Source organism: Urocitellus parryii, chromosome Y (genome assembly GCF_045843805.1).
Source record: "Urocitellus parryii isolate mUroPar1 chromosome Y, mUroPar1.hap1, whole genome shotgun sequence".
NCBI lineage: Eukaryota > Metazoa > Chordata > Mammalia > Rodentia > Sciuridae > Urocitellus > Urocitellus parryii.
In genome coordinates, this window is record NC_135548.1 from 25515897 (window position 1) to 25587985 (window position 72089).

At 36.0% G+C, this 72089-nt stretch overlaps 1 pseudogene; it reads right to left on the reverse strand.

The window, feature by feature from the left end:
- Positions 1 to 24204: 24204 nt before the first annotated feature.
- Positions 24205 to 37238, reverse strand: LOC144250988 (ras-related protein Rab-6D-like; annotated as a pseudogene).
- Between the last annotated feature and the right edge of the window lie 34851 nt (positions 37239 to 72089).

Sequence of the window (72089 nt, forward strand, 5' to 3'; positions counted from 1 at the left end):
CAGAATCAAGTTTCATTTTCATTTGGTCTTGAATCTGAAGATGATTTTTCTTTTTATAGGTGAGGCAAACTTATTTGCATTTATTGATATAATAGATGTCTGGCCTTAGGTTTGTCGTAGCAATCTAGGTCATGTTCCTAATGACAGCTCTTTTTAAGTCTTTCCACATTACTGTTTTGTGTATGTGATTTTTTTTAATATTTAAGGAGACCTGTACTTTTATTTTTCTATTTACCTTTACTTATTTAGGTATTATAGTCCATAAGAAGACCAATGATAATATTAGAATATTTCCTCGAGTCTTGTTTCCTTTTGTCACTTTGTCTCTTTTTGTTATAAGTCAATAAAATTATATTACTTAGGGTTTTTTAAATTTTATTTTATTTCCAGCATTATCAACTTTAAATAATACCTTGTGACTTTTACATATTATAGATGAGATAATCCTCCTCTTTCTCTCCCAACTCTCCCAATGCGTTAGGTAATTTTATTCTTGACCATAGACAAAGACTAAGAATCAAATAATTAATTTCTAAACTGGGAGCACACTAAAGGTTGACTTTATGTCACCCTTAATCTCTTTATTTGGTGGGCATCTTTGTTCTACTATAATGTACTTAATTCTTATTGCAAATTCTTTTGCTATTGTTTCCCTAGTTATTCTTGCTAATGAAGTTTATCCTTCAGTAACCTTCTCAATAAGGTCCTAAGGACATCCTGTTTCTTCAGTTTTGTTGTGCTGAAATGTTTGTAAAATGTCCTTCAATGCCTTTCCCTCAAAATATATTTTCAACTCCTTATTTTTTTCTTTTTCCCAATTTCTATTTCTTCTATTCCAATATTCCCATAAATTTCCACAGTGTCTGTTTTTATATTATTCTCTTATCAGTTCATCTTTTTCAGTAATGACTTTACCTTTTTATTCTAGTTTCCTCCCCCTCTCCCTCCCCCTCACCTTTTTTTTAACCTTTATTTTATTTTGTATGTGGTTCCTGGATCCAACCCAGTGCCTTGCTAGGCAAGCTCTCTACCATTGAGCCACAATCCCAGCCCGACTCCCGCCCCTTTCTCCTCCTCTTCTTTATCCTTCTTCTCCTCTTCATCATAGTCCTGGTTGTCCTCCTCCTCCCCTCTCCCTCTCCTTCCCCTCCTCTCCCCCTCTTTGCCTCCTTCTCTTCCTCCTCCTCCTCCCCACAGTACTAGGGTTCAAACCCAAGACCTGACACCTGTCAGGCAAGCGCTCTTCACTACTCTTCACTCAGCCATCTTTTACTTCTTTCAACTGAGTCTGCTAGTTAGTATTTTGTATTTTCATTGTGTTTTGTATTTACAACACTCATATATAATTCTGTTTTGTAGTCCTTTTTTTATTTACAGAAATAATTGTTCTGGTAGCATTTAAAAGATGTCCATTTCAATGGACTGAATGTTTGTGTCCCCCTGCCCAAATTCAAATATTGAAACCCTAATCCCAATGTGATGGTATTTGGAGGTGGGACCTTTTAAGAGTAATTAGACCATGAAATGAATGAGATTAGATTAGTATTCCAACATAAAAGAATAGGCCAGAGAGCCAGCTAACTCTCTTTCCAGGGCAAGAAGAGGGCTGTCTAAACTAGTAAGAAGCCTGGGACAGGAATTGTTCCCTGTAGTCACTCTGACCTTGAATTTCCAACTTCTGGATTTGTGAGAAATACAAATTTGTTGTTTAAGCCACTCACTTCTTGTTACAGCATACCAAGCTGACTAAGGTATTCATGCTTTATACAAATATCAACTATTCCTTAGCAACATTTTTGGGAGTGTGGATGCTCATGTCTGTCTTTTCCTTGGAGTATCATTTTATCAAAGCTGTGCCAGTTTCTTTCTTTTTTTTTTTTTTTTTTTTTTTTTTTTGGCCAGTGGAGTTTAGTGAGTGAGATTTTCCTATCTGGCTATTTGCATTCCTTTCTCATGGAAAGGTTCAGAGCATTGCTACTAAAATCACTGAAATCACACTGCTGCACTTAACTTTAAACACATTTTAACTAACAAAGCACTTTGTATACCTGCTTTTACTTTTATTTTTGTCCTAACACTATCTTATGAACCAGAGAGAGTAATTATTTTATCCATTTTTCAGATGAAGAGATTTAGAATTAGATTATAACATTTTCCTGACTAGTTTATAATTAAAACCTGATTCAAGTCTAGGCTTCATTACTAAGTATATAGAAATAATTTCTTCTCTTTGTGCTTATTATAGTATCTTTCCTTTAGGTGATTTTGGCAGAGAAACAAATTTTATTGTTGTTTTTCTCAGGCAATGACTAAGGAAAAGAGTAAATTTATTTAGATTTCATCTCCTTTTAATTTGAATTTTAAGTTAGGTAGAATTTGGAGTGCTTTTAAGGAAATATTGTGTCTATTTCCTGTTCCACTCATAATCAGCTGACTTGCTAGTATTTAGTGTACTAGGTCTCACTTTCTTTACCTTTTAAAAATTTTATTTATTTATTATTTATTTGGTTTCATATATGTGTGTGAATATGTGTACGAATATATGAATATGTATATATATATATGTGTGTGTGAATAAATAAATAAATAAATAAATAAATATTTGTTTATTTATTTATTTGTACTGGGGATTGAACCCAGGGATGCTCAGGGATGCTGAGCTACACCCTCAACTTCCTTGAGCCAGTAATGGGTACAGTCTTATAATTTCTTGTGATGCCCTCAAGTTTTTTTTTCTTTTTCCTGTTTATTTTTTTTTCCCCTGCTGGGGAGAGGGGGATGGCATTGGGAATTACCCCTAGGGCCTTGTGCATGCTAGAGGTACTCTAATGCTGAGCTGTACCCCCTAGCCCTTTTTATTTTTTATTTTGAGACATGGCCTCATCCCAGGCTGTACTCAAACTTGTGATTCCTCCACTTCAGCATCCCAAGTAACTGGGGTTCCAGACAGCCTTCGCAGCCTGGCTTAGAGTTGGGGTTTTACTCTGAGTATGGTGGAGACCACAGGAGGGCTTTAAGCAGGAAGGAGGCATCTGTAGTTGTGGGGACCTGACTGCAGGGATCCTGATGTGGGTGAGACAGAATCTTGCTAATTTGGTGTGAGTGACTTTGATTTGGTTATTGTCCTGTCTCAAGTCTCCAGAGTTGCTGGGATCACAGCATCCAGCATAGTACCCAGCTAGTTTCTTTACCTTTAAGGGACCTAGGTTAAACTCAAATATTGAAAGACACTTAACTGGCATTATTCACTAAACTGATATAAAGCCATGACATCTGGAATCAAAAACTAGATTGAATCACAAGGTGAGACGATAGCATTCTGCAGGAAAGGTAGAGTTTTGACTGCATGGGAAAGACAACAGGGACTTCTCAGACCTCCTCCTGTGTCACTGTCAGCTTTCAAGCTCTTCCAGTTCAGTTTTTCCCAGTACCTCAAGGCAGGACAGCAAATACTATTTTCTGAGATTATCCTATGGGATAGGAGCTGAAAAAGTTCTTCTTTCTTTTTTCTACATGTTGTTCCCATCTCTGTGTCTCATCCCTCATTGCCTCTCTTTGAAGTAATATCTACTAAGGTTGCACTTGATTCAAACACAGATCTCGCCTATTACATATTGATAAGGTACTTAATACTAATTAGTGCTTATTGAAAGTTATTTTAAAATATTGACTTATTCAGAGGAAAAACAAATTCTATGTAAATTCAACCAACAAATTAGGGAAAGTTTCATCCAATAGTTTATTGTTATCTCCAATCTGGAAAGGTAGCAACAAACATACTTTGTGGTTTGCACAGTTTTTGTTATTATAATCATTTTCTCCTTCAGCCAGATTTTTGGCTTATAAAAATAACCAAATATTCGCTTGAAAACTGTTATGATGAAAATATTTAGCCTGCTGCAGTAAGATTCATGGTCATGATAACATTAAAAGCATTTGTTCACATTTGGAATGTAGAGGAATGCTTTAAATTTACAATTTTGCATAAATTATTTATATGTTAAGACCATGATGTAATTACTATAGCATTTTTTAGAAGCAATGCAGAAGTCTTTTTACATTTTGGTGGCATTAGATATAGTTTTTTTAGAAAGTTGTATTTTTTGTTGTTTGAGTAGCAGTTAGCTCTTTCCACTCCAAAAGATGGAACCAAAGCTTTGTGAACATTTATTAAAACAGCAAGTGAAGCTATGAAAGAAGTGTCACATTGCCAAGTATTCATCTCACAAATTAAATTCTACAACTTAGCAGGTGTTTTAAGACTCCTTCAGAAATTTAAAATCAGCTTATTTCATTTCTCTGTGGATTAACAGAGACACAGGTTCACTGCTGCATTCACTTACATGGATTCTATTTGCATATTTCTTAGGATTGGCAGTTGGGAAAGTATTTGCTAACTCTCCCTCAGCACAGTTTATAATAGCCACATTCAGATGGTTGATTCTTCAATGCCTTAACTATTAATTTCTACCATTTGTCTCTGGAGTCTGTTTGTAAGACTGAAGAATCCAAAAGTTTAAAGCTCACATTCTGTATATTTTTGACCATTTTAATACCTTATATTATTAAGCATACTGCCACTATACTACCCAACACAGAAAACTTCAATATTCACGTAGTTTGCTTATAGTTTAGAAAATGACAGTAGTAACATAGAGTCATTCAATGGTTCTGTGAAGGATTGATTCCTGATTGCCTCACAGATTCCAAAATCTATGAATTCTTAAACCCCTTCTATAAAATGGTGTATTGTTTGTATATAACCTAGACATCTCTTCCCATATATTTAAATCATCTCTACATTACTTAAAGTATCTTTTATATTGTACTTGCTATGTAAATAATTATTATATTGTATCATTTAGGGGGAAATGACAAGAAAATTATCTGTACATGTTCAGTATGGACAATATTTTAAAAATATTTTTGGTTCAAAGTTGGTTGAATTCACAAATGTGGAACCTGAAGATAGAGTAATTGGCACTGTCAGGTCTCTAAGATTGTAGTGGTGAGCTAAGGCAACTCTGATACGCAAAAGAGCTACCATCAGTGGTCATTTCATATGTGCAGAATGAGAACTGCTTTATTGCCTTTATTGATTCTGATGTTACTGACATAAGATTAATTTCACAAAAGCATCATTTTCCTTGCACAAAAATTTTCAATATTTCTGTGCTCTTTGAAAAATATTAGTTAAGACTCATCACTCACAGACTTCTTCAACTTAGCCCCCAAATTCTTCTTAAATTACTTCTCAAAAGATTTTCTCCTTTTCCAGATCAACTAGTCTATTTATTTATTGTCTCTTAAGCAAGATGGGACCTCTCTGTTCACATGTACCAATGCACCTTCCTTGCTTCTTTGGATTATCTAAGTCCTTATTTTCTCTTCAGATGTAACCTAAATCAAAGTACAATGAAGTCCTCCTTAGCTATCCTACTAGCTTTCATTTCTTCTCCCTTAAATCTTTTTAGCATCTCTTATTACATGTTAGCTTGTACTTTCTTTATTTTCCATGTATACATTCTCTCTAATTAAAGTGCAAAACTTTGAAGGCAGAGATGCTATTTCATACACAGAATTATTAGCACCCCAGTATGCAGGACACAGTAGTCCTGTGTGTTAATATTGGAAGTTAAGCAATTTTCCTAGGCTTCCTCTAGAAATAGAATACAAAATAATGGCTAGCTCAAAGCCCTGAGGATTTAGAATTATATCTAAGATTTCACTTGTCCAACACACTTTCTCTTCTCCATTCTCATGACTTTATTTGTGGACTCCATACCTACTCTTTGTGGAATTGTCAATTATAGTGCAATATTTGACAAGATGGGCCAGTACGCAACCTTCAGATAATAGAAAATTCCAACAAAAATCTAACCTCACTCAAACTGTATGCCCAGCATGATTTCACTCAGAGCTCTTCTCCATCTTACCACAACTCTGGAGCCCAGACTAAGACTGTACCTTTTTTTCAGAGAATTGTTAGTAAAAAGGCAAAGGAATAAGGTGTGGAAAAATCATTCATTGGCTCTTAACCCCCCCCCCCATTTTTTTCCCTTTCTCTCTTCTTTTGTGATTCTGTGAATCCAAGGCCTAATGTATGTTAGGCAAGCACTGGAGTTACATCTCCAGCCCTAGCTCTTAACTCTTTCCCATGGAAGAGGCACATATGTACTGGCAGAAAGCCCATCAGTGAAATACAATTGTGAGCCCAGAAGAAAACTTTTACATCACCAGTCAATTGATTTTTGAAAAGGGGGCTAAGATAGTTTAATAAGGTAAGAAATCTTTCCATCAATTGACATTGGGATAACTAGATACTTACATTAAAAAAAAAGAAAGAATGAATTTAAACCACTATTTCACATCATATGCAAATATTAACTCAAAATGGATCATAGGCCTAGTTTTTAAAAAGCTAAATGTAAAAATTAACATTGTAAAACGCTTAACAGAGGAATAAATCTTTATGACCTCAGGTTTTTTTACATGTGACATGAACAACAAAGTAAAAAGTAAATTGGATTTCATTAAAACAAATACTTTGAGTCAAAGGACACTATCAAAAAATAAGACACTTTAGTGGTAGAGCACTGGCCTAGGCTGCACAAGGCACTGGGTTCAATCCCCAGCACAAGAAAAAAAAAATGTAAGGCAACCAAAGAAATTATCTTATTATCTGACAAGAGAGTCAAATCCAGAATATATAAAGAATGCTTACAAGTCAATAATAAAAGATACAAATGGCCAATAAGGAGGTAAAAAGATGTTCAACATCAGTCATCATTAGGGAAATGCAAATCAACATCACAATGAGACACAAAAATATAGCTAAATTTAAAAGAGAAAACAAGTAGTGCTGGTGGAGAAGAGGGATCCCTTAAATATTGCTGGTGGAGACAAAAAAATGATATAAGTGCTTTGGAAAATGCTTCATTGGCAGTTTTCTCAAACGAGCCTAGAATCTTACCAGTTACTTAAGAAAAACTACTATCACATGACCCACCAATTATATCCCTGGGATATAAAGAAGAGAATTGAAAAATATGTGACCATACAAAAACCTCTTTATAAATGTTTATAGCAGTATTCATTAGAACAAACTCTTAAGTAGAAACAATCCAAATGTCCATGAATTGATGAGGAGATTAACCCAATGTAGTGCATCCATATGTTGGAAGGTTGTTTAATCATAGAAAGGCATGAAATACTAACAAATGATAAAACATAGGTGAAACTTGAAAGATGAAAGAAGCTAGTAACTGTCAGATCAGGCAAGGCAGGCAGTGACCAAAGGAGGCAGATTTAAAAAGGGCCGACAATTGATGCTTTATTTGAGATATCACTCCTAGGCAGAACTCCATCAGATGGACAGAATGGAAAGGAGAAGGGTCTGAGGAGAAACCCTGTGGAAGCTTGACTGGACTGGACTTTTATGGGGCTTACAGCAGGAGGGGAAGGGCTTGGAACAGGAAAAGGTGTTTTTAGAGTCCCTTGTCCCCTTAGAGTTGGTCAGGGGAGTTGGCTGAACTCCAAGATTGGCCAGGGGTCCTGCTGATTGACAGGCGTTACTCAGGAGATCTCGCTGATTGACAGGCGATTGATGTTCCTCCACCCCCCACCCCCCACCGGCTGCTTTGTTCTTAAGTCGCCACCACCGACCTAACAGTAACAAAAAAACTCCACATGTCATAAAAATTATCAAGAATAGGTAAACTCATACAGAAAATAGATTAGTAATGGCCAGGGAATGATAAGAAGGAGATATGGCTAGTGACTGCCATGAGTATGGGATTTCCTTGGGGAAATAAAAATGTTCTGGAACTAGCAATGATGGCTGCATAACTGTGTGATTGTTTACTGAATCTTTACTGAATCATATGATTTAAGAGGTGGATTTTATCACATGTAAATTATAGCTCAATACAGCCATTTTTTAAAAGGCTATTATTACACCTATTATTTCTGTTCACTTTCATTGGTCAAAGTCGCATGGCTACAAGTTACTCTAATGGGACAGGGAAGTACAATTTTTCCATGTGCCTGGAAGGACAGTGGAAATATTTGGTGAGCAACACTAATTACTACAACAGGGACTCTCAGTTTTAGCCACATAAAAGGACATGAGTCTCAGGGCAGGCTAACTGTAGTACTACACCCTCCAGGATGCAAATATTGGTCTAGTAAGAGGGCATGTAAGCGGCTGGGGATGTGGCTCAAGCGGTATCATGCTCGCCTGGCATGCATGTGGCCCGGGTTCTATCCTCAGCACCACATACAAACAAAGATGTTGTGTCCGCCGAGAACTAAAATAAATATTTTTTAAAAAATTCTCTCTCTCTCTCTTTAAAAAAAAAAAAAGAGGGCATGTAACATAACCCAGCCAACAAGCCCTTCTACAGAACTAATAATGTATGTTACAGGTGGAAAAATGTAATTTAGTAATAAGATGAGAATCTGGATTATTGCAAAACATCTTACTGACCTTATAGAGAAAGCTTGCATCCAGCTGTGACTGTTCAACCCTAAGATGCAGAAGAAATTCTGATTAATAAGCCATTAGCAGCAAAATGGAGTTCTAACCTTACAATTCTTGGGCCAGCAGATGTTGCATTTATTTCCAGAGAAATCGTTAACAGTATTTTGTCCAGAGTAGTGACTGAATTATGGGTCTTGAACTGTCCTTTGACAACTTTGTGTGGATATGCTTTATTTTTATAGTGTTTTGCATACTTAAAATTCAAGATTTTCTTTCCATAGACCTAATTTTCAATCCCTCCAATTACTCATATTTTGAGGTAGATATTTATATTATCTCCATTTTACAAGTGAGGAAATTTATGATCTTAAAATGGTGTCTGCATGCTCACAAAAGATTGCCAGTAGTACAATAGCCTTTCTTAACTGTAATTGTTTTCCATAGTTTCAGTCACCCAGAGTCAAATGCAGTTTGAAAATATTAAATAAAAAAATTCCAGAAATAAACCATTCACAAGTTTTAAACGGGGACCCTTATGAGTAGTGTGATAAAATCTCACATAGTCACTCAGTGTCCTATCAGGGACACAAATTATCTCTTTTTCTCCTATATCCATGCTGTATACACTACCCACCCATTGGTTACATAATCCCCATCTTGGTTATGAGGTCAATTGTCCTATTGTGGTATGTAAGTTCAAATAACCCTTATGGAGGTGACCTGAGGTTATATCACAATATGTCATTCGCCTCATTTCATCTCATCACATAAACATTGCATTATCTCGATTTATCACAAGAAGTGTGAATACAATACAGAAAGATATTTTGAGAGAGTACATTCACCTAAATTTATTATAGTTATTGTTACAATTGCTATATTTTATTATTGCTGTTAATCTCCTACTATGCCTAATTGATAAATTAAAGTTTATCATAGGTATGCACATATAGGAAAAAAACACATTATAATGTACCTGTGTGTGTGTGTGTGTGTGTGTGTGTGTGTGTGTGTGTGTCTCAGTACTATCTGTAATTTCACAGATTTGCTGGGGATCTTGGATATATCCCCACTGATAAGGAGGGACTTACTATATTTAGTGCTATATTATTTACATCCAATGGGATAGACAGAAACTGGCCTTTTATTGTACTCTATTTAAAAAAAATAATTGTCACAAAAGCCTTTAATATATTTCCCTTTACATCTAATTGGCTGAAATTGGGCCCATGTTCATTGTGGAAACAAATATTGGCAAGGAAAGGACTATATTTTAGTCCATGAGACCCACTCTTGAGTCAGGGTCAGTTCTCCAAAAATGCACTGGTGTTACTCAATGAGAAGGGGAGAATTTCTGCATTTAGCAGAGGGTACCTCAACTTCCTCCCTGAAATTAATGCTCTTCTAAAACAATGCACTCTTTGCCTTGAACTTCTTCTCTAGCTACCACTTCTCATACTCCTCTGCAGGCTGCTTCTCCTCTTCCCTCTCTCTAAAGAATGGAGTATCCCATGCCTCAATTTTAGGTCCTCTTTTTCCTTTCTTTGTCTATCCCTCCCTCTAGGCTAACTTACTCATTCCTATCACAACAAGTTGACGATTTTCCACCAAAACATTTTTCTAAGTTCCACAATCATATATCCAGCTTTGTTCCACATGGACATTCAGACACTTAGTTAGGTTTCTTTCTTCTAGTACAGTGGTTCTCAAACTTCAGCGTGCATCAAAATCACTTGAAGGGCTTGTAAAAACACATGTTGCTTGTGCTAGACCCCATCCTCAGAGTTTCTGATTCAGTAGGTCTGGATAGGGGCTCCAGAGTCTATATTTCAAACATGGTTCTTTCTGGGTGACGCTCACTGGTGCTGTGGCAACACCGAACAAGTATCTGAGAGTACTCTTCTCAAATGAATGGCCAAAGCTGTGTCTTAGCCACAAAGGGAGAGCAGCCAGTAGAAAGGGAGGGCAAGAGCGCATAAGGAAGCTACATCCAATGTCTGAGACACCAATCCCCTAAATATAATCATCACTGCCACTAACATTCTGTTTGCTCCTCTGACAGGAAGAGGCCTCAGAAAATATAACATAGTTGGGCCTCCTTTGACCTGGCCACATTCTGGAGGTATAAAAGAAGAGAATAGAATTTTGTGGCCAGCAAGAAGTCTTGACCCCTCTCCAATTCCTGTTCTAACAACTAAGTAGTCACACTTGCTTTCTCTTATCTTCTCCAGCATTCACCAAGGGTCTCACACTTAGTTCTGTGCATTTTCCCCCTGCTGATGGCCAATTCATTCTTGTTCTTTGGTATCAGTTAAAAATGTCAACTTCACAGAGAAACCACTCCAGAAGTGCCCTACCTTGAACAGACATCAGTCTACTTCACAGATCCTTGTTTTCTTCTTGTTTTATTGCTCATCACAATGTATAAACTTTAAAAAATTTAATAGCTCTTTCCTTTGCTAGGAGGGAACTTCATCTGGGAAGGAACCACATCCTGTTTTTCCCAAGTATGTATAAAACCATGTGGGAGACCTTTTGGTAGTTGACTTGAACCCATTTCCCTTGACTTTTTCCTTACTAGGAGAATCCCAATTTAGTTGCAATATCAGAGGATTATTATTCTGAAGGAAGATGGGGCTAGTGAACCAGGGACAGGCGCGTGATACAATTCTGGCCATTGAGATACATCCAAAAATCTGGAAAATCTTCTGGGAGAGTTTTTATTCCCTGTGATAAAGACATGGTGAGAAGAAAATCTGCCCTGCATTTCCCTCCTTCCCACTTTAGTTGTGTGGAGTTGCAACAGCCACATTGTAGCCATGAGGGAAAGATCAGAGAATTGCAGAGAAGTCAATAATGAGAACTGATCTCACTAAGCCACTACACCCATTTATTGATGACCTACCAATTGCCAAGGGAATAATAAAAAACACTATATATATAAACCAATTTCTTGGGGCTAGGGTGGTGGCTCAGTGGTAGAGTACTTGCCTAGCATGTGTGAGGCACTAGGTTTGATTCTCAGCACTGCATATAAATAAATGAATAAAATAAAGGCTCATCAACTTCTAAAAAATATTAAAAAATATATTAAACAACTTTCTGTGGACTTGGTTGGAAGCAGCCCAGCGTGTGACTTAGCATACAGCTTGACACATACTAGCAGTACATATTCAATTAATTCTGGTATTTGTCATTTTTTAATGACAGAATAATGCATAGCTAAGATAAAATGGGAAAGGTCGAGTTAGCTATTCAGATACTTTAACCAACATAAAAACACAATTTTGTTTTTGTTAAATTTACAAAGGGATGGGGAAGAAAAAAACAGGAGAAAAGAAATGGGTGCAGGACATAAAGTATACAGACTGGCCATCTTTATTAGCCAAATTATACAAATATTCTTTCATTCTTTTACACAAAAAGATAATGAACTGGTTGTGGTGGCACATATCTGAATTCTCAAGCTACTTAAGGCAGGAGGGTCACAAGTTCGAGGCCAACCTTGGCAACTTAGTAAGAACTTATCTTAAAATAAAATAAAAAGGGATAAGGATATAGCTTAGGTGCAGTACAATTACCCTACCATGTGTTCTTGCCAGGCCTGGGTTTAAATCCAGTAACACACACACACACACACACACACACACACACACACACACACCACACACACACACACACATGAAGACTTACTACTTTACAAAGTGTTTCATTAAAAAAACATAGCATAAAAACCGAACATTTCAAGTCTCTGACCTCTTTAGCTCCGCGGGCGTGGGCATAGAGAGTCTTAAACTGTCGAAGTGCTGTTTGCTCAGGATCACTAGGCAATGCTGAGCTGACGTGGATCTAGGGCAAACAGTCTGTGTCTCAGAACACATACCGAGCCCAGATGGGCTGAATTCAAGCTCCCGTTCACCTGCCTCTCGCAAACAACCCACTGTGACTCAGCACTAAATGATCCTGCTGAAACAACTGGTCGGCCCTTCTGAACCTGCGGAGGTTAATACCAACTGAGCCTTCATAGGCAGTGGCCACAGGATTGAAACGGGGCTTGGGAAAGACAGTCAGGACCCACCCCTTGCATTGGTCACCCAGCAAAGGGAACAAACTGTTGCCATTTGCATGGGATACCACCATGGCAGAGAACTGATGTCACCAGAATGCGGTGGAGGAGATAACTTCATTGAAACCGGCGGTGGCAGGTGTGTAACCCCCTATCCTTCCCTCTCCACACAGCGGGGAAACCTCAAGGGCTCCTCCCAACTCTCCCGTGAGCGTGATAGGCAGACCTAGGGAATCAGGAGTGGCATGGGACCCGCAGGCTGGGACCCCCCCAGCTACCACTCTAACCAGTGCTGACAACTGAGGTCTCTTGCACCAGCTACTGGGGGCATGGCTACCGGAGGGCAAGCAAAATACGCTGAGGGTTCTCAGCCCCAAGCTCCACAAACTTAGGGTCTGAGGGACTGGCAAACAGGGAGAGTGTGCCCAGTTGTTTAAGAAAATAGGGCTCCAGTGAGCAGCAGACCTGGCGTGTAGCCAGTATTGTGGTGAGCGTCACCAGTGAGCAGGGCCTGGCTGGAGGAAAAGTGGGGAAGTGACTAGGCACTCAGGATTGGAGACCTGTTGGGGAAGAGGAGCTGTTGCACAGTGATTGGTTCCTGCATATACAGAGGAGAAGCTTGGCCCAGTGGGCACAGCTCCACCTGCTGGAAGAGAAGTTAATCGAACTCCAAGACTGCATTTATTAAATTTTTTTTATTTGGGTTTTCTTTTTCATTTTCATTTTTTTCTTTTTTAATTTTTTTTTAAATTTTTTAAATTATTTTTTTAGTTTTTATTTTTATTTTTTGATTATTTTTTTAATTTTTTTTTTCTTTTTTAATTTTCTATATTTTTCTTTTGTCTTTTCATTTCTTTTCAATTTCCTTATTACCCCTTCCTTGAATGCTACCTGTTTACTCTCATTCTCTTTAGTGACTTCTTCCCTTCCCTTCTAATGCCTTTCCTCCCAAGCATCAAATAAATTTATAGGAGTAAACAGTAACTCAGCAGTCAAACAGAACAAGAAGTAACATGAGCAGCTTGAAAAAGCAAGGAAGAAAAGGAGTACAAAAAATGCAGAACAGCCTAAATATTCAGGAGGACCTAGAGGCATCAGAAAAATGGTCAAATAAAGAACTCAAGGAATACCTTAGACAGATGGAATGGAATCTTAAAGAGGATATGAGACACCAAATTCAAACAATGAAAGAACACATTGAAAATGAATTACATAAACAGATAAAAGAAGCAAATAAGCATCTTTATCAGGAGATAGAGATTATAAAAAAATCAAACAATAATTCTAGAAATGAAGGAAACTATAAACCAAATTAAAAACTCAAATGAGAGTATCACTAACAGAGTGGAGCAAGTAGAAGCCAAAACGTCAGATAATGAAGACAAAATGTATCATCTTGAAAAGAGTCTAGCCAACTCAGAAAGGCTGGTAAAAAATCATGAGAAAAACATCCAAGAGATATGGGATAATCTAAAAAAAACAAACTAAAGAGTCATCGGGATAGAGGAAGGTATAGAGGTTCAAACCAAGGGAATGAGTAATCTGCTGAATGAAATAATTACAGAAAACTTTCCAGAAATAAAAAAGAAAATGGATGTACAAATTGTAGATGCATACAGGACACCGAGCATACAAAATCACAGAAGACCAAAGCCAAGACACATAGTTATGAAGATATCCAATATTCAGAACAAAGAGAAAATATTAAAAGCTACAAGAGAAAGGAGGCAGATTGCATTCAGGAATAAACCAATAAGGTTAACAACGGATTTTTCATCACAGACGCTGAAAGCGAGAAGATCCTGGAACAACGTATTTCAAGCACTGAAAGACAATGGATGCCAACCAAGAATTTTGTATCCAGCAGAATTAAGCTTCAGGTACGACAATGAAATAAAAATCTTTCAGGATAAACAAAAGTTAAAAGAATTTGCAGCCAGAAAACCAGCATTGCAAAGCATCTTGAGCAAAACACTACACGAGGAAGAAATGAAAAACAATTACCAAAACCAACAGTGGGAAGTGCCTCGGTAAAGAGAGAGGGCAAGGGGAAAGATAATCATGGAGAAACAAACCAAATTAAAAGAAAGAAGATAAATAATCAAACATGGCTGGAAGTACAAACCATATATCAATAGTAACCCTAAACGTTAATGGCTTAAACTCTCTAATAAAGCAACATACGCTGGTAACATGGATTAAAAAAACAAATCCAAAAATATGCTGCCTCCAGGAGACACATCTGATTGGAAAAGACATACACAGGCTGAAGGTGAAAGGTTGGGGAAAAATATACCATGCACACGGTCCTCGTAAGCAAGCAGGGGTGGCCATCCTCATATCGAATAAAATCGACTACAAGACTAAATTAATCAAAAGGGATAAGGAAGGACATTATATACTGTTAAAAGGAACCATTCACCAACAAGACATAACAATTATCAATATTTATGCACCAAATAAGGGTGCTGCGACATTCATAAAACAAACTCTCCTCAAGTTCAAGAATCAAATAGACCACAACACAATAATTATGGGTGACTTCAACACACCTCTCTCACCATTGGACAGATCCTCCAAACAAAAGTTGAATAAAGAAACTATAGAACTCAATATCACAATCAATAACCTAGACTTAACTGCATATATAGAATATAGCAACCATCATCAAGTGGATATACTTTTTTCTCAGTAGCACATGGATCCTTCTCAAAAATAGATGATATATTATGCCATAGGGCAACCTTCAGTAAATATAAAGGGGTGGAGATAATACCATGCATTTTATCTGATTATAATGGAATGCAACTGGAAATCAATGATAAGAGAAGAAAGGAAAAATCCTACATCACATGGAAAAAGAACAATATGTTACTGAATGATCAATGGGTTACAGAAGACATAAAGGAGGAAATCAAAAAATTCTTAAAGATAAATGAAAATACAGACACAACATATCAGAATCTATGGGACACAATGAAAGCAGTTTTAAGAGGAAAATTCATCACCTGGAGGTCATTCCTCAAAAAAAAAAAAGAAAAAGAAAAAACCAACAAATAAATGAGCTCACACTTCATCTCAAAGCCCTAGAAAAAGAAGAGCAAAACAACAGCAAATGTAGCAGAAGGCAAGGAATAATTAAAATCAGAGCGGAAATCAATGAAATTGAAACAAAAGAAAGTATTGAAAAAATTGACAAAACTAAAAGTTGGTTCTTCAAAAAAATAAATAAGATTGACAGACCCTTAGCCATGCTAATGAAGAGAAGAAGAGAGAGAACTCAAATTACTAACATATGGCATGAAAAAGGCAATATCACAACAGATGCTACAGAAATACAGAAGACAATTAGAAATTATTTTGAAAACCTATATTCCAATAAAATAGAAGATAGTGAAGACATTGATAAATTTCTTAAGTCATATGATTTGCCCAGACTGAGTCAGGAGGATACACACAATTTGAACAGACCAATATCAATGGATGAAATAGAAGAAGCAATCAAAAGACTACCAACCAAGAAAAGCCCAGGACAGGATGGATATACAGCGGAGTTTTACAAAACCTTTAAAGAAGAATTAATACCAATACTTTTCAAGTTATTTCAGGAAATAGAAAAAGAGGGAGCTCTTCCAAATTCATTCTATGAGGCCAACATCACCCTGATTCCGAAACCAGATAAAGACACTTCAAATACAGACCATTATCTCTAATGAATATAGATGCAAAAATCCTCAATAAAATTCTGGCAAATTGGATACAAAAACATATCAAAAACATCCTGCATCATGATCAAGTAGGATTCATCCCTGGGATCCAAGGATGGCTCAATATACGGAAATCAATAAATGTTATTCACCACATCAATAGACTTAAAAATAAGAACCATATGATCATCTCGATAGATGCAGAAAAAGCATTCAAGAAAGTACAGCATCCCTTTATGTTAAAAACATTAGCAAAACTAGGGATAAGAGGAACTTACCTTAACATTGTAAAAGCTATCTATGCTAAGCCTCAGGCTAGCATCATTCTGAATGAAGAAAAATTGAGGCATTCCCTCTAAAATCTGGAACAAGGCAGGGATGCCCTCTATCACCACTTCTATTCAATATAGTTCTCAAAACACTGGACAGAGCAATTAGACAAACGAAAGAAATTAAAGGCATAAAAATAGGAAAAGAAGAACTTAAATTATCACTATTTGCAGTAGACATGATTCTATACCTAGAAGACCCAAAAGGGTCTACAAAGAAATGATAGAACTAATAAATGAATTCAGCAAAGTGGCAGGATATAAAATCAACATGCATAAATCAAAGGCATTTCTTTATATCAGCGACAAAACTTCTGGAAAGGAAATAAGGAAAACCACTCCATTCACAATATCCTCAAAAAAAAATAAAATACTTGGGAATCAACCTAACAAAAGAGGTGAAAGATTTATACAATGAAAACTACAGAACCCTAAAGAGAGAAATAGAAGATCTTAGAAGATGGAAAAATATACCCTGTTCATGAATAGGCAGAACTAACATCATCAAAATGGCGATATTACCAAAAGTTCTCTATAGGTTTAATGCAATGCCAATCAAAATCCCAATGGCATTTCTTGTAGAAATAGATAAAGCAATCATGAAATTCATATGGAAAAATAAAAGACCCAGAATAGCAAAAGCAACTGTAAGCAGGAAATGTGAATCAGGCAGCATAGTGATACCAGATTTCAAACTATACTACAGAGCAATAGTACCAAAAACAGCATGGTACTGGTACCAAAACAGGCAGGTGGACCAATGGTACAGAATAGAGGACACAGAGACTAATCCACAAAGTTACAACTATCTTATATTTAATAAATGGGCTAAAAGCATGCAATGGAGGAAGGATAGCATCTTCAACAAATGGTGCTGGGAAAACTGGAAATCCATATGCAACAAAATGAAACTGAATCCCCTTCTCTTGCCATGCACAAAAGTTAACTCAAAATGGATCAAGGAGCTTGATATCAAATCAGAGACTCTGCGTCTGATAGAAGAAAAAGTTGGCTCCAATGTACATATTGTGGGGTCAGGCTCCAAATTCCTTAATAGAACACCTATAGCACAAGAGTTAATAACAAGAATCAACAAATGGGACTTACTTAAACTGAAAAGTTTTTTCTCAGCAAGAGAAACAATAAGAGAGGTAAATAGGGAGCCTACATCATGGGAACAAATTTTTACTCCTCACACTTCAGATAGAGCCCTAATATCCAGAGTATACAAAGAACTCAAAAAATTAAACAATAATTTAACAAATAAACCAATCAATAAATGGGCCAAGGACCTGAACAGAAACTTCTCAGAGGAGGACATACAATCAATCAACAAGTACATGAAAAAATGCTCCCCATCTCTAGCAGTCATTCTCTATGCAAATCAAAACCACCCTAAGATACCATCTCACTCCAGTAAGATTGGCAGCCATTCTGAAGTCAAACAACAACGAGTGCTGGTGAGGATGTGGGGAAAAGGGTACACTTGTACATTGCTGGTGGGACTGCAAATTGGTGCAGCCAATTTGGAAAGCAGTATGGAGATTCCTGGGAAAGCTGGGAATGGAACCACCATTTGACCCAGCTATTGCCCTTCTTGGACTATTCTCTGAAGACCTTAAAAGAGCGTACTATAGGGATACTGCTACATCGATGTTCATAGCAGCACAATTCACAATAGCTAGACTGTGGAACCAACCTAGATGCCCTTCAATAGATGAATGGATAAAAAAAATGTGGCATTTATACACAATGGGGTATTACTCTGCACTAAAAAATGACAAAATCATGGAATTTGCAGGGAAATGGATGGTACTAGTGCAGATTATGCTAAGTGAAGCTAGCCAATCCCTAAAAAACAAATGCCAAATGTTGTCTTTGATATAAGGAGAGCAACTAAGAACCGAATAGGGAGGAAGAGCATGAGAAGAAGATCACCATTAAACAGGGTGGAGAGGGGGGAGGGAAAGAGAGAGAGAAGGGAAATTGCATGGTAAAGGAAGGAGACCCTCATTGTTATACAAAATTACATATAAGAGGAAGTGAGGGGAAAGGGGGAAAAACAAGAGAGAGAAATGAGTTACAGTGGATGGGGTAGAGAGAGAAGATGGGAGGAGAGGGGAGGGGAGGGAGGGGGGATAGTAGAGGATAGGAAGGGCAGCAGAATACAAAAGACACTAGTATGGCAGTATGTAAAAAAGTGGATGTTGAACAGATGTGAATCTGCAATATGTACACGGGGTAAAAATGGGAGTTCATAATCTGCTTGAGTCAAATGTATGAAATATGATATGTCAAGAGCTTTGTAATGTTTTGAACAACTAATAATAAAAAAATAAAAAAATAAAAATAAAAAAGAGTTCTATAAAAAAAGAAATTGTAAACCATTATTCAAACCAATTGATTATATGGTTGAAGATAATTGAACTTGTCATTTCTGTTTATAGTGACAAAACTGTGAATGTAAAAATGGAAGCTAACTGATATTTGGCTACATGTTGGGAACATTGAGTGCTATAATATTGAAAAAAAAAAGAAACATAGCATAATGTTTGAAAACATGGGATTTGAATTTTAATTCAAAGGAAGTCACTAATCTACCCTTGACTAAGTTATTTGTAAAAGTGCAAATATTTTCTACTTTATTGGTTAGTGTGATACAAAAATGAGGTAATGCATATAAAATGTTCAACGTATTTATGCCTAGCAATGGTTAAACAATAGTCTTAGGATTATTATTATTGCTATTATTATTAAGCATAGTTGAAAGAAATGGAACATAAAGGTGAACATATATAGCCTTTTCCTGTAACTAAAGAACATTTAAGTAATACAATATACCTTAGGAATATGAAGGAATGAAAGACTTTCTGATTTAGAGGATCAGACAATGTTTCAGGAGAAAAGACATTTTCTGTAGACCCTTGTGGAAAGGTTGAATTCTACATGTAGAGATGAGCAGGAAGCATTGGTGCTATAGTGGCTACAAGTGGGAGAGAAGAGAATCGGATCATAAGCTTCAAAACATAGGGAAAAGGAGGGCATGTGTCTTAGTCCATTTCTGCTGCTATAACAAAATAACAAACACAGGGTAATTTGCAAATAGTAGAAATTTATTTCTCATCATTCTTAAGGCTTGGAAGTCCAAGATCAAGGTACTGGCAATTTCAGGATCTGCTGAGCATTCAGTCTCTCTTCCAAGATGGCTCTGAATGCTGCCTCCCACAGAGGGGAGGAACACTGTTTCCTTATGTGTCAGAAAGAACAGAAAGCTGAAAAGGGCATTGGGTGAATCTTTCAACCTCTTTTTAAAATTCCAATTATGAGAACTGTGCCTTCATGATTTAATAACTTTCCAAAGGCCTCACCTCTTAATATCCCACTGGCAATTAAGTTTCAGTCTATGATTTTGGGGTGACACATTCAGACCATAGCAACAGGAGAGTACCAGTCATGTTTGGATTATGACTAATAGCATGGTTTGGCACCACTATAGATTTACTGAGGAGGCCCAGGGAGATGAGACAAGGAAAGTGAAAGACTAATCCATGAAGGAAGGTCTCAATGAGGAAGGCTATATAGCATTTGGGACAGGCAATAAGGTGCAGTGAAAGGGTTTTGAAGCAGAGCAAGATAGTGAGATGACGAAAGTAGAGCAGGCACTATTAACTATCTCCCCGGCAGTCATTCCTTCTCTGATTTCATAACTTTAATAGATGATGACCATCAATTCTGACAATATAGCACAAGTCTTAGCAGTGAGCCATGAGAGAAGTCTACTGTGTGCTTGGGTGGGGGTGTTTAAAAGAGAAAGATACAAGTCGAAAATCATCTTGCTACTTCCTTCTCCATCTGTTTTGCCTTGCTGAACTCATCTGTGGATTCTATTGTATACAGATGGGGATACATGAGAGCTTTGCCAGAAATCTTGGCTCCACAAGGACATATCTCATTCACACACAGAGAATGACTAACTAGGAAGATTCAGGAAGGGTAGATTAGTGACTTCCTTTGAATTAAATTCAAATCCCATGTTTTCAAACTTTATGCTAAAAAAAAAAGTTCAATTATCAAAAACCCAGGAAGACTGGATTTTTGATAATTGAAGTGTTCAATCAATTCTGGGTCCACCTGCTCTGGATGGCTAAATAAAAGGCAGATACATTATAATCGAAGTCTCAATTGGTCATGTTTTCTGTTACTTGTGGATACTACCTTCTAACTAATTCTGAGAAAGATGTTTCAAGAAGGTTTGTAAGGCATCAATAGCAATGGATTAAAGAAATTAAAAATATTATTGGGTTCCCTGCAGCCTTTGCAGTATCCTTCAGCTGCACTCAAGGAGTACTCCCTGGTCCAAGTGGGCAACATGCCAGTGTTTTCAGGGATGTCCTTACCTCCATCCCAGAAGACAGAAGAGATAAGTTAGCTCCTCAATCAGATAGGGAAGCACAGTTCAATGGATACAAAATACAAAGATAACTTATTTGCATGTGAGCAAAGCAGACACCACCCTCCTTGCACCTTCCTGCTACACCTTGTTTCCTGGTGAAGTAGTATTGATGCATTGATCAGAAGCAGAAAGTTGCACTTTACTATGTGTTGGTGGGGATCTAGTTGGTTGTACCCACATGAGAGTTCACTTAAGTTCTCTTGTTTTAATTGATGGATGATTTGTCATCTAGTAGGGGAGAGAATGGCACTTCTATTGGGATTCTTTTTTTTTTCCTATTCACATTGAATTGGTATTTATTTCAGGACGTGCCATGTTAAAATAAAACAAGAGTCAATTCTTGCTTTTAACAATAATGTTGTATTACAAAAGTATTTTATAACTTCATCCCATTCTTGAGTATAAGTTATAGGTGAGTCGACTAATGATCATCTGAAAGTATTTCTCTATTCAGATCCATAATCCATGTGCTTTATGAATATTAAAAGGTGACAAGTGAGAAGTGGAGGAGGAAGAGGACTAGAGGGGAAAAAGGGTTTTCCAGTTAAGGATTTTGTAGCAACAAGAAGATGAGGAAATATAAATTTATTTTTGCTATCTTTTCATTTTTATTCTGTATCATAAGTAATGCTTATTTACAACACAAATTCAACAAGCTGTTCCTGAGATGTGACTCAGAAATATTTTCTCCCTGTGAATTATATATTTACAAATGTATTTATTAACTCACACAGAAATCTCACAATAACTAGTAAAGATTAAAAGGGGCACTCCTAGTATATTTGCGTTCAGTATTTTAAGGAAAATATATATTGCCATTGTGATGAACATCAAAAAAGAGTCACCAAAACATCTAAAAATTAAAAAACCTTAAAGGGGCAAAGAAATAATTATAACCAAAAAAGAGATTAACTGTATCTTAAATCACTAGTTCATTACCCAAACAGTATAGATTTAATAAAAAGCAAGACCTGCTTGAAAGACCCAAGACTTAAAAAATGCTAACAAATAAGGCATATGTCTGCATAATATTGACTTTTTAAAAAATATCTTTATTTTATTTTTATGTGGTGTTGAGGATCGAACCCAGTTCCCTGCGCATACCAGACAAGCGCACTACCTTTAGCCACATCCCCAGCCCATATAATATTGACTTTTATTTCCATTCTATCCTTTCCATTTTCAATATTCTTATCTGCCTCTAGAAGTTTATAAGAAAATTACTTCCATTATAAATGTGACCTCAAATGTCCAGAGTCAAGTATTTGCTATTCTGAGAGGGTTCTTTTGTTGGTAAGTATCGCCACCTATCCTAGCTGGCGACCTAATGCTGGGTTCATAAAATCTGATTATTCTAATAACTTAAGAAAACAACAAAGATACATGCAAACACACAGAAGTAACTTTTCAATATTCTGGAGAAGGTTCTGTGACCTTAAGTGTCTGTGGAAAGAGAGAGAGCCAATGGAATTCTTTATTCTTATATAGGGCACACACCAAGGGAGGTTCCATGGCACTATCCAGCCTGAAGGATTGGTCAGTGTCCGGGCATCAGGACTTGAAAGTGTCTGCTTCCATGGCAGCTCCTGACAAGTAAGCTTTAGATATCATTATTTCTATTATAGTTTTTACCATGTCATCAAATTTAAATTCTTCCACTGTTTCTTCTTAAAGGAATCCAACTTTTACAATGCCTTGCTTGCATAGCATTTAAAAAAAGAAAACCCAAGCAAAATTTATTGCTTAAAAGGATGTGTTGTTGTTTTTTAAACAATCAATAACTTTTTAAACAACTTTAAAAATCTTGGTAGAAAGAGTAAATTGGTACTGTATGATTTTACCATGAGTAACTTAACATTAAAAAATCTATTCTAAAGGGGAATAAAGGGAAAGGAGTGGGATGGGAATGGGAAAAATGTATGGTAGGCAATGGGGACCAAAAGGAGGAAGATTTTAAAAGGACGATGAACAAGGCTTTATTGAGATTTCACTCCCTGGGAGACCCTCAGACCAACAGGGTGGGTCTGAGGAAAAGCCTGAAGGGGCTGGACCAGAAGGGAATTTTTATTGGGCTTAGGGCAGGAAGCAAGGACTTGGGACCAAAAAAGGGGGTTTTAGAGTCCCTTGTCCTACTGGAATTGGTGGTGGTGGGAGCTGTCTAAGATCCAGGATTGGCCAGGAGACCTGATTGACAGGCAGTTCTGTTGACGCCTGATTGGTGCTTCTCTCTCTCTCTCTCTCTCTCTCTCTCTCTCTCTCTCTCTGAGCTTTGTTCCTCAGCCACCTTTATCAGCCTGACAAAAAAACAGTAGAATGAATCAGATATAACTTTCCTGTGTTCATATATGAACACACGAACAGTGAAACTCCATATCATGTACAACCACAAAAATAGGAAGTTATACTCCAAATGTGTATGATATGTCAAAATACATTACATTGTCATGTATAACTAAAAAGAACAGATGAAAATTAAAAAAAAATCTATTCTGGAGGACTTGGTTACGTTTTTCTCCTGGAGTCTAATAAAGCACACGTGAAAGCATCATTTTGTTCTGGTCAGAAATAAATTTATGTTCCTTTAATTGAAGTACTCAGTATGTTCACTAGGACTCCTTTTGATGATACAGCAGAACACTTTCCTCATTCAAGCACAGCCACCATGATAAGTTGAGTTCTGATCTCAAAGGTTTGAGTAATTTATATCAATGCTCAAGAATAATTTTCGACCACATTGGTCCATGATCTAGATCAAGTGACTATCTGCAAAACTGAAGGACGTTCCAATGGGTTTGGCTGCTTTGCCATCTCTTGTTTGTTTTGTGGGAGGGGAATAAGGAATTCAGGTAAGAGTGAGATGAGAAAAACAGGGAGAGATCAAGTAGGTAGGCAAACACTGCTGTGAACATACTGCTCCTCAACCAAGCCATGCTCACACTGTTGAGATTTCCATCATTTTAAAGTAGAGTATCACAACACTAAAAAAAGAAATCTTTGACCATTAGATGTATTTTCCTGTCATTTAACACTTGGACATGCTGTAATCTTTTGGCTTTTTGTAAAATATAAATAATAAAGACACTGACTTTTCTTTGTGCTTCTGAGGCTAAATGATCCTCACCACTAGACAAGCAGCAATGCTGAACGTAATACGTTATTGAACAGGTTCAAGCCAATATCCACAAGAGGGTTGAAGATGCCATGGGAGATTAGCAGGAACAGCCTCCTTCCTTGACGCTTTGCCAGTTTTATGTCAATCATGTCTTCTCTGCTTCTGTCCTGTGTGCTTTCCATTCCAGGCAAAGCTGCTGCTTTACATTGTATCCTGCTTTTGCCTTGGTTGTAATAAATGTAACATTCAGCTCTTTGGCCTTCCTCTCTCCCTCCTCAATGGATACTTGGCTCTTGTTAGCAAGATCTATTTTATTTATTAGCATGATGATAACATCATTTCCTCCGGTTCTGACATCGATCCATTTTGTAGTTTGCTGGAATGAGTTAACATTTGTGTTATGGTAAACTACAGCTGCAGTAGTCCTCTCAGCTGTAACTGGAATGAGGCTACGCAAACGTCGCAGAGTGCCACAGCTGCAGCCTGATTGTTAGATACTTCAAAGAACATTGAATTTGATAAAAAGTCAACGCCAATTGTGGCCTGATCTGGTGATAAAGGATGTTTTCCCACGTTCCGCTCTTTTTTTTTTTTTTTTCACACCAGCTTGAACTTCTCAGTCTCCGCTGAGGTGGACTAGATGGAGTGAGAGGAGCTGCAGCCCGCTCAGGCCTCAGACCTACCTGACGTCGCAGATCCGGGGCGCACGCTCGCGGCAGCGGGCTCGCGCCCAGGTTGCCCGGCGCGCTCCAGAGGCTCGCGCTCTCAGCAGGTTGGGCCTAGGTGGGCGCAGCTGCGGGGGTCTTGGCGCTGCGGGTGAAAGGTCCCATGTGCGGCTGAGTCTCCGGCCCCAGCACTCTCCGACTCTCTCTCCCCTGAATCCATGCAGGGCGCTTAGGGAAGGGACTGTGCTAGCCTCGGGAACCCAAGCACACCCCTGGCTGTCTCCGACCTCGTGTTTCCCAGTGGCTGACCTAGTTGGGTGCTAGGCGACTGAACGGGGAGGGGGCGTTGGCTGCCTGCTGTGGGCAGTCCAGTGGCCCTCCAGCCTGGCTCCTTCGCCCCGCTCTATAGGGGACAAGAGAGTTCGACCTGGAAAGGTCACCTCCAGATGCACACCCAATCAGCAAGCTAGAGGCCTGCTGGCTTGTGAAATGAGCCCTCCTTCCATATTGGGCCTCTCCTGAGGGCTCATCCCTTTGGCCTTCTTGTTCTCAAACACAGAGATCCCCAGCCAGAAACCTCGCCTCCCCTCCTCTGTCTCTGCAGGTGTCAAAGGTGAACCAAATCCAATATTAGCTGAAGGTCCTCTTGTTGCCACCACAGCTCAGTCCACCAGTGGTGCCTGTGAACTTCACCCCACCATATTGAAATGCGGACCTCCCACAGCAGGACTGACTTCTCCCCTTTCTGTTGTTTGCACATGTCCCTCTTACTATATTGTAAATAGGCATTTGAGATTTATTTTAAAATATTAAATTTGCGATATTTAAAAAAAATATTGAATGCAAGTTGTTAGATTAAATCTAATATACAGCACTTTGTGTGAAAAATGTTGCTCATCTTATTCCTCATAAAACTTGTATGAGGTAAATACTATCAATATTCATTTTCTAGGCTTCTTCTTCTTTTTTAAATATATATAATGGTGGCTTTCAGGAGCTCAATTCATTCAATAAACTTTTATTGAGCATTGACTAATTGCCAGGTAACAGTCATGGATAGGTGATAAAAATTTTCCCAAGAACACAGGGCTAGTAGATAACAGAATATTTAACCAAGTAGTCTGGCTTTAGAACCTGTGCTCCTAATCATTGATGTATGTTTAATTTATACACAAGCATTATCTTACTTCTGTGTAATAATTCTATGAGAAAAATATACAGGTTGAATGGAGGAATAATCTGGAAGAACTTTCATAGGGCTTAAGCTTTTAACATGATGCCTGGCACTTAGTCAATGCTCAATAGAAGTTTATTGAATGAATTAAGTTGAGCTCCTGAAGGCCACCAATGGAGCTCCATTGGAGACGGAAAAAAAAAATCAATCCAAAACCAAGGCCTCCGTGTACAGTTAAACTTCTCCAATGATTACAATAACTAAGAAAAATCATCTGCTTTGGCCTGCAGGTAGAAGTATGTCACTGAAAGAGGAAAGAACAGTGATTAAGAATTGGAGTGAAAGGATCCTGGGAAGGAAGAAATAGACCATTGAGACCGGGTGTGTGTGTGTGTGTGTGTGTGTGTGTGTGTGTGTATATATATATATATATATATATATATATTATATATATATATATATATATATATATATGTATATATATGTCAAAACAATCTTTTTTTGTTTTCTGTTTGCCTCCCCTCCCCATAAAACCTTAAATACAAATTAATTTCTTACATTAGTGTCTTGCTAGATCTCTGTACTATTCTGATGGAGATGTACAGCTGTTTTCAACTAACATGTGTATGGGGTATTCTAATAGGATGAGCAGTCAAGGCACAGGGCCTCTAGATCAGTTGGTAAGTAGAAGTTTTTTTTTTCTTTTTTCTTTTTTCTATTTCATTAGATCATTCAAAGGGTCTTGAATTTACCTATAATGTGCTTTGCATTGAGCCTAAAAAAAAGTTTCTTGCATCTAGTTATAGCAAATTCCTATATCTATAGGAATTACTTTTATTAATAAGGCACAGCTCTTTTCTGTAAGTCACAATAACATTAGCCAGATCTCCAGATTCTCTTTCTTTGGCAACTAGAGAGTAGCCCTGCCTCCTGTGGCTCTGATGAGTTTATGGTACAGGTGTTTAGCCAGTGTTGGGAAAAGTTCACTCTTAATTATTTTAGCAACATCTGTTTCAATGAAGTACACAGCCAAACAATTCAGAACATCAGGGCTAATTTTTTCCTCCTTTCCTTCTTGTCTTTGGAATCAAAATGTCCTGAAATTTGATAATTTCCCTTGCAGTTTCAACAAAATATATTAATATTTTCTTTCTGGCTGTTATAAATAGGAGGTGCCACAAGAAATCAAATGCATGCTCTAAAGTAGATGGGCAAGGCATTTACTTCAGACAAGGGCAAGCTACAAAACCTGCTTAGCAGGCTCACCTGGGTAGGCAGTCTACCCACTACTTAAATAGCTAGCACTGTGCTGCCTTTTGTCCTGATGGGAGGACTTAGGGGTACAATGTAGCAATTGACTAATTCTAAAATTAGAGCAGGCAAAAGGGGAGGGACAGGATTAAAGTGGCTACAATTGTGTCTAATTAAGGCTGAAGACTGTATTCTGAAAATGAACCACCAGACTTTCTATTCTTACACATCCATGCTACAGAAATATCTGGGAGGGTGAGAAACACATCTGGAATCTGTCTTTTAAGTCTAGCTAAGTTAACAGAAGTATGCTGATTAATCTTCATTATGCACAATTTTTAGTTCTGTATTCCTTTCTACACTATATTTCAGCTTATTCAACATGTCATGCAGTTTGACAGTATGTTCACAAGATGGCACTATAAGTTTCTGTATTTATTATGAAGCAGGGACATTCAGTAGAATTCTAAAATTTATAGTTGTCATGTAAATTGTAGTTGAATATTAAAGGGATTATATTAGCACAAAACTATATGATGATCTCATTTTTTAAAAGAATTTTTAACTTCCTTTAACAAAGGAATAAGTGAAAATTCAGAATGAGCTCAGGAAAATTACGTTTTCACGTTTTCCTTGTTTTTAATGTGTACTAAATCAGGGAAACCTTCTCTTCTTTAGAATAATATGACTTGATATTTCCACTGTTTCGGAGATGTCAGACTTACATGGAGAAAAACCATTTTATTGTTACTAATAAATACAAAGTATCAGAATGCTTTTTTTTCCCCCCTCAGAAATTTACTATGGAGGTAAGTCACAGTAATGAATTCAAATTGAGTTCTTAGTACCAGCTATGAGCAAGACTATATAAAGAGCAGACACATTTCAAAAGAAGATCAAAATAAGGGAATTGATGGAGGAAATAAAAGAAAAAGTTAAGGGATGTATAATTATTTGAAGACTATTAGATATGCATTTCAAGTTACTCTATGTAACAATAGTAATAACAGTAAATATTCATTGAGCTTTTACTCCATGCTAGACATGATGATGGATTTTTTTTCTTTTAATAGGGATGAGTTTGGGCTGGGGATGTGGCTCAAGCGGTAGCGCGCTTGCCTGGCATGCATGGGGCACTGGGTTCGATCCTCAGCACCACATAAAAATAAAAAAAAAAATAAAGATGTTATGTCCACCGAAAACTAAAAAATAAATATTAAAACAATTCCCTCTCTCTCTCTCTCTCTCTCTTAAAAAAATGGGGATGAGTTCATTTAATTCTCGAAGACCTGTGAGATGGTGGCTGTGATTATGCACATTTTACATGGGAGGAACTGTTATTTAGAAAGGTCATTTGCTCATTCAACATTACCGAGTGGCCACTGTGTGACTTGAACATTTGAATGTGTCTGAGTTGGAATTTAGACCCAGAATCTGCTGAGATCGAAGTCCAAGACCCCTTTACTTAATCACAGAGGTATATGATGAACCCAGACTAATTACATCTTAAGATTGGGAGCCCTCTTGTCACAAAGTCATGAAAAGTTAATTTCTGTTTTACTATAAATTACTGAGATTTCTAAACTTATTTGGAATTCCTGCCGGTGCTCTGAACTCACCCATGCCTGGCTCTCCTTGACCAGATAACAACCCTCTCTAAAACCTTAGTGGTGCCTCATAAATCCTGGCTCCCCCTGACCAGATAATGACACTCTCTGGAACCTCAGCTGTGTCTCATAAATTCTGATGTTGGGATCTGAATTTACTCCCTACCTTGGACTAGCATGCCATGTAGATCATTAATCTGCTATCTGGCCTTGTATTATGTTTGCCAGAACCCTGCTAGATGTAAGTTCTCAAGACAACCCCCTTTGCAACTTTTTTGTGCTATAAAACCTTTTTCCTGGAGAGCTGGGGTGCTGATCTCTATCCTGGGTTTGGGAGAGACAGTCCTGGCCAACTCTTGTGAGCACAGTTCAAGCTTGCTTTAATTTGATTTAAAATTGGAGTTAGCTGTCTTTTCTTTGCATCATGCTTCAACAATATATGTAATCAATGTCTTATATAACCGTATCAGGCAACTACATAATGAAAAAGAGGGAAAAAATCCACTATAAAAGCTATAAACAGGGGGCTTGGGTTGTGGCTTAGTGGTAGTGTGCTTGCCAAGAAAGTGCTTGCCTGAGGCACTGGATTTGATCCTCAGTACCATATAGAGATAAATAAAAAAGATATGTGTCCATCTACAACTTAAAAAAATATATATTTTAAAAAGCTGTAAATGTTTAGAAATATCACCAAAAATAACTTTATTCTCACTCTATGTATTTCATGAAGTTTCTTTCAAGCTTCTTACACCAGGTTCAACTTTGCCAAAATATAATGTATACTTGAACTATATAACAATTCCACAGCCATTTCTAATATGTACTAGAGTAACAAATACTTGTGATAAAGATATAAAAGTCCTGGAATGACTTCCATTTAAGATGGTAGGAAGAGCAGAAGAAAACCTCTTTACTACTCTAACGAAAAGCATAGAAACCTTGGTAGAATGTTTTAAATTATTTTAATAGTATGTAGCTAATCCCAGGGAGTCTAAGAGCAAAAATGAACTAAAGCTTTAGTGCCCACAGGTCCCTGGGTACCCTAATTGGAACTTTCACACTTTATAGGGAACACCCTAACTAAAGTGAAAAGCCAAGAATTTCCCACCACAAGGCCAATACATTTAAATAAAGCCAGAGACAATGATCTGTCTGCAGATGTGGAGGAAATGATCCACATGGAAGGGTCAAATTTGTGCTGAGATGATAGCACCTAGTTTACACTATCCACAGGATGCAGAAATCTCAAACTAAAAGAACACATAGTTAACTCAAAACTTAATAAAGGCTTTGGGAAACCACTTCTAACAGAAACCTCCATATCCCAGGTGATACCGTTAGGAAAGATAACTCTTAGAGAAGAGGAACTTACAAGAATCTTTCTGACTGTGATAAATAAGAACAAAGCTATTCTTAGACACATAGTGAAATTGCAGGATAAAGTAATTAAGAATTATGAGAAAACCCGAGCATGGTGGCCCATTCCTGTAATCTCAGTAGCTCAGGAGGCTGAGGAAGAAGATCAAAATTCCAAGGCCAACCTCAGTAACTCAGTGTGGCCCTGTCTCAAAATGAAATAGGGTTTGGGATATGGCTCAGTGGCAAAGCACCTCTGCATTCAATTCCCAGTATAAAAATGTAAATGAAAATAAAAAAATCACAAGAAAGTCTTGGAAGTATCCAGAGAAAAGACAGCTTTGCTTTCAAAATATACGATCAATGACTTTTCTTCAGCAAAGTGCTAAGAGACATTATGTAATCTAAACTAAATTTATTCTAAATTAAAGGATATTTTGCTTCCAGATAAAGATACCTCCAGATTTTTTTTAAAATAACATCTTAAAGAAGCATAAGTTGGACAACAGTTCCCTGTGGTGAGCCGTTTCTGTGAACTGTGGCCGCCATTACAAGATGGCGCTGGTTTCCCCTGTAGTCTGTGACAAACAACTCCTTATCAGAATGAGTTGGCACGCTGTGACTTGGCACCCTATGAGAAAAGTCCACGTGGCAGTTGTGCATTGGGGCTTTATCTGCTTTATTAAGGCTGGGGCACACGGGAGTAGTAGTAGTGGCAGTAGTAGTAGCAGTAGTAGTAGTGGCAGTAGGAGTAGCAGTAGAAGTAGTACTAGGAGTAGCAGTAGAAGCTAAAAGACATGTCAATACAAAGGCCTGAATAAACAGCTGAAAGAAGAAAAAGTATCAAGGACCTGAATAAACTGCTGAGAGAAGATTCCCGAGTTGCGTCTTCCTTGCGGGCAAGGGGTCGCGACAGTTCCCTCTTGCACAGCATGGTTTTATTTTGAGTAGAAAAGTTGCTCAAAATGGAGGTGAAAACTAATGAGTACAGCAAAGCCCACTTCATGTTAGGGGAATCTTTAACAGGTCAGGTAGTGAGAAGTACCTTATCTTGTACTGTCTTCTCCACTAAGAGAATGTTAGTTTTCTTTCTGAGAATATTCCTGTTATGTAAAAGAAAAAAAATAGGTTTAAATAACTACCTTTGTTTCAGAAAGATTGTGAGTGAGGGGGCTTTACAATTTCAGAGATGAAAATGTTGACAATAAAAGTTGTCCTTTAAAAGTTTTATGTACAGCCATAAATCCCAACCCCCAGTTGCCATGTGTGTCCTATGAATGGGAGCAGATTAGGGAAGTGAAACCTGGCATTTTAACTTTGGGCTAAGTCAATTCTTCCTTTGACTTTCTTTCTTTCTTTCTTTCTTTCTTTCTTTCTTTCTTTCTTTCTTTCTTTCTTTCTTTCTTTCTTTCTTTCTCAGTACTGGACATTGAACTCAGGGTACTCAACCACTGAGCAACATCCCCAGCCCTATATTGTATTTTATTTAGAGTCAGGATCTCACTGAGTTGCTTAGCATCTCACTTTTGCTGAGGTTGGCTTTGAACTTGTGATCTTCCTGCCTCAGCCTCCTGAGCTGCTGGGATTATAGGTGTGCACCACTGTTCCCAGCTTCAGGTAAGCCTCTTCTTCCCTGTGTAGGTCTGTCTGGTGTGAGTTTGGCATCTCTGGGCTCCACCCACTAATTGCCAGTAAATCTCCCACCCACACTAATTATTTTGACAGCTAAAAACTCCCCCGTATTTTTTAAATTTTTTTTATTTGTTTTAATTAGTTACACATGACAGTACAATGACCTTGACACTCATGTTATGGCAGAGAGGCCTGCACTCCTGAGATCCCACACTGCTTCTGTTTCCTTGTAAATCGACAAATCCTTCAGCTTATTCTTACTTCTGAGTCCTGGCCAAGTAACAGAGAAGACTACAGAATGCTGTGTAAACCTAGAGAAACGATGACAATTCCTGGGGCCATAGAGGCTGTCATGGACTATCTTTAAGGGTACATGAAAAACCTAAGAGTCATAGGGCAGCTGAGGTGTAGAAGCTGAAATAGGTCCACAGTGGTTAGTACCTTGCTTGCTTTATAGGAGAGGATGGGGCCTGCGGCTATAGAGATGGGTAAAGGCCTGTTTACAAATCTGCACTATGAGAAGTCTTAATTTCATGTAGTAACAAATTTAGAGAAAGTAAATAATCTACTAGGAAAAATGGGACAGGTATGCTAAAATGCCTTTCTTATCACTCTGGCCTCACCACTGCTGGTGAGGATGCAGAGAAAGGAGGACCCTCATATACAGTTAGAAGGATTGCAGTTTAGTATAGTCACAGTGGAAAACAGTATGAGTGTTCCTCAAAAAACTAGAAATTGAACTACCATATGATCTAGCAATCCCACTACTGGGTGGGTATCCAAAGAAACTGGAATCAGTATGTAGAAAGACCTATGTGCTCACATGTTTATGCAGCACTATTCAGAATAGCCAAGAGATGGAATCAACCTTGCTTTCCAACTACTGAGGAACTGGTAAAGAAAATATAGTAAACATACACAATGGAACATTATCCAGCCATAGAATAGAATGGAATTTTGTCCTTTGAAGCAACATGGATGGAATTGTAAGACATGATATTAATTGAAATAAGTCATACACAGAAAGACAAATACCACATGTTCTCACACGGGAAACTAAAAAGATGAACTCATAAAAGTTGAGAGTAGAATAATGGGTCCCAAAGCCTGGGAAGGGAGTTGGGGAAAATGGAGAGAGGATGGTGGATGGGTACAAGTGGTACATTGGATAGGAGAAATAAATTGTAATGTTCTATAGCACAGCAGGAAAACTATGATTGACAATAGTTAACTGAACATTTCAAAATAGCTAGTAGGGAGGATTTTGGATGTTCCCAACACAAAGAAATAATAAATGTCTAAGATGATAGACATGCTAATAATCTTGATCTAATCATCACACACATGACATGAAAGTTCACACTTAACCTATAAATATGTACATTTACTATGTGTCAGTTAAAAATAAAAATATACTTAAAAAATGAAATCCAGAGAAAGTAAAAATTTTTAGATATGGAAAATGCTATGATCCACATGCTTGTGTTCTCTTAAAATTAACGTGATAGAGATTAAATAATCCACTATTGAATGAAAATGGATAGCTGAAGAAATCAAGGATGAAATTTTTAAAAAAAGTGCTTAGAGGTAAATGAGAATAGCAATATAACATCAAAATCTCTGGGATAATAGGAAAGCAGTTCCATTGAGCTCACTTATTAAAAAAATAGAAAGTCACCAAGTAAATAATCTTACATCTTAAAGCCCTAGAAAAAGAAGAAAAAAAAATCAACATCAAAAGCAATAGAAGAGAGTATAAAATAAAAATCAGATCCCAAATCAATGAAATTGGATTGAAAATTCAAATAATCAACAAAACACAAAGTTGGTTCTTTGAATAAATAAATAAAATCGATAAACCCTTATCTGCACTAATGAAGACAAAGAGAAAACTCAATAAATTCATGTTGCAAAAGGAAATATCATGAGGCACACTGCTGAAATACAATAATGAGAAACTATTTTGAAAATTTATACTTATAAAATAGAAAATCTTGAAGACATCAACACATTTTTTGAGACAGATGACCTACCCAAACTGAATCAGGAGGACATAGAAAATTTAAACAGATAAATTTCAAGGAATGAAATTGGAGATGCCATAAAGAGCCAAACAACAAAGAAAATCCCAGAATAGATAAATTCTCAGGCAAGTTCTACCAGACCCTCAAAGAAGGGCTAACACTAATCCTTCTCAAATTATTTCATGCAATAGAAAATTAGGGGGGTTGGGGTTGTGTCTCAGTGGTAGAATGCTTGCCTAGCACGTGTGAGGCACTGGGTTTGATTCCCAGGACCACATAAAATAAATAAATAAATAAAGATATTAAAAATAAATAAATAAATATAATTTATTTATTATAAGTTGTATTTATTTATTTATTATATCCCAAAATACTAGAAATATATATATATTTAAGTAGGGAACTATTCCAAACTCATTCTATGAAGCTGGTATAACCCTGATACCAAAATCAGACACAGACATATCAGTGAAAGAAAATTTCAGACCAATATATTCAATGGACATAGATGCAAAATATCTAAATAAAATGCTGGCAAATTGCACACAAAAACATATTAGAAGATAGTGCACCATGCTCAAGTGGATTTCGTTCCAGGGATGCAAGATTGGTTTAACATACAGAAATAAATGGACATAATTCATTACATATATAAACTCAAAGATAAGAATCACATGATTATCTTAATAGATGTAGAAATAACACTTGACAAATAATAACATCCATTTATGTTCAAAATACTAGAAAAACTAGGGATAGTAGGAACATCTCAACCTTGTAAAAGTTATATGTGTTAAATCCAAGGTCAACATCATTCTAAATGAAGAAAAATTGAAAACATTCCTTCTAAAAACTGGAACAAAGCAGGGATGCCCTATTTCATCATTTCTATTCAAGATAGTCCTGGAACTATAACCAGAGCAATTAGGCAAAAGCAAGAAATTAAAATAATATGAATAGGAAAACAAAAATTATATCCCTATTTGCTGAAGACATGATTCTATATTTAGAAAATCCCAAAACTCTACTAGAAAACTTATATAAATCATAAATGAATTAAGCAAAGCAACAGGATATAAATTTAACACCCAGAACTCATTTATATTCCTATACACCAATGATGAATCAGCTGAAAGGGAAATTAGGAAAACTATCGCATTCACAATAGCATCCAAAGAAATAAAAATCCTGGGAATTAATCTAACAAAAGAGGTGGAATGCCTCTACACCCACAGGTATTATTACCATGCTATATGGTGTCTTAGGGATTAGAGGGTTTTGTTAGAGTATCAGTACGTGAGTAAAATGCTGCCATCCTTTTGACACCAATTATTCAAAGTTGGAAGAAAAAGAAATTGAATACTTTGGTTATAGACACATTGTAGTCCTTCAAAGCAAAAAGTTACTACAGAATTTTAGACTGAAAATGAGAAGTATATTGAAGTTCCATATAAAGTTTAATTTTTAAACAAGTAAATATGAGTCTCCATGACCCACAAAAGCAAAAAATATAAATAAATAAATAAATAAATAAATAAATAAGTAAATCTGAGTCCTTCCTTATTTCTATTCTGAAAATAGACAAAGTTGTGGAGGTCCAAAAGGGAGATGAGCACTGGGGGTTATGGCCAGGCATTACTTGCTCTGATGCCCCAAGGAGGCATGGAAAGAAAATTTGAAAGAGCAGATAAAATAAGAGGGTGGCTGCAGCTGGGTTTTTGTCCACAAGTACAAAAAATTCTTGGTGGTGACCTTTCGGACTCCCAAATAGCCTGTTTGGTGATTGGTAGTTGTGGCTGTGGTCTTCAGATATTGGTTCTTTGATTTGGGTTTTTTATTTTGTCTTGCTTTTGATTTGTTGTTGGTTCTGCTATTTATTTATTTATGTTTCAGCTAACATCCTTAGTTGGTGTTCCTCCTTAAGATGTATAGCCAGAGTAGTCAACTAGTGTAGTGTTGCAGGGGCCCTGCTCTTGAAAGAAGGCAGTCTTCAGGGACCATTGTGAGTTCCTGAGGGTCATTGGGCATGGCTGGTTTGTCTAGATAAAACTAGCCTGCCATTGCCTCACTGGGACATAGGTGGCAGTGAATGTCAGGAGGAAGGTAGCACAGAACTTCCCAGTCTTCTCTGAACCGAATATGATGAAGAGCCTGGAGCATCCCAATGTGATTCAGTGATTTCATGTCGTTGAGACCCAGAAAAATATTCACAAAATGATGGAGCATGCAGGTGGGGGACAGCTACTTGATGGTTTCTTTTTTTTTTTTTTTTCTGGTTGTCATGCAGAAGAAAAAGGTCTGGAGATGTTTCCAGCAGATTTTTTTTTTGTACTTGTGGACAAAAACCCATGGGATACTGCCATGACAAAGGCATCATGCACTGGGACCTGAAGCCTGAGAACATAATGGTGGATATCAAAGGCAACATCAAACTCAGCGACTTTTGTCCCCTGTAATGTGACCTAGGGCATTTCATGGCCTGTTAAAAAAAAAAAAAAGTGATGATGCTCAGACTTTCTTCTTTAAGGTTTTCTGTGAGAACTGCAAGAATGTATGCAAGCACCTGTCACATAGGAAATGCTCAGTAACACTGGGTTCTCTCTCCTATAGTGGATAAGTGAGAGTACAAGCTTAAGGAAGTTCAGAGAGTAGAGGAAGGGGAAAGAAGTCTAGGGCAGAAGTATTGGGTTTACATTGGGCACAATCATAAAGACTTCTGGGGCACTCTCACACCTTGTCTCTGAATTAGTCCTGAGGCAATGCATGAGCGCTCCCTAGTGGACATGTGGAACACGGGCGTCATTCTGTATTTTATGTTGACAGGAAGGCGCCCATTTATGGGATCCACCATTCAGGAATTGATGAAATAGATTGTGCTTGCAATATACAGTGTCCTTCACCATGTTCTTGTAGAAGCATGAAGGTTCATTCACCAAATACTGACCTGGACCCCAGGAAGTGACCCACAGCCAAACAAATCCTTCAGCACCCATGGCTGATGCAGGGTGAGCAGTATTTACCACATTGTTGTACTAAGGTGCTCCCCAAACAACCAGACCTGAAAATAATGACCAATCCTGTTTGATATGGGTTATGATCCATATAAGACCTGGGTGTCTCTGGCTAAGAGAAAGTTCAATATGGCCATGACTATGTACCTGATTGGCACCAGAAAAGCCAGGGGGCAGGCTGTATATTCTAGAGGAAGCCTGTGCCTCTAAGGGTTCAACCTCCTCCATGTCCTGTGCATCTTTCCAGTTTCTCTGTCCTTCCAAAGAGGAGTCCCAGTGAGCCTTCCCTTCATACCTTCCTCTTGTTCTGTGAACATCAGGAGGCCACTCAGGGCAGAAGACCATCAGAAGGGCTAGCCTGCCTGCCATTCATATCTGGTTCCAGCCCGTAAGAACCCCACACTTGATTCAGCCTCCCAGCCTGATTGTGGGCAACCTTATACCAACAGAAAGCATTGGAAAGGGTTGACAAGGAGGATTGCTACCTGTGTTCAACAACTGAGCTGTTGTATGCCACTTGTCAGCAGTAAGGTGATTCCCAGGAAAGAGGGAAGAAATGTGACAGATTCATAAATAGTGTGGTTCTAATGAAGGGGAGAGCTGAACCAGACAAACCAGTGGACAGACCTTGTGCTCTGTGGAGCCTGACATCTGGTATGGGCATGGGCCATGTAGTCTCTGAACAGTTCCAGGGGCAAGATTTGCAAACTACCTCAGATTTCTCTGCAAGGGTTCCAGCCAAGAGCACTTCTGGATCCACTAGGACATCAGGAGTCTCCTCTGCCCTCACCTGTGAAAGATATCAGAGACTGTTCTCTCTGGGACACTCCCCCCTGCCCTGCTCCTTTGTCCTTTCTCCCATTCTTCTGAGATGTTTCTTAATAAATTTGTTTTAAACAAATTATATAATAAGTTATTGTTAAAAAGATTAAAAATAGGCTGATAAAAAAGGAGGGGCCTCATAGTGAAGGCAGGAGCCCTCCTGCTATCTTTTCCAAGGCCTGGACCACTATTCCTCATTTTCCATTGCAGATGGAGACTCACTGGCCTTTAGCCAGAATATACGGGGACTCACTAGCCTTGAGCTAGTGAAGATGGTCACTTACCTTGAGTCAGTGTAGAGCATTCATTTTTTTTTTTTTGCTCAGTGCTGACAATTTGCTCCCCTTGACCAATGTGGATGGAGATTCTACACCTGAGCCAATGTAGACATGACTTACTTTTAGTTGGTGACCTTGACCAAAAGGAATCCCTTTGGTTTGTGGACACAGGAGTAGCAACTGTTGCAGAAATGAATCTGAGGAGGCATGGGAGATCATCATGTTCTGTAATTCTTTTCATGGTACTATATGCAGGGAAGGAAGAGGTGGGCCAGTGAGCAGGTGTGGGCCTGCCGGCAGCAGTGGCTGGGTACCTCCTATCTACCATGCAGCCTACCCACCCAAAATCCATCAGGTGTGAAGATGTCAGTCTATTTTATGGATGCCATTTACATAAAAGCAAATTCCACCAATAGGTGGATTTGCTCTTATCTTTGGATTCTGTTAACACAGTTGTGTGAGGCAAAGTGCACTGAAATGAAAAGTAAGAGATGGTCAGCTTAGTCAAAGGGGGGTAGCTTTGTTAGAGATATTTCAATTTTTTTTTTTTGAGATTGTTGTGAATGGGAGAGTGTTCCTAATTTCCTTTTCAGCAGATTGCTATAAATTTTCCTTTTAGGACTATTTTTATATACTCCAAGCAATTTTTGATTTTTTATATATTTGTTATCATTTGTTTTAAAGGATTTCTTTATTTCTTATTGCTTTTCTGATCCATTTTTTTTAAAAAAAGTATTTTCAATCTCCATGTTTTATGTGGTTTCTTTTTTTTGTTTACTTATAGTTTTATTTAACTATTATCTGATAGGATGCATTGGATTTTATCCATTTTATTTTAAAATCTCCTAGTGTTATTGTATGGCAGTGTCTCTGGAAGTTATTATGAAGTCTTTTTTTTAAATGTAATAAGGTGCACTGATACTTAGGGCATGTATATTTATTATGTGTAATTTTTTAAATCATATGTAGTGGCCTTCTTTTTCTCTATTATTTATTGCGTGAAAGCTGTTTCAGCAACAATGATAATAACTACTCCTGCTTATTTTGGGGCTCTCTTTGAGTGGATTTTCCCTCCATTCTTTTGCTTTCATTCTGTGGGTATTGTTACCTATGAGATGCTTCACATGCAAAGAGCATACAGTTTCATTGTTTTTTGGTCCTATGTATTTTTAGAAAATATTTCTATTTGTAGATGGACACAATAATTTTATTCTACTTATTTCTGTGTGTGATGCTAAGGATTGAACCCAGTGCCTCACATGTGCTAGGCAAACACTCTACCTCTGAGCCACAGCCACAGCTGTGTTTCTTTAAAATAGCTTTATTTATTTATTTATTTATTTATTTATTTATGTGGTGCCGAGAATTTGAACCCAGAGCTTCGAATATGCTAGGCAAGTGATCTACCACTGAGACACAACTTCAGACCCCTTATGTGTTTTAATTGGGGAGTTGATGCCATTTATATTCAGTGTTATTGTGAACATGTATTTTTAGTTTCCTGCCGTTTTGACTTATATTGTATATTTAATTGTATCTTGATTTTTATTTAGATGATTAGTTTTCTAGTGATCTTCATCTATTTGGGAGATTTGCAGTTTAATTTTGGTTTCCTCTGTGGGAAGTTTATCTTTTAGTATTCATTGTAGTCCTTGACTGGTGGTCATAAATTCTTTCAGTTTATACTTTCCATCAGTGTATCAAAACAAAAGAACAAGCCATAATAGTATTTGACCTGCAACTTTTCCGCAAGCAGAAATCAAATGTTTTCAAAGCACATTAGTAATCAAAGATATTTCAAAATATGGTTTATATTCAACATGTTAGACTTTCATTTACCCTTTGTTTTAGTGGAGCAGTGAAGAACATCTATGAGTATATTAAACTTTATTAATTTGATAACTTCATTTTACTTTGGATTTTTTTGTAATTATATTTTTATTTTGGGCAATCAAAAGTCTTACTCTGTGAGGAGGTACATATTAATTATATTGCTATATGACAGATTTTCTTGAAACTTAATGGTTTCAAATGATGACTCACAGTTCCTTGAATCAGATACATAAAAATAACAAGATGGTGACATTCTTGAGTTTTTTAAAATAAGATAATGATCAGGATGTGGCTCAGGCTGCAACCCTCTGAAAACCTGATGGAGGTGGAGGATCCATTTCCACGGTGGCTCACTCATGGCTGGCAAGGTTGTGCTGATTGTTGGAAAGAGCCCCCAGTTCTTCCCTCTGTAGGAACCCCCACAGGCAGCTGTACCATGTGGCAGCTGTCTGTAGAATACCTGTTGCACATTTTATTTTCAAGATATTACAGAACATTTTTAAAAGCAAAATTAAGAATGTTTTCTTTTAGTAATATTAGAATACCATGTAAAGCTTGATGTGAACAAAATGTTGTAAGTAAATTAAGTAATTTTTTGGAGGAGGCAGTCAGTTTTCTTTTTAAAAGAAGCTTCTGACTGAGAAACTTTTAATTAATTTCACTGAAATACAAAATAAGATGTGAAGAAACCCTTTTGTAAAGTTGAAGAATATTGGAGTGTGCAGTATTTGGTGGGGTAGGAATTGATTGTTATTGTGTGATAAGACTGGGGATAGGTAGCTTATCACCCTGAAACAGTGGCCAATTTTTCTTTCTACTATGGTCTATCTCTGTAACAATGATGCCACTGGCATTTAGTAAAGACCATGGAACAGGCAGGCATAGTGTTTGGCTGTTAACACACACCATTTCTTATAATTTTCTATCACCCTTACATTGAGGTGTAAAGGAGCACCTGTGGAGGAATACCTGTGAGGAGGTGCACAAAAATAGACACAGACACAGGATAGAAACGCGTAGACAGGTGGAGCGGAGAGGAGTGAAGTGAGGAAGGGAAGAAGGAGTGCAGAAGTGAAGTGTCTGCTCCTCCCTGCCTGGGAGTTCATGAACTCAAAGAACACATACCTCCTGTTACCGTGACTATATTCTAATTAATATTTCTTTAACCCTGAGTGTTAGCTAACTGAGATAAGGTCCAGGTTAATACAAACATGAAGTCTCTCACACCCAAGGATGTTACTGTGTAAACCAGGTAGTATGACCCCGAATAGAATAGTTATCTTAATAGCCTCAGGGGGAAACTGCTGGGCATTCCAATTGTGGGAATCAGGGCACCAGTTACCCCCCAGGAGTTTGCTCACTGGGGGAACACTTCCCTGTCTATTTCCATGGTCAGAAATTTACATTGAGGCTCCTCTGACATGCCTCATCTCTAAGCCTCTCTTGAGGTACTTTCTCCGTTAAAGAATTAATCATTCATTCCTATCTGTTGCTGATTTACTTGGCTTATGATTTTCTTGGGGCCATTGAAAATGTTTTATCTTCATTATAATTCATTATCATGTATTTTCCTCTCAAATGGTGCCCCATCTGCAGATAAGGCACTATATTTCATGTATTTTTAAAATTTTTATTTATTTATTTTAAAAATATCTTTATTTTATATATTTATTTTTATGTGGTGCTGAAGATCAAACCCAGTGCCTCACACATGTGAGGCAAGTGCTGTACACTGAGCCACAACCCCAGCCCGATTTCATGTATTTTTATTATTTAGTAATTATTCATTTCTACCTTAATTTATCAATTGGCTGACTGCTAGGTTTCTGCTAGGTAGCTAGGTGGGCTGAATATAGAACTGTGACTATATAATATCTATTGGTTTGAAGCAAATTACCCTAAAACTTAATGACTTAAAACTACAACATTTACTTTCTCATACAACCTTTGTGTGTCAGGAATTTGGTTGTTGCTTAGCTGAATGGTTCTGGCTTCAGGTTTTTCATGAGGTTGCAATAAATATGTAGTTATAGTCAATGAAAGCCTTGACTGGGACTTTAAGTGTACTGGAATTGTATGTCAGAGGACTGATTCTCGGGTTCCAAAAGATGCCGATTTGGCCACTTGCCCCAAAACCCAAACAGAAAAGGTGATGGTGAAAAGCAGGAAAGGAAACTGTATTTCATATGGCCACACTGAGAAGTCAAAAAGAGACCCAGAATCTTCTGGTTGCTGACATGATTGGGGTCAGGTGTGGGACAGGCAAGTGATTTGCATTGCATGATTAAGCAGTCAAACCTTGCTCTGGTGGTCATTCAGTTCTGGTTTTTCCAGGTAGCTCCAGAGAAGTCTTTTATCACTGGATAAAAGGGGCAATTTTTACTTGTTGCTCAGAATATTTATGTGTCACCCATGGTCCCCGAAGAGGGCAGTTCACTCCCCATGAGATGACTGCTCCTGCTTCGGGCAGTCTCATCATGGGGTAATGTTTCAGCCTCCCACTATTCCTGAAAGATACAGAGCACTGACTGAAGAATACTAGGCCCCACTCCAGGGGTCTGAAACAGAATGCTGCAAGTGTTGCCTCAGTCTTCAAGTGGACAAGATAGGTAGGTAAATTTAGGTCTAATAAGCCTTGTATTGCTTATTTTTAGATGAACATTTCTTAAATAATTAACCTGGTAAGACCCAAGTTTTCAGGTCTTAATTGACACAGGTGCATTCAAATAGGTTAGAAATCATAATCTGGATATATGTATATATGTTATAGATTAATATTATATTGCAATTGTTATATTATGACATTACTATATTTTTGGTATTATAATAAAACTATATAATTATATTATATACGATAAGTTTTTCTGGGATATTTTACATCCGTAATGAAAGGTCAAAATGGGTTAACAAGCCTACAGGCAGAGCTGAGCTTGTCTAAAGTTTAATAAAGAAAGCAGATACAAAATGAAGACAGAGATGTGGTTTTACTGCTAAAAATATGAAGGATTGATTCTTTATCTTTGTGCTATTCTGGAAACTACTATGGAATTTTCATGTAAGAAAATGGTTTTGAGCTTGTCCTTTATTTAGAAATGCAGTTACTTCTTTCTAAGGGGTCAACAAATCTATTCACCTGAATGCTGCATTTCAATCTTTTAGCTGGCACTTGACATACAGAAAGGGTTCAGTACATGTTAGCTATTGTTATTTTCTAAAAGTTATCTAACTTTTAGAGATTTTTCTTTATAAAGTGGAGTGTTTTTTTTTTTTGCTATTGTTGAAAACTAAAATTTTACAAATCTATCTCTGATGTAACCATTAGGTTAAGCATTTAGACAGTAGCTTAAGTGCTTCAGCCTATTTTATTGACATATTTTCATTTATGATATTGATGTTGTATTAATGATTATTTGCTTAATTTCACTTCAATAAAAGTTTGGCATATCAGTCAAGTTTCACTTTGTGAGCATGAAAAGGAGTCAGGGTAGTTTCTATGCTCAGGAATTGTTGTTAGCTGTACAGAGGTGATGGCACTAGAGTAGAACTCAATGATAGGTAAAGAAACAGGTCCCATTCTTGTCTCCCAGTTTTTTTTTTTTTTTTTTTTTTTTTTTTTTTTTTAAGGCAGAAATCAAGAGTGAGTTTACAGATGTACATAGGGACAGTACCTTTGGACATACATTTATGGGAAGACAGTTTTGTGTCTGGGTTATTTCAAAGTGAAGATGTTTATGTCATTTGAGTCAGATACCACTTTTTTTCTATTTTAATGCATTCTGCATACTCTTGCTACATTTTCATATAGCCATATAATTACTGCCTATGTGCTGGTCTACTTGATTGTTACACAGGTAAGTCCTATGCAGCTTATTTATCCTAATATCACCAACATCTAGTTCATTCTCCATTGCTCTTCATTTCTTTTCATAGGTGTGGTATACCATATAGTATAACTTCTCTTTAGCCTAAAAAACCACTTTAACACTTTTTATAGTACAGGTATGCTGAAGACAGATTTCCTGTGTTTTGATCTCTCTGAAAATGTCATTACTTTGCTTTTAATTATGAAAGATATCTTCACTTGATCCAGAATCCCAAAATAAAAGTATTTGGGTTTTACTTTTATTATTATTATTATTATTATTATATTATTATTTATTATTATTATTATTTGGGTTTTACTTTTATTATTATTATTATTCCTTCTTCCCTCATGATTAGATTGAGATATATTTTTTGGAAGAATACTGTAGAGACCCTTCTCAGTGTATCATGATCAGGAGTAGGTAATGTGTTACTGTTTCCAGAGGGAGGTCTCTCCTACTCATCCCTGCACTAACACTCTGGAGGCAGGTTGGCAGGAAAGTAGGTTCATTCAAAGCTAGTTTTGAGGAAGAAGTGGAGAACTTTCTGTCATCAATTTCCGAAAGGGGGGTCAGAGGCAAGAAAAGCTTTTAGAGGAGAAGGTAGTGTGAAACAAAAGGCAGGAAATATCCAGGTACATATTTAGCTAGGTTAACCAGAAATATGTCAATCTCAGGTTTCCCAATGCATATCAGGGAGGGAAAATATGTGGATTGCAAAAAAAGTTAATTGGGACGTGGCCCTTATTTCTTGAGACCATCCCTTCCACGAATCACCTTAGCCTGTCCTTGTCTCAGCTTCTGCCTCTACAGAACCTGACCAAAGACAATGGAGACACAACATGATAATTTTGAGCAAAAAAAACCCTAATAAATGGGAAAATTTTTTACTTTCTCACTGTGTCTCTTTACTGAACTTCTGCAGCTCAGTTTTTCATTTACTCAGGAGCTACTTAATTCCTCTAAACTTGTAACATCATATGGACACAGTTTCTAGGGAAAAGCTCCTAGTACATTTCCCAAGGTCTTTATGACTCCCAGAAGTTAAGTCCCATTGCCTTATGAAGTTTTTTTCTTTTGGCCCTCTTCTCCATAGACTGAAAATAAAACTCTATTCTAAAACTCTTGTACCTTTATACTTTGATAAATTTTTTTTTCTCTCTGTTGCTCCCTTGTTCCTGAGGTAAAAGGTGAAGTTCACTCTTTGCAATGCCATTTCCTTAAGGACATGCAGATCTATTAGATGCAGTTCCATGTAAGTGGGTGCTCCATGACCATTTGTGGTATTAAGTAGTCAATTCCTCACTTTCTTTTGTAAACTACAGTTTGGTTTATGGATTTGTCTTTGAGATGTCTTTTATTTTCTATAGGCATGTTCTCAGTTTTGATTACATTCTCAGCACTTTTTCCTCACTGTTCTACAATGCTGGGGTTTCATCAGATGGAGACTTCCCTGGCCTCCTCCCCTCATCTGTAGTTTCAGTAGGTCACATGCCTTTGTTTTAGCCACACACCTTTTGGTTGCACATTGGCCCTCCATGATTTCCAGTGAAATTGGAATTGTCTTTTCCTATTTGTCAGATGCCTTGTTGGTTTCCCTGTTTTCCCCCACATAGATGTTTAAATTGTGCATGTCTTTTAATTTTTGTCTCTTTTTGTGAGGATCCAGAGAGTTTTCAAAACTCTACTGTTATGACACTTACCCAGGTCCTCTAGTATTCTGATTTTAAGTCTAGTATTCTCTTATTTTATGCCAGTTTATATCTTTGGTTATAAAAATAATTCAGAGTTATTAGCATCCCCCATCCCTTTTTCAGGGGCAAAGATGATGCAATTTTAAGGAATGACATTTTTCTATATAACTTAACTGACAGCTGTACGTTTTGCTGTTTATTTCATCTGTAAACTTTCATCAAACCTCTTAATGGTTCATGACCTATAAATAGATGCAAAAAATGCTTGTTTTAGCCTTAATGTCTATGCTATGTTTGTACAGCGCTGTCATCTCCTCATGTTGCCTTAAGAAGTTATGCAGGATGCATCCTTTGCATTGAAATACTCAGAGTGCCCTTCACTGTTTCCACCTTGGAAAAATAGGTCTCATCTGCCTGTGTGTATCTACAAATTAGTGGGTTAAATCTCTCCCAGCATGAACTCACTTCAAGCACTGTGAAGAACTATTTTGAAGAATTTAAATTGATTGCAGATATTAGTGCAATTAAGCAGCCTGATGAGATAAGAATTATGTTTCTCAGATTTGAATATGAAAGCATTTTAAAAATTATAGTGGTGGGGTTGTGGCTCAGTGGTAGAGCACTTGCCTAGCATGTGTGAGGTACTGGGTTCTATTCTCAGCACTGCATATAAATAAATGAATAAAATAAAGGTCCATCAACATCTAAAAAATCTTTTTAAAAAATGATAGCATTGTACTGTATGCAAATGAAGTTTGTAGGCATCTGAGAGTTTTTATTACCTTCAGTTTTAAATGGTTTAGGATCATAAAAAAATGATGTGTGACCCCTTAAGCAGATACTTGCAGGACTTAGAATAAAGATATGTGTTAGTCTTAAGACTATAGTTCTATGCCCTCCTTGACGTAGTAGAATTTGATGGGAATGGACTCAGAATTCTGATTTCTTTTGTCATTTTGTATGTTTGCCAGTTAGCTTATCTAACTTTTGTGCCTGTAATTCATTTAAAAGTTATTCTACATGTAGAGAGAAGATGTAATGTTATTTCATCCCCATTTTTAATAAGAAAAAATGAGTCTGACAAAATGCCAAGTGAAAGCATTTAGATTACTGAAGCCAGGATCTTTTCTCCCTTGATCAGAACACTGACTGGTATAACTCTGCTTACTTTTAAATTACTTTTGTTTTAACTGCTGAAATGTAAGAGAAAATTTTCTATTTTTAAAAATAGCATACTGGGTTGCAAGTTAGGAAGCAAGACTAATAATATTAAGTGGAATGTATGGTATATTTATTTTCAATTTATTTCAAATTGACCTGTACATTGTTATTAAACTCATCATTGCTATGACACATTGTAAAATGTTAAGGACATTAGGACTTTATTATATAGACAGTGGTAAAATAAAGTAAAAAAAAATGGTGAGCAATTTTAATTAGGTACTCTTGAAATACTAAGAAAATTTATGAAATATTTGAAGTATAATAACATTAATAACTTTTAAAATATAATATATTTAAAATAGTTTAAATATTTATTTTTTAGTTGTAGTTGGACACAATATTTTTATTTTATTTATTTATTTTTTTAAAGTGGTGCTGAGGATAGAACCCAGAGCCTTGTACATGCTAGGTGAGTGCTGTACCACTGAGCCACAAACCCCAGCTCCAAAGAACATTAATAATTTTAAATAGGAAGAAAGAACACATTCTGTGTTTTTCCTACATGTTTAAAATTAAGTCTTTGTTCTACTATATTTTATAAAAGTTTATTCCACTATATTATCATTTCCTGGCAGGCTATACTTTGTTCTTAGGAGTAAGACTGAAGTTCTTTTGCTTCTAAATTTGTGATTTAGGAAAATTCATTCCTCTCTAGGACTTCATTTACTAAATTATAAGACTTTTTTAGTGTGGTAAAATTTGGATAGAAGCAGTACTTAAGTGTCTTAATATATGTTACAGTTGAAAGCTTCTTAAGTCTGATTCATACTTGGAATAAAAATTTGAAAAAAATATTAATTACCCTGAGCACTGTAAAATTCAGTGTTTTGACTTGAGCCATACAAATACATATTCACATGCCAGTCTTTGGATATAGAGCCAACCCTTTGAGCAGGAGTGGCTCGTACTTTGGTTTTTCCTGTACAAGGCATGCTTATGAAATATCATCTGTGATTACCATTTGTTTATATGTTTTAAGTAAGCCAAGAATTTATAGTTGTAAAGCAAGGCAAGTTTAGGCTTTGTAAGAGATTTATATGTGTGTCTGTGTGTGTGTTTCTTTTTACAGTATTATCTTTTCAGTTATCTTGCCCATATTAAAATTTAAAAGTAATTTTTTATTTATTTTAATTAATTTACTATACTATAATTTACTATTTGTTTTAATTAATTTACTATACACATGACAGTATAGTAATCTTGACATATCATACATTTGAATCAGATGGGATATAATTTCTCATTTTTCTGTGTGTATAATTGTAGAATTACATTGGTCATGCATTTATGTATATACTCACAGCAATAATAATGTCTATTTTATTTTGCTGTCCTTCCCTTCCCCCCCTTTAAAAGTAATTTTTAAAGTAAATTATTGTAACTCATCTTTCATAATTCTGAACATAATATTTCACAAAAAAACCTTTCTTTTAATTCTCATGTATGATTGCATAAATAAATTCAGATACTGTATCACCTGATTAATAGTTTGGGGCTATCAAATGTCAACTGTGTCACAGACTTCAATTCATAGGAACACTAATGTGTAGTCTTATGCTTTGGGCATCTACCTCTGTGTTATAGAATAATGGATTGCCTGGTGTTGGATGTCTGTCTCCAGAGTCTTTTTTTTTTTTTAATTTAATTTTATTTTATTTTTTTTATTGTTGGTCGTTCAAAACATTACATAGTTCTTAATACATCATATTTCACAATTTGATTCAAGTGGGTTAAGAACTCCCAATTATACCCCATATACAGATTGCTGAATCACATCAGTTACCCTTCCATTGATTGACAAATTGCCTTTCTAGTGTCTGATGTATTCTGCTGTCTGTCCTATTCTCTACTATCCCCCCTCCCCTCCCCTCCCCTCCCCTCCCCTTTTCTCTCTCTACCCCTTCTACTGTAAATCATTTCTTTGATTTGTATTATCTTGTCTTACCCCTCCTTTCCTCTTATATGTCCTTATGTATAACCCTGAGGATCGCCTTCCATTTCCATGCGATTTCCCTTCTCACTCCCTTTCCCTCCCACCTCTCATCCCTGTTTAATGTACATCTTAATTAAGTCACTTTCATTTCTTTCCTTTCTCTCCCAAGTACAGTCATAAAAATACATTTTTCGGTAACTCCAGAAAGAGAATACTTTCTGAAAAATACATTTTCTGAATACATATTTGTGTTTCATATGAACAAATGTGTAATTTTCCCCTCTCTTAAATTGTTCTATCCTATTTCTGCAAGAAATGATTGATTTAGTTGAAATGGACTCAAACCAAACAGAACATATTGGCTTATGTATCTGAAAAACCTACAGATTTGTTGGTTTTAGACAGGCCTCCATCCAGGTTCTCTATTGACCCACGGATCCATTCCTTCTGTCTCTGAGCTCTGCCTTAACTATGTGTTGGGCTTCATTCATGCATGTTCTTTAATGGTATATCCAGATGATTAGCAAAAGTTTCCAACTTAACTCCTACATTTTAGGTCAACAGTCCTCAAAAGTTTAGATTTTAAGATTAAAAAAATATAATAATATATTTACTAAGCCAATATGTTTGTATTCAAGAAACATGTTCATTGTACTATTACCTCATTATATTCATTTTACATATAACATAGATTAAGATATTATTATTTAAAGTATATGAATTGAGAATATGGTAATGTTAATATTTCAGATGAAAAATTTCCTTCAACTTCACAAATGAGATAATTTCTTTTTCTCTTTTATTATTTTGTTTTTATTACATTTTAGCTATGCTATGTGCATGACAATCTAAACATGTTTTTTTCCTGCTCTAAAATACATTTGCATATTCTACAAATTACTTCATGATTTATTTTCAAAATCTATAAAACTTTCTGGAATTGGTGCCTTTTTCACCTTTAATTTTTTATTTCCTTATTGCCTTTACTCTTCCTAATTAGAAATTTAAATTATCCATTCTAACTGAACCTACCACATTCATTCAGGAATGCTTTGGGTGCATGCACAAGCAAGCAGTAATCATTGCACTTCTCCTAAGTTCATGCTAACCTTTGTGTTTTCTAGACTTGCCACTGGTGGTGGTACGAAAGTGCTGGGGATAGAACTCAGAGCTATACACACACTAAGTATGTACTCGACACTTCAAATAATAATATACTAATCTATGTTATATGTTACATGAGCTCTATCCTCAATCCCAGCCCTTTTCTTATTCTTGCCTGTACTATTTCCTCTATTCTTGTGCTGCTGACCTCCCTGCTCCTGTCCTCCATTAAAATTTCCTGACATTTTGAATTTGTTAGCAGTGTTACTTTCTTTTCCTATAGGGTTAGCAATAGAGGATGCTGAATAAAATATCATGCCCTGGCTCTACCTTTATGTGTTGCACTTGAAGATAAAAGATTTAAACCCATGAATTAGGTTATGAGTCATTCAGGTTATATAGACTATTTTAAGAATACTATCTTTGTGAATTCATTATTCTCCACAATGTGATGGAGAAAGATCTTGGAGGCTCACAAACTTGGTTGATCAACATGCTGAGAGTCAAGTTCGTGTTTCACGTGCAGCCATGCAGTCTATGCTGTTACACACTGATCCTTAAAAATTCAAATGCCACATTTGCAATTTACAATCAGAACTATTTATAAGATTCTCAGAGTCTCTTCTTGCCTTATCTGTAAGATTATATTGAAAGTGAACTGATAAGAATTCCTTACTTGGCTGATTGAATCATTTATGGGGATAATGAACCATATTTTTAGACTAAAATCAATCTCACTCCAGTGGGTACCCATAGCATAGAATCGTATGCTTTGTTTATCTTAGTATCCCCCCCCCCCCCCGCTTTTTAAGCTGAGAATCTAATGAAGGGCTCATACTTGCTAGGAACACTTCTAGTAAGCTATATTCCCATCCCTGCTTTACCTATCTTAATCTTACCTACTACTTCATATAGTCATCCATTTAATTAATTGGATAGACTTTATCTCTGGGGGGCAGGAATATGAGTTGTATCATGTAGCACTAGATATGTGTATTAACAATTGGGGCATCCCCTTTTCTGGGGAGTCTCAGTAAGGCTCTGTAGAACTCTGTGTCTCTTGACATATTTGTAGTTATGATGCAGCCTACCTCCTCCTAATGACACAGGCTCCCTACTCTTAGAGTACCTTGAAATTGGTGAGGTCATACTTTTTAATGATAATTAAAATAAGTTCACTTTCTTTTGAGGTTATACTTGATCCTTATACATATGTGTAATCTCTTGGGCAATTTTAATAGGAGGCTTATATTGTCTCTCATATTGTCATGTTTTCCCCTAGTTATCTGATGTTACTTTTAGCTTTATATTTGGGGGTATCTTTTAGTTAGCATATTCATCTACCCTAAACCATACTTCTTAGCTGCTTTTCTTTTCAAGGACAATCAGACAAAAGCTGGTGTCTCAATTTCTCCCTATTTAGATTTTGTAACTGATGATCTTTATGTATTTCTTTCTGGCATATTTTGATAATTTCATTAGGACACAAAGGTTGTTTTAAACAGTCAAAATAAAATGATTAGAAATTTAAGATCAACTTATTTTGTAATCAAGTGACATCCTAAGTATCATTCATTTGTTCAGATGCTCAAATAAAAGATGCATTTAAAAAAAACCCATAAAGTTCACTTAATAAAGCAGTCCTCAATGTAGTATAATTTTTTACTATCTTATTGCATTTTCTGGTCCACTTACAAAAAAAGTCTATGACTTTTCAATAATTTACATATTAATGGTGCTGTGGAAAGAATGCTTTTCTTGTGACATATAATCAGAAAAGCATGAATATATCAATGCACAATAAAGAAGTATAAAACAAATGAATAGAATGGCTTTCAATAATTTTGTATAATGCTTTTTATGATTAATAATAAAATACAGCATAAGAATTTAAGGAGAATGTGGTTAAGAGTATTTAATATATAGTTGTTTTAACGAATTTTTCCCAAAGTGTTTTATTATTGCAGAAAATCTAGAAAAAACATCATGATGAAGGAAATAAATCATATTAATCACAAATGATTAGAATACTAAAGTTGTTGTGATTTTGAAAAGGCCTAAATAAGAATATTATAACAGTAAAAGGTAACAAAAAATTAAATGTGAGTTTTCCTCTTATGTCACAGTTTTGGCAGAAGTCCAGAGCCTGAGGCTAGTAGGTATCAGAACAATGTAGGTATGTGAAGTCTGTGAAATTGATTGTAATACTGCTAGCTTATCCACTGCATTGAGACTGAATATGATCACATTTACAATTTTTTTTTTTAAAAGAAGGTTGATACAAAGTTTTTTTTTTCTTTTTCTTTTTTTTTCCTGGAGAGAGGTGTCATAGTGTCATGGCATTAGTGTCTGAACTCTTGTGAAGGCTTCGAGCCAAGTGAATGAGGCATTTGAGAGAACTGCTCAGAAGTGGATATGTATTTCTTCTAATTTGGAGACAGAGAAAATTGAATTTAATTTTATTTGCAGATGGTCGGCTATAAAAGCAAGAGGCAACATAAACTGATTTTTTGGCACTGCAAGTAAAAAGGATTAGATCCGTTATTGGAATAGGCTGGATTCCAACCAAAACAATGGCTAGACATTTCAGGACTTTTGATTTGTTGTGGAGGAAGTTTTGTTCAAGGAGACCAACTGTATGTTCAGTGACTCCAATATGGATAGTCTTTATATGATTGACTACTAAATCTTCATCAGGGAACACTGAGTACCCACATAAGCATCCCATAGTAGTAGTAGTCAACACTTGAATATCATCCACATCCAGAGGATAGTGGCACAAGAGATTAATAGATTTACTTTAGATTAGGTAGAGGGGAGTGAAGAGAGGGGACAGGTAAGGGGATAAGAAGGATAATAAAATGATCAGACATTATTACCCTATGTATATATATAACTATGCAACCATTGGGATTCTACATTATGTAAAACCAGAAGAATGAGGAATTATACTTCATCTATATATGATGTATTGAAGTGTATTCTACTGTCATATGTAACTGATTAAAACAAATAAAAATAAATAATCCCATTTAAATAAAAAAAAGAGTGACACATGATTATAGCAGTTTTCTTCATCTTACCTCTCTGTTCCTCATTTCCTTCAGCCCTGAAGATGCTCAGAGGTGGATATGTATTTCTTCCAATTTGGGGACATATAAAATTGGATTTAACTCTATTTGCAGATGGTAGGCTATAAAAGAGAAATCTTGATGAGTCAGGATGGTGGAATTGGAGAACAAGGTGGAAAAGTAGTGAAGGTCCACAGTCCTGTTCATTACTATAGATTTCTTAGTCTAAGTGAGGTCTCCACTGAGGCAGGAGACAAGCTTTATGTTAGATAAGATATAATAAATTTAATAAGTTTTAAAATTTAAATTAATAAGTTTTAATAAATATTAGAACTCTCCCTTCAGAAAGAAATAATTTTTCCCTACTAGTATAGATAATATGAAAGTTAGAATATCATTCTAAGATGATAATACTAAAAATAACATTGGGTTGACAGTGTTCTTAAGTTTATATCCATAGATGATAAAGGAAAACATGAGTATGTTTGCTAATAAGCAAAAAATACTCTGCGTGCTGGCAATCCAGAGAAAGGCCCGCCCTGCACCAGCACCTGTGCCGGCACCATTGCTGGGGTTTCTTATTCACCAAAGTGTGGCTCCACAGCCCAACATCAGGGTATACATAGGCTTGAGTCTGCCGCTGCCACAAAACTGAGATAACATAGCTTCTACCAAGGGAAAATAAGGACCTAGTAGACATCACAAAGGTCCCAGTGGGCCTGGCTATACCAGAAATATCTCTACTAGGGGTGCTAACAGTTATCCTGTTGCTGAGGTAACAGGGAGTCTTGCATGGGGTGGCCTGTCTCTTGTTTCTCCTACTCACAGCCAACTTCTTATGATTATCCTTTCACTAGTCATATAATCTAATACTTCTGTGTTCTCACATTCTACCTCATAAACATCTCAGCCAACTCCCCAGCCATTAGAAACTGTAAACCATTACACAAACCTATATATGGTAGAAGACAACCAAACTCATCATTTTTTATTATAGCGACAAAACTGTAAATGTAAAAATAAAAGGTAACTGATCTATGGCTGCACATTGGGTACATTGAGTACTGTAATATTATCTACCCCTTAAAGGTGAGGTATTGGTAACCTGCAGAGACACTTTAAGACAATAGGACAGAAGCTATAATACCTTGAATCTACTTTGCGAGAGAGGAAGACACGTAGACATCATGAGAAAACAAACGTGGAAATTTCCCCAAACAAATCAAGATACTACAACAATACAATCCATATAGTGCAGTAGATAAATGTCAGAGAAGGAGTTCATAATATATGTAACTAAAATGATCTTGGAGTTAAAGAACAACTTAAGTGGGCAGATACAAGCAAAAATTGATCACCCCAATAGAGAGATAAGGGAGCAAATACAGGTTGCAAGAGATTACTTCAAGAAAGAGACATTCTGAAGAAAAACCAAACAGAAATTCTTGAAATGAAAGAAACAATAAGCCAAATAAAAAATTCAATAGAAAGCATCACCAACAGACTAGATCACTTGGAAGACAGGACATCAGACAATAAAGACAAAATATACAATCTTGAAAATAAAGTTGACCTCACAATGAAGATGGTAAGAAACCATAAACAGAATATCTAAGCATTTTGGGATACCTTCAAAATACCAAATTTAAGATTTATTGGGATAGAGGAAGGTTCAGAGATTCAAACCAAAGGAATGCACAATCTCTTCAATGAAGTAATAACAGAAAATTCCCCAAGCAGGAAGAATGAATTGGCAAATCAAATACAAGAGGCCCATAGGACACCAAATGTACAAAATTAAAACAGATCTACACAAGATACATTATAATAAAAATGCCTAGCATACAGAATAAGAATAGAATTTTAAAGGCTTTAAGAGGAAAAACCAGATTACATATAAAGAAAGATCAATTCAGATATCAGAAGATTTTTCATCCCAGGCCCTCAAAACAAGGAGATCCAGGAACAACATATACCAAGCTCTAAAAGATAATGGATGCCAATTAAGAATATTATATTCAGCAAAATAAAGCTTCAGATTTGATGATGAAATAAAAACCTTCCAAGATAAACAAAAACTAACAGAATTTGCAGCAAGAAAGCCTGCACTACAGAACATTCTTGGCAAAATATTTCACAAGGAGGAAATGAAAAACAACAATGAAAATCTGCAAAGGGAAGTACTACAATAAAGGAAAAGCTAACCTAAGGAGAAACCAAGTCAAGTTAAATATCAAACATAAACAAAAATGACTGGAAATACAAATCATGTCTCAATAATAACCCTGAAAATGGCCTAATCTCACCAATCAAAAGATATAGGCTGATAGATTAGATTGAAAACCAAACCAAACCAAACAAAACAAAACAAAAACAAAAGTCCCAACAATATTCTGCCTTCAAGAGACTCATAGGAAAAGACATACACAGACTGAAGGTGAAAGGTTGGGATAAAATATACCATTCACATGCTTGGTTTAAACAAACAAGGGTTTCCATCCTCATAACAAATAAAATAGACTTCAAGCTAAAGTTAATCAAAAGGGATAAAGATCTCATACTGCTTAAGGCAAACATACATAAACAAGACATAACATTTATAAATAAATATGCCCCAAACAATGGAGCATCTACGTTCACTAATCAAGCTCTTCTCAAGTTCAAGAGTCAAATAGATCATAACACAAAAATTATGGGTGACTTTAACACCCCTCTTTCACCACTGGATAGAGCTCCCGCCCCCCAAAAAAAAGCTAAACAAAGAAACTATAGAACTCAATAATACAATCAATAACTTAGACTTAACTGATATATATAGAGTATATTATCCATCAACAAGTGAATACACTCTCTTCTCAGCAGCACATGGATAGTTCTCTAAAATAGACCACATATTATGCAACAAAGCAATTCTTAGTAAATATAAAATAGTAGAGATACTACCCTGTATTCTATCAGACCACAATGGAATGAAATTATAAATCAAAGATAAAATAAAAAATAGAAGCCATTTCAACACCTGGAGAGTAAATAATATGCTATTGAATGAACAATGGGCTGCAAAATGTATCAAGGAGGAGACTAAAAATTTCTTAAAGGTAAATGAGAACACAGATACAATGTATCGAAATCTCTGGGATACTATGAAGGCAGTTCTAAGAGGAAAGTTCATTGCTTGGAGTTCATTCCTTCAAAGAAGAAAAAGTCAACAAATAAATTACCCAACATTACATCTCAAATCCCTAGAAAAAGAACAAATTAACCCCCAAAGAAGTAGGAGACAGGAAATAAGTAAAATCAGAGCTGAAATCAATGAAATCGAAACAAAAGAAACAATTGAAAAATTGACAAAACAAAAAGTTGGTTCTTTGAAAAAATAAATAAAATTGACAAACCATTAGCCAGCTAATGAAGAGGAGAGAGAAAATTCAAATTACTAACATCTGTGATGAAAAAGGAAATATCATGATGGACGCTACAGAAATACAGAAGATAATTAGAAATTATTTTGAAAATTTGTACTCCAATAAAACAGAAAATATTGAAGGCATTGACAAATTTCTAGAGGCGTATGATAGGCCCAAACTAAATCAGGATTATAACACGCAATTTAAACAGATCAATTTCAAGCAAGGAAATACAGGATGCCACCAGAAGCCTACCAACCAAGAAAAGCCCAGGACTATATGAATACACAGCTGAGTTCTACAAGACCTTTAAAGAAGAACTAATACCAATACTCCTCAAACTATTTCGTGAAATAGAAAAAAAGGAACACTTACAAACACATTCTATGAAGCCAGTATCACCTCGATTCCAAAATCAGACAAAAAAAAATCAAAGAAAGAAAATTTCAGACCAATATCTCTAATGAATATAGATGCAGAAATTCTCAATAAAATTCTAGCAAATCAAATACAAAAAGATATCAAAAAGATAGTGCATAATTATCAAGTGGGGTTCTTCCCAGGGATGCAAGGTTGGTTCAACATATAGAAATCAATAAATGTAATTCATCATATCAATAGACTCAAGGATAAAAGTCATATAAAGTCATATAATCATCTCAATAGATGCAGAGAAAACATTTGACAAAATACAACACCCCTTCATTTTCAAAACACTATAAAAACTGGGGATATCAAAAACATATCTTAACATTGTAAAAGCTATCTATGCTAAGCCCCAGGCCAACATCATTCTAAATGAAGAAAAATTGAAATCATTCCCTCTAAAAACTGGAACAATACATGGATGCCTCCTTTCATCATTTCTATTTAACATAATTCTTGAAATTCTAGCCAGAGCAATTAGACAGATGAAAGAAATTAAAGGAATACAAATAGGAAAAGAAGAACTCAAATTATCACTGTTTGTTGGTGATATGATTCCATACCTATAAGACCCCAAAATTCCACCAGAAATATTCTAGAACTAATAAATTAATTCAGAAAAGTAGCAGAATATAAAATCAACACCCATAAATTGCTGCAGTCCAGCTGCAGCAAAATAACCGGGGGGTGACGAGCAACTTGTGTACATTGATACAGCAGGAGTGGGAGCCGTTTATTGTAGGACAGGAGGGGTATATATACATTACATATAGCTTATCTTAATTAACATAAACTAGATACAGCAGTCAACCAATAAGGAATCTCCACACTTAATGGCTTGCTGGTGTTACTTCACAAACCACTCCCTCTGGCAAAATGCCAGGTGCCATCTTGACTTGTTTACAGATCCTAACAATAAATCAAAGGCATTTATTTACATCAGTGACAAATCCTCAAAAAGAGAAACTAGGAAAACCATCCCATTTACAATAGCAAATAAAATAAAATAAAATACTTAGGAATTAACTTAATGAAAGAGGTGAAAGACCTCTACAATGAAAACTACAGAATACTAAAGAAAGAAATTGAAATAGACCTTAGAAGATAGAAAGATCTACCTTGTTCTTGGATAGGCAGAATTAATATTATCAAAATGACTATACTATCAGAAGCACTATACAGATTCAATGCAATCCCCATCAAAATCCCAATGACATTCTTCATAGAAATAGAAAAAGCAGTTGTGAAATTCATCTGGAAAAATAAGAGATCCAGAATAGAAAGCAATCCTTAGCAAGAAGAGTGAAGCTGGTGGCATCACTATACCAGGACTCAAACTATACTACAGAGTAATAGTAACAAAAACAGCATGGTATTGGCACCAAAACAGACCTGTATACCCTTGGTTAAGAATAGAGGACACAGAGATAAACCCACATAATTATAGTGATCTCATATTAGACAAATGAGCCAAAAACATATATTGGAGAAAAGATACCCTTTTCAACAAATGTTGCTGGGAAAACTGGAAATTCCCATGTAACAATAAAATTAAATTTGTATCTCTCACCATGCAGAAAACTCAACTCAAAGTGGATCAAAGACCTAGGAATTAAACCAGAGACCTTGTGCCGAATGGAAGAAAAAGTAGGCCCAAACATCCATTATGTCAGATTAGGTCCCAACTTCCTTAAAGACTCCAATAGCATAAGAATTAAAACCAAGAATCAATAAATGGGATGAATTCAAACTAAAAAGCTTCTTCTCAGCAAAAGAAATAATCAGTGAGGTGAACAGAGAGCCAATAGCATGGGAGCAAATATTTACCACAAGCACATTAGATAGATTAATCTCATAAAGCACCCCAAAAACCTTAACACCCCAAAACCCCAAAAAACCAAAACCAAAACAAATAATCTAATGAATAAATCAGCCAAGGAACTGAACAGACACTTCTCAGAAGAGGATATACAATCAATCAACAAATATATGAAAAAATGTTCAATATATCTAGCAATTAGAGAAATGAAAATCAAAACTACTCTAAGATTTCATCTCACTCCAGTCAGAATGGCTGCTATTAAGAATACAAACAACAATAAGTGTTGGCGAGGATGTGGGGAAAAAGGCACACTCATATACTGCTGGTAGGACTGCAAATTGGTGCAGCCAATCTGTAAGGCAGTATGGAGATTCCTTGGAAAACTAGGAATGAAACCACAATTTGACCCAGTTATCCCATTCCTCGGTCTATACCCCAAAGACTTAAAAACAGCATACTACAGGGACACAGCCATATTAATGTTTATAGCACCACAATTCACAATAGCTAAACTGTAGAACCAACCTAGATGCCCTTTAATAGATGAATGGATAAAGAAACTGTGGTACCAATAGCTAAACTGTGGACCAACTTAGAAGCCCCTAAGTAAATGAATGGATTAAAGATGTGGCATATATACACAATGGAATATTACTCAGCAATAAAAGAGAATAAAATCATGGCATTTGCAGGTAAATGGAAGGAGTTAGAGAAGACAATGCTCAGTGAAGGTAGCCAATACCCCCAAAAACAAATGGCGAATGTTTTCTCTGAAATAAGGTGACTGACTCATAGTGGAATAGGGAGAGGGAGCATGGGAGGAATAGATGAACTCTAGATAGGGCAGAGGGGTGGGAGGGAGAGGGAGGGGGCAGATGGTTAGCAATGGGGGGTGGAATGTGATGGACATCATTATCCAAAATACATGTATGAAGACATGAATTGGTGTCAACATACTTTTTATACAAATAGAGATATGAAAAATTGTGTTCTATATGTGTAATAAGAATTGTGATGCATTCTGATATCATGTATCTTAAAAATAAAAGCAATTGAAAAATAAACTGTAGTACATATACACAATGGAATATTACTCAGCAATAAATGAGAATAAAATCATGGCATTTGCACATAAATTGATGGAGTCGGAGAACATAATGCTAAGTGAAGTCAGCCAATCCCAGAAAAACAAATGCTGGATGTTTTCTCTGATGTAAGGAGGCTGATTCATAGTAGGTTTGGGAGGGGAGCATGGGAAAATTAGATGAACTCTAGATAGGGCAGAGGGGTGGGAATAGAAGGGAGGGGATGGTTGTAGAGAAGATGGTGGAATGAGATGGACATCATTACCCTAAGTACATGTATGAAGACACAAATAATGTGACTCTACTTTCTATACAAGCAGAGGTATGAAAAATTTTGCTGTATATGTGTAATATGAATTGTAATGTATTTTACTATCATATATATCAAATAATAAATAAATAAATAGATAAATAAAACAATTAAAAATATTTTCATGTGTAGTGAAGAGGAAAGAGAATAAACAAGTTAGAAGGAATTTTTAAAAATGGAATAAAAGTATGTGCTACATATTAATGTACAAAGAACACCTACAAATCATTAAGAAAAAGATGAACAACTCAATAGGAAAGACTTTACCTAAAGTGAATAGGCAATTCACCCAGAAGAACTACAAATGGCAAGCTGCCTTTTGAAAAGTTGGTCGATCTCAATATGTAAATTAGAATAGGTATACAGTTCATCTTTCAGCTATCAAAATAGATAAACTAAAAAAAAAAAGATCACTGACAGCAGATATTTGGTAAGGATATAGAAATGTATATTAATGTTGCCTTTTTTGAGTAAAACTTGGAAGTATCTATCAGAACCCTGTTTACAAGTATTTTGTATACTTTGCATTTATTTTATAACAATAGCTTATAAGTATAGAGATCTACATATGAGAATGCTTCTGTGGCACTGTGCAAAATTTCAAGCTCTTTAAAATATACTTAAAGCTATTTTAAAATATCCCTCATTAGAAAGATGACTCAATAATTCATTCTTCATTAATATAATTAATGGATAATATGACGAATAAGAGTGAGTTAGATATGGTTTGGAAAGCTACCCAATGAATTTTTTTTTAAAAACAATGCTAAGAAGCATATGTATTGTATGAACTAATTTTTATCTAAAAATATTTGGTGTGAGTCTATACATCTGTTTATGAATGAGGGGGTATTTTCCTTTTAAGGTTTGTATTTAAGTTTTCAATATTGGTACCAAATATATCCTTTTCGAATAATGCTTTCTTAGCAGAAACAAAATCTGGTGTTCTTATCAGAGAACATCATTATTGTCTTGTTTACCAAGTTATGTTATTAGGGTTCAGATTGCCTGATAACATGGACATTTCAAGTAGAATAAATAAAAACAAATCAACAGATCTAACAATATGCTGCTCATGAAGCTTTTAAGTGTGCTTTGTCATAGCACACAGATTCATTTTATATTCTTGTAGTAAAGTGGTACTCATTAAATAATCATTTATTTACAGAACTTAAAACCTTTGGAAATATCTAGATAAATCTAGAAATATGCTAAATGTTTAGTTCATGATCATTGCCAATCAGTTTTAAGCACTTATGACAATGTTTGATGCCATAAATTTTACCATAAATGAAAAACAGAGGTAACTTGGAGACTTAGGAAGGAGGCTTATTGATACATTAACTACATGTGAAAAATATAATTTTATATTAGAATTTTCTGTTTTAAAGAATCTAGTAATATATAAATTTGTTTTTTACTGAAAATTTAAAACCATCTAAGATAACATCTAATTTACTTTTTATTTCTAAAATTTCTTTGATTCCTTTCTTTATCAGAAATTGCTAATCAATGATATTTTGTGCTTTAAAGCCATTTAGTTGAAAATTTGATGTAATTTTCTTAAGACAACTTTCAACAGTGATATATAAATATGGTTGAAAATGTAAGTAAGTAAATGTAAGTCATCCATTATTTCTCTACTGGAAGTAATGTAGTTAACATTCTTGGTTACTTTAATTCAGTCATAATAAATTAAGTGTGAGAATATGCAACCCAAAGGATAGTTGTGGAGAGTAAATAAAATGAAATACTATTATATGTATGGTGTGTGCTATGTTGGGTAAAATATCTGGTAGCACATGATACATTTGTTCTTTAATTATTTGTTTTTCTTACTTCTATTTTTGTTTTGTTTCAATGGTGTCCTAATTATGTTTCAACTTCTTTTATTCTGAGGTTTGTTACAGACCTTTAGTAACTCACAGTAAGTAGCATAAAGTTCTATAATAAAGACATAATTGTCACCTGAAGTTTTTTAGTATTATGTAATTCTATATTTTAGGGAAGATGACAGTGTTTATAGATTGACAGATAAGGGGGAAGTTTCCAAGTTGGTCTTTAGTTTGAGTCATCTCAGCAGTATATTTCTTAGATTCATAGGAACTTTTCTTCTCACATTCACCTGTTCATTTATAGGTTTTTCTTTCAACAAATATTTCTGTGTGCCAGGTACTATTCTAGACAGAATCTCTAGGGAGATTATGATAAATAAATCTGATTATGACCCTGCCCTTATGCTCATTTTATTCTAGTGGTGAAGATGATCAATATGTAATATAAGGTCCAATATGAAAATAAAAGGAATTGTATTGGTTTTACTATTGATGCTTTTAAATTCCTTCCCAGTACCATGGGATTTTCTGACACTTTCACCTTTTTCTAACAGGATGCATATGATTTTAATCCATGCTTCTATTCTTGGTTTAAAACGGAGAATGACTCATTCTGAAGATACCCACCAAATGTGTTGATTTTGCCAAACTGTTCAGTCCATCTTCAAATATCTGCCATGCTCCTCTGGTCCCCTGGGTGTAGCACTGTCAAGGTGCATAAATAGCAGAAACAACTTTATTGTCAGAATGTTGACTCATCACACTTCGACACCAGCATTGCTGTTTCGTCTGTGTCTCACTACAGAAAAAGACTAAAGGTTAAAGGATTCAGTTTATTAACTAATTCAAGGTATTAATTCAGTAAACTGATGGCAGCCTATTAAGTTTACACGGCAGTGATTCCTGTTTGGTGTTTAGTGATGTTAAAGCATAATACCTGTTTACTTTTATTGCTATTGAGGAAGAGGGTGAAAAAAGGTGACAGAGCCTACACAAGGGGACAATAAGAACAGCAGACTCACTTGCATAAAGAATAATGAAGGATATTGTGAATGGAGTGTTTTTCCTTATTTCCGTTTCAGAAGTTTTGTCGCTGATATACAGAAATGCCTTTGATTTGTGTGTGTTGATTTTATATCCTGCCACTTTGCTGAATTCATTTATTAGTTCTAGTAGTTTTTTTGTAGACCCTTTTGGGTCTTCTAGGTATAGATCATGTCATCTGCAAATAGTGATAATTTAAGTTCTTCTTTTCCAATTTTTATGCCTTTAATTTCTTTCGTTTGTCTAATTGCTCTGGCCAGTGTTTCGAGAACTATATTGAATAGAAGTGGTGATAGAGGGCATCCCTGTTCACAGCAGCACAATTCAAAATAGCTAGACTGTGGAACCAACCCAGATGCCCTTCAATGGATGAATGGATTAAAAAAATGTGGCATTTATACACCATGGAGTATTACGCAGCACTAAAAAATGACAAAATCATGGAATTTGCAGGGAAATGGATGGCACTAGAGCAGATTATGCTTAGTGAAGCTAGCCAATCCCTAAAAAACAAATACCAAATGTCTTCTTTGATATAATGAGAGCAACTAAGAATAGAGCAGGGAGGAAGAGCAGGAAGAAAAGATTGACATTAAACAGAGGCACGAGATGGGAGGGAAAGAGAGAGAAAAGGGGAATTGCATGGAAATGGAAAGAGACCCTCATTGTTATAAAAAAACTACATAAAAGAGGTTGTGAGGGGAATTGGAAGAAAAAACAAGGAGAGAAATGAATTACAGTAGATGGGATAGAAAGAGAAGATGGGGGGAGGGGATAGTAGAGGATAGGAAAGGTAGCAGAATACAACAATTATTAATAGGGCATTATGTAAAAATGTGAATGTGTAACCAATGTGATTCTACAATCTGTATTTGGGGTAAAAATGGGAGTTCATAACCCACTTGAAACTAATGTTTGAAATATGATATGTCAAGAGCTTTGTAAGGTTTTGAACAACCAATAAAAAAAAAAAAAGAATAATGAAGCCTTCTGTCCTTCCCTTCATCTCTGGGTATAGCCCCCCCCCCCCCCAGAGTCACTTAAGGGGAGGAGGAGGAGGAGGCGCTGAGGCAGAGAAAATTGTATTGTGAGGACCTTGACAGCTTTCCCATTTACTAGTTTTCTGGCTTACTTTCTCATTTACAAACTGACTATATAAAACCACTCCTCTCACAGAGCAGAAAGCATTGGACTTTCTCATAGATACCAGCAAGCCATCAGAGCATTCTTCAAGAACAACAAGGGGCAGGGGCGCAATTGCACCGAGAAGGCTTGGTAACTTGGGGCTCTTTCACTATTTTTGCGCTTTCCAGTTACTGAACTCTGAGCTGCAAGGACAGGAGCACTGCACCTTTTCGACTAAGTCTCTGCCGGGAGGGGACCCCAATGAGGTGTATCCAGCTGCAGCCACCACCCGGGCTTCGGAGCGCGCAGACCTCCCTCTCTCGCTTATCTCCAGTTTCAGGGACTTTCCTCCTGGCAGTAGCCAAGGGTTCCCCGCACGGATATCCAGGATTCTCAGCCTTTGCCTTCCTAGGCCTGCCTTTGCATCCGAGTAGTGGTCCTCCCACACCGGATGTGTCTGAGCTGCGCTGCTTTCCTCTTTTCTCCTGTCAGGGCACGCAGCCCGCCTTGCCTGGTTTGGCTCCGGAGGTGCACAGAGTGCCTCCCGCCGCCTCCTCCTCCGCTCCCAGGTTCTTCGGGTCTCTCCTTGCAGCTGGTCAGCCTACTTCTGCGCCAGCTGCAGTCCTTTTTCCCTTCTTGCATAAAGCATGTCCAGGCTCTGGGAGAAAAGACTTCCTGCAACTGGACCGGAAAATCTTTAGCCATCCTCACAGTCCCAGGCAGCCTGGTGGACAGGGCTGCCTGAAATGTGACAGCGGTGACAGCTTCAAGCATTAGGGACACTTCTTCCAGAAAGGGCTCACACTGCCCTTCTCTCCTTTTCCTCTTCTTTGTCGTCCTCGCATCCTCTTCTTCCTCTTCCTTCAATCCGCTGAATGGCACCCGGCTGCCAGTTGCCATGAGGTTGCAACAAGGGGCTTGCGGACAAGGCACCCAGCAATCCAGCGTCTCTCGGTGTGGAGCCGCTAGAGGAGAAGGTGGTGCCAGTCATGGACTTAACTGGACCACGTGAAAAGGAGCGGGTCCTGCAGGAGCTCAAAGTGGAGCTAGCCAACTCCAGCCAGGCAACAGGTGAAGGATGTGGAATCCAACAACAGACTTTTGGGATTATTGGCAGCTGCCACGAAGTATTCAGAATAGTGGGTACCCGAGGCCCCCGCCCCCAGCCCCCCCTTCTCCTCCACCTGTTAGCTTGTGGTCCTGTAGAGCAGCATGGCAGCAGAATATCTAGCCAGCCCAGTTAGAGCGCCAGTCTGGTGCTGCCCAGCCGGCCAGCGCAAGCGAGCAGTGGCAGTGGGAGCTCCAAGGCGCCCAGCAGAAAGGTTACAAGGCATGCCTCAGAGCTCCCAAGGGCTCAGGGCGGTGGATCAGCAGAAGGAAGCGCTGAAGGTAGCCGAGAAACCTGCCCACTTTGCCCATTTTAAATTGTTATTTGGTTATGATATTGTTGAATTATAGTTTATTATTTGTATAATTTTCAAGTATTTTCTCCCATTACAAACATTACTTTTTCACTCTATCCATTGAGTCCTCTGGTGCGAGAATCACTGATGAAGAGATTTGACATCTCTAATGCATTTTCTGCTTCTTAATCTCATGAACCTGTCACTGCAATTGTGGGTAATATTTCACAGTTTGAAAAAAGAAAACAATTAATGTACAATTATCAAGTAGGGACGGCATTTTACTATAACTAGTGGAAACACTTTTGCTTTTTAAACTAGATATTGGCAAATAAAATGATGGCAAAGAAAAACAGGCGTATCGTTTCTATTGTACATTCTGAAGATAAAAATAGATCATCAGAACTGATTTATTAAGATGTGTTGAACTATTAAATTAATGTTGAATATATTTCAAAACAAAACATACAGTTTTCTATTCTATAATTTAATGCATTGTTTATAGAAGTGTTGAAAGATTTTCTTCCTTGGGAACTTACTTGGGGGTGTTCCAAATGAGGATAATAGTATAAGACCATCTTCCTATCTTATTATAGTTCAGGATTTGCATATTTTCAGACCCTTTATATGAGAGACAGTTTTCCCTAAGCTCAATGCCACTGTGAAAAACTACATTTAACTGTATTTTTACAACTTTCAACTTTGCAAATTTTTTTCCCCTTATACTCAGGTACAATTTAAGAGATAGCTAATATAAATATGTGGTAAAAATAAATGGAAAAGTGTAAACTACTCATTAGGAACCAAATCAAACCAGAAACAATCTCCCTAAATTAAATTAAAGCATTCTGATTTGAAATTCAAATAAAATAGTGGTGACTTAGTTTTATAGCTTAAAATATTAAAATAAGAAAAATAAAATTATAATACTTTATAAAACAACTGAATAAATTTATTTCATTCATACTCAAATAATATATCACGGGTTTTAAAATTTTACTGGTATCATTTAACTTTTATAGACAATAAAAATACAATTTAAAAAATTCCTGCTGAGATTTCCTTTGTCACTTATTTTTTACTGAGTCTATTTTTCTCATCTATGTAATTTATAATTAAAACATTTAATTCACAATTACAAATAGTAAAATTAAAATAATTGCAAATAAAAATATTTTTATTATATTTATGATTACAGGTATTCAATACACCAACTATGATGAGCTGCACCTTTGAGTGCTACATCTTTATTTGTAGTTTTTCTTTAAATTTTAGAGCCTTTGTTTCTTCCAGGTACTTCTGACAACCCTTGCTTGCATACCTGTGTGCTCTCTTCCAGGGTGCACTATTTCTCCACACACTATTTTCACCAACACATAGAATATGTCGATAATATTAGCAAGCTGGAGTGGACCAATGAAAAGAATAGAGGAGAATACAAGTAGGTCTGTATCATATTCTTTGACCTGTATTATTTATAGTAATCATCATTCAAAATCTGGTTAACAAATTTATCAACGTTTTTACAAGTAAGTATTTTCATCTTGGGAGAAAATTTTCTCCAAATTTGTGGAATTCAATCATTAATCTATATAGACCATATTAGGTTAGTACTGCTTATAATGTATTCAACAGGTATGTGTACCTAAGTTACCATATGGGGAAAAAGAAGAGCAGTTTGGATAATGAGCTCAGAGCTAATATGAAGTGTTTTTCTAGGACAAAACAAATTTAAATTTAATTTTGAATTATTAATATTCTTTTTTTGGTGTGTGGGGGTACCAGGGATTGAACTCAGGGGCACTCAACCACTGGCCACATCCCCAGCCCTATTTTGTATTTTATTTAGAGATAGGGTCTCACTGAGTTGCTTAATGCCTCCTTTTCCTGAGGCTTGTTTTATCTTCCTGCCTCAGCCTCCTAAGCTTCTGGGATTATAGGCATGGGCCACCATGTCCAACTTGAACTATCAATATTTTTAATAAATTAATTATTATTTTTTATAACTAATGTGATATTTCAGTGAATTTTCTTTTATTCTTTCCCATGGAAAATGTAAAGTACTTTCAACAAAATTGAAATAATTGATAAAACCGATAAAATTAACAACAGCATTTTTCTTACACCTTTGTCTCTCATGTATTATTAATCCCATTTTTTTCAAATTGAGAAATGTCTATTTTCCACAATTGAATACCTAGTTAACTGAAAGCTACTTCATGTGAAAAATAAAAATCAGTATTTTAAAGGAATTAAACTAATTTTTTTAAAAAAACAAAATGTATTACTATTGTAAATCTCATATTGAGAAAACTTTCTTCTTTTTGTTACTCAAAATGCTATCACTGACAATGCCTTGTACAGAGTTCAGATATTTTTTCCATGATGCATGAAAACTGGGAACATCAATTTTCTATTGCATAGCACTATAATTATAGGAAATAAAAGATATTTTCTGTTAACCCCAAAATACAGAATAATAGTTACATGTGTGACTGTGAGTTTCTCCTTTAGTAAATCTCTTATCTGGTATGTGTAGGATCTTTTTCATAAGGGCAGATGCATAAAAATATATAGTGTCATAACTATTCTGATGATTGTATTCTAAGTAAAAAGGTATTTATTTTACATATAAATATATAAAACACATTCCCAAGTGAACCCTGAATATTTAACTACTTAGAAGTATTCATACATCTTCCTTCCACTTATAGAGTTCAAAAAATTAAATATTGAGATTTATGCACAGGATACACAGTTTTATTATCATGAAGTGGTTATTAATGGATTAAAAGTCCTATTATCTACAAGAACAATTGATTATTTTAAATATCAATTCATGTAGATTTTTTTTTTATCATTTACATAAGCTAAGTGTTATTTCTACATAAACATTTACTTCATTTACTCACTAAACAAATACTTTTAATGGTACTTCCCTGGAAACCAACATGAGCATTTCGCATTTGAGACACTAAGGCTAACCATGATTTCAGCATTGACACATCCTATGAAATGCTGCAGTCTTAAAAGACAATTCATTGGGCAGAGTATGTGGAATAACTCAATTTCCTGAGTCACTGCTGTAGTTTTAGAGTCAATGTGAATTATGCAAAAATCGTATTTTATTTGTGCCTTAGTCATTACAAAATTTCTCCCCAAGTTAGGTACTGTACCATTGTTAGAGACTGAATATCTATATCCTTCCAAATTGACATGTTGAAGCCCTAATTATCAGTGTGGTTGTATATAAAAATAAAGCTTCTAAGGAAAAACCTAGCTGTTAAAAAATGTCGTAAAGGAGGGACCCTGAAATGATGGGTTAGTGTTTTTGCAAGAGACACTAAGGAACTTACCCCTTTTTCTCTCTCCCTGTACATATTCTTAGAGGAAATGCCCTGTGAAGAAAATGTGGCCATTTACAGGTCAGGAAGAGAGCCTTTACCAGAAACTCAACCCTGGAGGATGTTGACCCCAGACTTCAGCCTCCAGACTGTGAGCACCTAACCTACAGTATTTTGCTATTGCAGCCTAACAGATTGATATAATCACTAAAGGCTCAGAAACTCATAATATTTATTTTACATTTAATTAAAACTTCATTTGTCTCACACCCTAATATTTCATCTGTAGTTATTTTTTGAAATCTGAAGAGAATAAAGCATAATTGTATTGTAAAGTCAAGTGAATACATTTCGAATGAAAAGTACTCTTGAATTATATCAGAAAGCCATTTGGGCACAGGGACAGTTCCTAACAATAACCCTGAAAGTAAAACAAAGACTGAGCTATGAAGCAAAAAATTATACCATAAAGAAAGGTGATCATGATATTAATATCAGAACACATAAAACATGACAGACAGAAAAAAGAAAATCAATTACCATATGATTAGTATCACAATTTGTTTTGTTGTTTATGAGTTCATGTCACTGAGCCCAGGAGATTCTTAAGAAGCATCCATTCTATCTGACTTGTTTGAAGATGTATCCCCGTTTCACAAATTAGTATCCCAAGAAAATTGCAGATTAAAAGGCTGAGAGGATATGCCTTTGACAAAGTAACCAGATTAAAAAAAATAGATCTCATAAGACAAATAACAGATTTTAAGAGTATATCAACATTTTAGCCTATAAAAAGTATTTTTGCTAATTTTTTATAGTACAAATTAAGAAAGGACATACAAAAAAACCCTGTTTGTACATGCAAAATTCAAGAGCAATTAATACATAGCAATTATCCGAAAAGGACCAATGTAAACAAAATGTATACAAGCAGTATATGGTCAAAGAGATTTTGCAAACAAGGGGACATAAAATAAATTTAGTAGGATAAGGTGTTAAATATTACAAACAATTTAAAATGAAGTTTTAAAAACATGATTTATGAGGCTGGGGATGTGGCTCAAACGGTAGCACGCTTGCCTGGCATGTGCAAGCTGCTGGGTTTAATCCTCAGCGCCACAAAAAAATAAAATAAAGATGTTGTGTCCACTGAAAACTAAAAAAATAAATATTAAAAAATTCTCTCTCTCTTAACAAACAAACAAACATGATAAATACCAAAATGAGCATCTTAATGATTAACAAAATAATGTTTAGAAAAAGAAAACATGTCTTTTAAAAATCACAAAGGGATTCAACAGGCTGAATTGTGAAAAAATACAAATTCCCCCCAAAAGAAGACAACAAATTAAGGAAATGATTTCTACAAATTAGTTTGGTTTGATTAATTGGATAACATATTAATCTTCTTATTTAAATTTATTGTAATTCAAATATAAGTTATGCTTACCTTACAAAATTTATTAAAACCAAGGAGCTTTTTAAACTTACCTGTTAAATTTAGGAGTTTTTGTTTAAGAAAGGTAATGTCCCCCAGAATTTGGCTCAGTAATGGGTAACTCATCCTAAAATTTGAAAACGAAACCTAGTAGGAATAGATGAACTTTAGATAGGGTAGAGGGGTGGGAGGGGTAGGGAGAGAGCATGGGGTTAGAAATGATGGTGGAATGTGATGAACATTATATCCAAAATACATATATGAAGACACAAATTGGTGTGGATATACTTTGCATACAACCAGAGATATGAAAAATTGTGCTGTATATGTGTAATAAGAATTCTAATGAATTTTGCTGTCACACACACACACACACACACACACACACACACACACATATATATATATATATATATATATATATATATATATATATTTTAAATTGGTTTTAAAAAAAGGAATACAGTAAGAGTTTCCATATAAACTGAAAGTGTACATAACCCAAAAACTTTAAAGCCTTCCATTTGTAGTTTTGCTCTTTTAAAAATTAAATACAAATGCAATCTCTGAGTGCATGTATTGAATGACAAAAAAAGAAACAAAACCAATATCTACTTATAAGTTGGCTAGTCATGTAAATAAGATATGTTTATAACAATGAAAATATACAGTATAATAATTAAAGTAATTAAATTACAACTGTTTTTCAATTAGAACACAGGTAATGTACGAGAGCAAACATACATTGAGAAAGTTACCTTTATTATTATCTATTAGTTGTGAATAAAATATTGTGAAAGCCTTCTCAGTAAAAATTGCCTCCATTATATTGAAGAGATATCTCCCATTTTTATTGCAGCATTATTCAAAGTCAATATATAGAATTAACCAAGGTATCCACTGATGAATAAATGGAGAAAAACTGCAGTAAGTATATGCAATAGATCAGTATTCAGACTTAAAAAACAATGAAGTATTATCATATTTTATCTCAGAAGCCTTCTTTAAATTTTATTCTACAGAGAATGAGAGGTAAATTTCTTAATTGTACATTTATAAACTGGATTCCCCTTCTCAGCCTTGAATCCTATCACCCATTCCCAATTTATTTTAGATAGCTTCATTCTGTCATTGTCCTTTTCACTAAAGACTCCATTTGTGTTTTTACTCACTCCTTCTCAAATATATGCCAACGTACACCCGACGTTTCTATTCCACCTCAAATTTCTATTCATTTATATGGAATAGGCTGGTTTTATCCATTGATAAACAGACGTCTGTTCTGTTTTTTAAGACAATGACCAAAGCCACTGCAATCTAGAAATCTCCAAACTTCCTTTAAAAAGTTTTGTGACAATTAAGAGGTTTTAATTTCAAGAACACTTTGGATTTAAATTTCTAGTCCCTTTAAATTCATTTTGTTACCAAACAACTCTGCCATACTACCATGTTCCACTTCCAGTGTACTATCTATTCAAAAATATTTAGTTCAGTCTTCTGTGAGCAAAAGACTATGAGATGCGGTAGAAATACAGAGGTTAATATGCCAAAGAGTTCTCTGACAATAACTTCTGACAGGTAAGAATGGTTATTTGGTCATGAATGTACATTTTTAGAAATAAAACCTATAGAAACCACAGGAGATATTTGTATATAATGTACATGTGCATTTTTTGTGTTATATAATATTATATTTTTTCTCTGATATTTGTCTACTACTACTATAAATTTCATAACAATGATCTAGTTAATGTTTGTTTGTACAATTATATTATTAAATTTGGATGCTTCTTCTTAGAGGCCCTTTACCATGGCTTTGATGGACTGTTTTGCCTAGGGAAGATTTTTCTTTTACTTTAGAAATGCCTACAATTATTCTTTTTGTTAAAATCATTATTGTGACTGACATGGAATGAGAAAAAATGTTAACTCAAGATGAGATGAAGCTTCACTTACATAAATATGGTTGGACAATAAGGAGTTAAGTGTAAATGCACAATTGCACATATTCTTTTTGAGAGCAGATTCAGTTCCATTGCACAGGGGTTTTCCACACTTGATGATCCTCATAGCTATGCTATGAGGTAGGGAATGACATCATTGTGCCACAATACTACAAAGGAAATTACTCACAAAGGTCACATGCTGGAAGTCTTACT